Below are 64,659 nucleotides of genomic sequence, written 5' to 3' on the forward strand. Positions count from 1 at the left end.
TGTTTTCTTCTAAAGTGTAATAATATGGCTTAAAGATTGCAATAGTTTTTTGTTTTTTTGTCTAAGAATAGCACAGGAGAGACACTTTGAGGACCGATTCACACTTAGACAGGTGATTCCACAAAATTGACAATTTTGGACATTTAAAACAAACAAAAACAAAGAAGGAAACTCAAGGTCTACGTGTCTCAGACTAACAAACAATAAAAAAATAGAGAAGTATCTGAAAAAACTTTTGTTAGAAACATTTATTCCCTTGTTGGTATCTCACTGCTTTAAATCAGATTATTTTGGGATGTTTTGTTGTAGTACTCAAGTTACTAATGAGTTACATACATGTTGATGCCTCAGCTTTATGGGCAGAAGCTGCTCAACGGCTGCAGATGATGATTTTTACACCACACGAGTGGAAAAGCTGAGACACACCCACACTGTGAGTGTTCAGGAAGGAGAGAATGTGAACTCGAGGGTTTGATGCAGTTAGAGGTTCTGCGGCAGAACAATCCAAGTGTCTTTTTCCTGCAGGAAAAAATTTGTAACTGGGTTTAGACAAAGCTCAGAGGGAAAAAATGTCAAAAGTGTACAAGGATCCATGCTGAGCTCTGCCGCCCCCTTCTGTTAACAAGCAGTTTATACACTAAACATTAAAGATAATCTACTTCTATTTGATTTTCATCCAAACTCATTTCTATAAATAAATACCCCACAAAGAGCTTCTATTTGCACAGTTTGATATCAGCAGTAGCCTGACCTGAACTTCCAGCAGGGAAAGAAAATTTCCATCCATCAATTTTCTGCACCCGCCCCGTTCTTATCAGGCATCTATGCCAGCTGTTTTTGGGCGAAACTCTACGCCCTAGAGAGATCAACAGTCCACCACTCTGACAAAACCACACACACTTCCAAGAAGAAGGCAGGTAACCAATACATGGAAAAAGAAAACAGGCAAACAGAGAGAACTCATCTGGGTTTCAAACCAGCACCGTTCTGCTGGGAGACGATTGATATTTACAATATAGTACCACATGCACCAATGAGAATCAGAGACACCTCCACACGGAACCACAAGTATGTTCATTTCCTCGTTATGTCTTAGTAAGTTCATAAATGTATGTGAGAATGGGTGAACTATAAAGGACTTTTATCCTTAAATAAAATAGAAACAGTTATTATAAGCAGACACCATTTATGATTCATCTCAAAACACAAGAAAAACAAACTTATGGTCTAAAAATTATGACATTAAGAAAAAAAATGCAAGCTCCAGTATTTCTAGAAATCAGAAGTATATATTTTTAAAATAGGAATAAAGACCAGTGTGAATAAATAAGGAATACATGTTGTAGTTATTGTTTGTTGTAGTTCTCAAACCATTGACTGTATATCAGAATCGAAATCAACTTTATCAGTCAGGTATGATATATACTTGGCTTCATACGTAAAAGACAAAGCAGAAAAGTATTTGTTAAAAATAAAAATAGGAAAAAAGATAACTACATTTACAGCATTTAAACGTTCTCATGTTTGTGGTTTCAGATCGATCAAGAATTCATCAGAGCAATGGAGAAGCTTTCTTTGTGGTGGATGGTTTTGGTGTACAGAAAACTTCATTTTAAGATGGACAAGAACAATAAACGACAAAGCCAATTAAACTGGTGATATGGGAGTTTTTTTGTTGTGTTTTTTGTTTCTTTAAGGTCCAGAGAACTGGACTGAGTGACATCACCCATAGAAAAGGGCTTAGATCCTTTTCCAACCAAATTAAGCCAATTCAGTGGCCATGTTTTTGTGATATGAACTCCATCATGTTGGAGCCCGACGTCAGTAAACAGCATTTGCTTAAAGCGGGGTGAGCAAACTCTTTGACTTGTGGGCCACAAAGGGTTCAGAAGGGTCAGACAGAAGGCCAGGAGCAGATATTTTTGGTAATCCATCTCAGTACAGAAAGAAACCATGGAATCCTGACAAAATGATGTTTTGATTTTGATTGAGAATGTGTATATATTTATATATATATATATATATATATATATATATATATATATAATTTTGGAGTTTTTATTTCAAAACTCTGACTTTTAGAGCCAATTGCACCAATTGAGTAATTGGCTCTAAAATTAGATTACATTAAGGAGAGATATCACTCACAAAACGCACAAAAGCATCAGAAAAACAATAAATCTTCCAACACCACATGAGTGCAGAATACATTTTCTGCACCCAATTAAAAGTCAATGCATTTTGAATGCACTACCTATGGAGAGACACCATTTCAAGAAAAATAAAACAAAACATTTATAAAGGTTATCGATATCAGTAATTCTATTTTGGTGGTCTGATGAAATAATTTACCGGCCGCGTAAGGCCCCCAGGCCATACTTTGCCCACCCCTGGTTTAGAGTCCGTCAGAGTTGCTGTTTCTATGGTAACCACTCTCGCTAATCGGGAGTCTATGACCCCACCACTTGAAAGAAGACTCAGTAGAATCTGTCAATAAAATGTTTCAAACATTTGACACATACTTTTTCTTGTAATAAAGAAAAATTATCATGAAAAAAAAAATAGGGTTATTGAGTACATGTTAAAAAACAAATATGAGAGTAAGAATGTGTTTTCTGATAAATAAAATGACTGAGTAAAAATAGTAGAAGTCAGTAGAAGTCTATGGGATTTTGGCTTCCTGTTCTGTTTGTGGTACTTCCTCAATGTAGATAGTCAAATGTGAAATAATTTAAAATTTAGAAAATATTGGCAAAAATGGTGAGAAAAATTTATAGTGTTGACCAATAGTGAGAATAACCTTTTTCATTTTTATTTTTAAAGATCCCTTGATTCAGATGTTGTCTCAATAATATCGTGCATCCCGATAATAAATCGTACAATGTATGTATGTTTCTTACCTGCCTTAGAAGAAGAATTTAGCCAATGGGCCCATTCTGGTATATTTATGTTCTAGTTACGCTAAAAACATGATCCACATGCATTGTTCTAATTCATATAAAATAAAATAAATGTTGCAAAGAATACAGGAGTATTTGTTTTTGATGATTTAAATATAACTAAGTAGATATCACCTCCACTGCTGTGTATGTTCAGCCTCTTGATAACTACAGAGACCCCACCCTGTGTGGGTGGGACGCCGCCTCAGTGGCCGGACGTGGTGCTTCAGCAGAGAGGAAAGAACAGAGACGAGTTTCCTGAAACATCTCCATATCAGTGGGTCACAAACTCGCCGATGCTCCACTGACGTGGGAAAGACTCTTCTTCTGAGCCTCCACGTCTTTCCGAGCCCTGAACTCTGCAGACGTCATGGAGTCAGAGACTGATGGATTTGAGGAGGGGGCTCATGCTGCTGAGTTGCTGTATCTTCATGACCTGTTCTCTTCTTTTAGCCTGTAAACAGATTTACTCTCATTTGTGAATTTTCACTATTATGAGCTGCATGTCACTGACTACCCCCCCACCCTTATGGAAAAGGAGCCTGATAAAACACAGCTAAGGGTCAATTTCAGAGGAGGATCAGAAGCTTCAAAGTGTGAACATCTTGGTCCTAAAATAGCATCATGATGAAGGTTATCATAGTGTGATGTTTATTCAGTGACTGTGAGGAAACTCCTCCTCCTCCTCCCTAGTTTCCAGCTCAAATCATTGTTAAGATATATAATCAAGAATAGAAAAAATAAAAACAGGTTATAAATAATGAAGACAAATACAAAACCATCAAAATCCATATTTCTTTAGGAAAATTTCTTTGGGTTTTAACGCCTAAATTTGCGTCCTCCAGCAGGTGGCGATGTTGCTTCACTGTCAACCATGAACAGAAGTGCAGTGGGTTTGCAGGGATAAATCCTTGTCAGTTTTCCAGGAATCCCAACCCTTCCTGCTGCTGATTACCTGGATCAGGAGTGGCCAGACTGAAGCTGTGAAGATCCGCATGCTTGGATAAAAAAGAAGAGTTCTATGGTTAGTTTGTTTTTTTTAAAAGTTGTTTTTGGTCATATTCCGAGTCGCCCTTTTAAGTCACAATTCTTCAGTTCATTTATGGACTTCACTCTATTTAATTGTCTGGTTTTCAGGATATCTGTTCTGCTTTGTCACTCTTTAAGTTTCCTGCATATTGGGTTCCAGTTTCTGAAAAGATAATTCTCCATGAATAATAATAGTGGATGTAATACAGAAATAGTTTTAGACTTATGGGGTCTCTAAAACCCCCTCTGCCCCTTTGGGGGGCTTCAGCAGCTCTGCCCCCAGACTCTGGAACCCTCTTTTCCCTGATCTTAGAAACTTGGACTCACTTTGATCCTTCTGTTCCCAGCTCAGAACCTTACTATTCAAAAAAACATATCAAAAGCACATTCTGTCCTCTACCACTAATTTCTGTTTTGTTTTCTTTATTGTGTATTATCTGTTTTAGTTGCAAAGTGACCTTGAGAGCCTTAGAAGATGCTTTTAAATAAAATGTATTATTATTATTGTTATTATAATCTGACATTCATATGAAACAAACACAATCTAAAAACCCAAAATATTTATTTTATGGATTTTTCTCATTTTGACAATTTCAAAATAACTTTCAACATGATTCCAAAATTAGAAATATATTTACCAGTAAAAAAAGGTGGAATAAAAATAACACAATAGTGCTTAAAAATGACAGAAGATATAAAAAAATGTGACAGATAAATGACAATATTACTTATGATTGTAAACAATTGACAACAAAGGTTATGTCTGAATTCCCTGCCTACTCCCCACTACCCTGGAATTTAAAAGCTATCGACACCATGCTCACTACTTTTTTATTTTAAACATGATGTCACCGATTTCCCAAAGCAAAAACCAAATAAGTATGAACATTTCACAAAGACTATTCATGAATTCACTGTGTTCTGATAATGAAAACTTGGATGGTTTATAAAAATGAATTATTTTTTTCAAATAAAATTTTTTTAAATGCAATGCATTGTGGTCTAGATTCACCAATCTAGTTCACTAGTTACTAGTTTTTTACAGACTTCTAGGAAATTTCTATGGTACTTGATTTTATCATTGTATTTTTGGACAGCTCTGCAATCAGCCAACGTACTATATATTCCACTAAGTAGTGAGGGAATTCAGAACCAGCCTAAACCTGTGTTTCATCTGCTGATTACTTTCAAAAGTTTTTATTTATTACCGTACTTGTGTGCTGGTAATGTTTAATTCAGTCTCTTTGCTGCCTTTATCACTTTATCAGAACAGTTTTTGTAAATATTACATTCATAAAATCTTACAGTTCATTTTCTGGACGGAGAAGTTGGGACTCCTTTAAAACTGAACAGCACTATAAAACCAATTTCTCAATGCAGAGAGGAAGAGGAGGGCAGAGAAGGAAGACTGTTCTGACCCGAATCAACACGAGCAGAGCAGGAAGGTTTCATGACAAACACAAACACAGATTCTGAGGAGAAACGACTCCAGACCGAGTGGAATGTTAAATCTCAAAATGTTTAGCACCGTATGATGTAGGATCTTCATCACTGACAGTTTTGTCCTACATGGAGCTGGGTGTGAAGAAGACATAGAGCCTGGCTAGGAACGAGGAGACGGTCCCCCGCCTCAGCAGCTTCATCTCCACCTCTATCAGGAAGTCTTTGGGCTCCCGGACCTTTCTCTGGATGTAGACGGCTCCCGTGAAGCTGCTCAGCTTGCGCGCGCTGAAGTAGTTCTCCTCGTTGCCGCTCGTGATGCTGATGGTGACGTGGTCTCCGGGGTAGACGGGAGAGGGGCCCATCCGGAAGATCTGGGCTGGAGTGAGGATGTTGCTCTGGAAGCTGAGAGTGTAGTAGGTGATCCTCAAGGGAGAGTTCTGACAGTCGAAGGAGTTGGGAGGACAGCTGATCCGCTCACAGTGTCTGGGAGAGGAAAACCAGCACAGGAACCAAAGGGAGTTAGGCATCTCTAAATCCATCATGTCTGCAGATCACATTAGCAGGATTTCTATGGAAGTGATTCAGGACTGAGAAACCCTGAGTATCAATAACTCATATTACAAGATTCAAACACAAATCCAGGGAAATCATATTAAGAAGTTTGGACATTTTCCTTTGTTCAAACCAAATAATATCTCTGTAAAACAATACTGAAGTCAGGATTGATAGATAAGAAGACAGATAAGAAGGAAAAAAGGTCTTTGACCTGCTATCATACCCTGAGGCCGCCCTCCTAAATCAGAACATAAAGATAGAAAGATAGAAAGATAGAAAGATAGATAGATAGATAGATAGATAGATAGATAGATAGATAGATAGATAGATAGATAGATAGATAGATAGAGTACTTTATTAATCCCGCAGGAACTTACAAAAATTCATCCATTGCTCCAAACACACACACAAGCAGGTTCGAAGTAAATAAAGCAAGAAACAGCTATAAACAGGTTAGATTAAAAGCATTAAAATTATGGAGCTGTTAAAAGCAATTAAAAGTGTTAAAATTGCTGTACAAATAAATAAATAAATAAATAAAAATAGTTAGTCGTTCAGACGCCCCCTCTTGCCCTCCCAGCTGCATTGAAAAGTCTTATTGCGCTCGGTGCGAAGGACTTCCTGAGCCTTTCAGTGGAGCATGGTAGAGAGCGCAGGCGGTTGCTGAAGATGCTCCTTTGGGCGGCGAACACTCCATGTAGAGGGTGACCAGTGTTTCTCATTATGCTCTCCAGCTTGGTCAGCGTCCTCCGCTCAGCCACCACCTCTGCCGTCTCCATGTTTCGGCCCACCACACAGCCTGCCCTCAAAATCAGGCGATTTAGTTTTTTTAAGTCCTTTTTGTTTGCACCGCCCCCCCAACACACCACTGCATAAAACAAAGCACTGAAAACAACAGACTGACAGAACATAAAAAGGAGTTCCGAGCAGATGTTAAAAGAGGCGAGTCTTTTTAAAATGGTAAATGCGTATACTTGTATAGCGCTTTCTACCCTCCTTCGAGGGCCCAAAGCGCTTCACAGTCACAGACCCATTCACCCATTCACGCACACATTCACACACTGGTGGTGGCTCCGCTGCCGAACACTGGCGCCAACCTCCCACCAGAGGCAATTCGGGGTTCAGCCTGCTCTGCCCCTTCCTGTAGATGCAGTCCATGTTTGCTGACCAGTTCAGGCTCTTGTCCAGCAGGATTCCCAGGTATTTGTAGCAGTCCACTACCTCCACCTCTGCTCCATGAATGATGATGGGCTGCACCGCAGCAGGTACTCGACGAAAGTCCAGCACCATCTCCTTGGTCTTGGTGGTATTCAGGTGGAGGCAGCTCCGCTGGCTGCCTGTACTCCCCCTCCTCACCCTCCTTGATACATGCCACAATAGCAGTGTCGTCAGAGAACTTCTGCATGTGACATGTATCAGAGTTGTAGTGGAAGTCGGTGGTGTAAAGGGTGAAGAGGAGAGGCGAGAGCACAGTTCCTTGTGGGGCTCCTGTGCTGCCAGTCAGCATGGAGGATCTGCGACACCCCATCCTGACAAACTGTGGCCTGTTTGTCAGGTAGTCTGTAATCCATGAGACCAGCTGCGAGTTTACACCAAAGGAGAGGAGTTTCTGCTGTAGAAGGAGGGGCTGGATGGTATTAAAAGCACTGGAAAAGTCAAAAAAGAGCATTCTGACAGCGCAGCCTCCCCCGTCCAGGTAGGAGAGAGCCCGGTGTAAAAGATATAGCACGGCGTCCTCCACTCCCACCTTTGGCTGGTAGGCGAACTGGAGCGGGTCCCTATCACGCTGCACCTGTGGTCCCAGGAGCTGCAGGACCAGCCGCTCCAGCGTCTTCATGACGTGAGAGGTGAGGGCAACCGGCCGGTAGTCATTCAGCTCGCTGGGGCGACTCTTCTTAGGCACAGGAACAATGCAGGATGTCTTCCACAGTGATGGGACCCTCCCCAACTGCAGGCTCAGGTTGTAAACCTGCTGTAGGGGGTCACCCAGTTCAGCAGCGCAGGCCTTAAGGAGCCGAGGTGACACTTGGTCCGTTCCTGCTGCCTTCCTGGGGTGGAGCCGTTTCAGCTCTTTGCTCACTTGATGCGAAGTGATGGGAGAGGAGAGCGACCTGGGACCTGGAGACTGAAGCGGAGGCACAGAGGAGGCAGGAAAATGGTGAACAGAGGCAGGATGGATGGGAAGGCTGGAGGGGTGCTGCAGCAGAGGAGGGCTGGTGACAAGGGGGGCAGCTTGGGGGGAGCTGAACCGGTTGAAGAAGGTGTTAAGCTCCTCAGCTCTGTCTTGACTCCCACATGCTGTACTGTCCTCCTTTTTGCTGCAGCCAGTCATAATCTTCATGCTGTTCCACACCTCCCGCAAGTTGTTTTCCTTCAGCTTCTTCTCTAGCTTCCTTCCATATGCCTCTTTGGCCTCCTTCATGCAGGCTTTAAGTTCATGTTGTGCCTTCCTCATCTCCTCCCGATCCTTCCGTCTGAAAGCCTTCTTCTTCCTGTTCAGAACTGCCTTAACTTCACAGGTGACCCAGGGTTTATTGTTAGAGAAGCACCTGACAGTTCTGACAGGAACCACCACGTCCATGCAGAAGTTGAGGTAGTCTGTCATGCAGCCCACAGCCCCTTCAATGTCATCTCCATGAGATCCGACCAGTACACTCCAGTCAGTGCTCTGGAAGCAGCCTCTGAGAGCCTCCTCAGCTCCAGCAGACCATCTCCTGACCTGTCTGGTGGTGGCTAATTGTCTCTTTACCAGAGGGGTGTAGCTGGGCTGCCGGTGAATTAGGTTGTGGTCAGATTTCCCAAGGGGTGGGAGTGGGATGGCTGAGTATGCGTCCAGAGTGTTGGCATACAGAAGGTCAATTGTTTTGTTCATTCTTGTGGGGCAGTGAATGTATTGATGGAACGTAGGTAGAAGGGCATCCAGGGGAACGTGGTTAAAATCACCCGATATAATGACGAACGCCCCCAGGTGCTTGTGTTGTAGTTCTGTGGTTGCATTGTAAATGATTTCCAGAGCCGCCTGTGCCTCCGCCCTCGGAGGGATGTAAACACACAGCGCGATGACGTGTGAAAACTCACGTGGGACGTAGTAGGGTCTGATGCTCACCGCTAGCAGTTCCACATTGCGATCGCAAATCACCTTTTTGACGGTCAGATGATTCGGATGACACCATCGTCTGTTGGCGTACAGGATGAGGCCACCACCTTTGCTTTTCCCGCTGGTATTTGGGTCGCGGTCCGCTCTTACGGTGATAAAGTCGGGCAGATCCACGTTAGCATCCGGTACGTAGCTGGTTAGCCACGTCTCGGTGAAGATGATGAGGCTGCTTTCCGTGTAACACCGTTGTGTTCTGATCAGTCCGATAAGCTCATCTGTCTTGTTGGACAGAGCATTGACATTTCCCATAATTATGGAGGGGACAGATGGTTTGAAACGCCGCCGGTTAGCCGCCTTAGCCATCAGCCGCGCTTTGTGTTTGCGACCGGCTCGGCACCCACGGTACTTCCGTACAAGCTCAGATGGAATTACTTGACGGATTCCATGATGTATATATTTTCTGAGCGCCAACATCTCTTGTCAAGAGTACACAAGTCTACTAAAGTTGGCTGTCATTAGTAGAAAAAAGGGGGAAAAATAACATTCACACACCACAGAGCAACAGACGTGCAGCCTCGCTCGCGCAGGCGCAATCAATGCAACTGAGTAAAATTACACATACACTATCCATCGTTTATCGAGAGAATTATACTCTAAAAATAAATCTGTAAAGTAGCACCACAGATGTTTTAAGCTGTAAAACCCCTAACTACACACTTTCCATAGACATGAACATTTAGACACCTCTCTTGTTTAAACTCAAAGTTTAAACTTTGTGTAGAAAAATAAGTCCAGCATAATAGAATGAAAACAAACATCTGATTGCAATGGTACATGGCATATACTTGTGTAGCACTTTTCTACCTCCCTCTGATTGGATGCAATACATATTTTAGGCACAAATGGAACCCCATACAACCCAGACTCTGCATTCAGTGGCCCCAAAGTAAATTGAGTTTGAAAACCCAGATCTAGAAGAAATATAAAGATGGGCGTCATCTGCATAGTAGTGAAAATGAATGTTGTAAATGTGGAAAATTAAATTTGGTGGTAAATGGAAAAGACCCCAAAATAGAGCCCTGGGGCACACCTAGGCTAAGTCAAAATACATGGCATTAAAAACATGTCAAGTGAGTGAACTATCTGTACAAAATTCTACAATTTAACCCATTCGTGGATGATTTTATACCCAAGATAAAAGAAAACTTCTTCAGTGTTTTTTCAATCAAAATGTTGCTAAAATTAGGCCTGGATTAAATGATACGTTGCAAATTGGTTACATACAGTATATTGTGAGGGGATTAAACCAGTCAATATCTATTTAATAAATAATGCTCTACCAAAAACTTTATTCATCAGTATAAAGTTGGAGTCAAAAGAAAAGAAGAGCGCCATGTGTGAGCATGAGCGTATGTGTGTAACTTACGTGCTGGACGTTTTCTTGTAGTTGTGAGGACAGTCAAAGGAAAGGCATCGGAAGCCTCCTTGCAGATTGAAGCAGCTTTTTTCAAACGAACAGTTATGGGTGCCCAGCTTGCACTCATCCACGTCTAAAATGATAAACCGTGCATGAAGTGAACACGCCAGCATCAACGCTTATGAGAGAGTCAAGGTCCAAAAATCAGATTCTTCCAGACTGATCTGGAAATCTGAAGCTTACAAACCCTTTGATGGGAGACAAGTGGTAACAAGTCTGTGACTTTCTACAACTAACAGCAGTTCAGGAAGAAGTGTTTGAAATTAATTCGTTTAGTTTAGTCAAGCTCTACTTCTTCTGGGTTTTTAGTAGTGCTGCCACAAACGATTATTTTAATAGTCGATTAATCACCGATTATTTTTCCGATTAGTCGACTAGTCGGGTCATGCACAAACTGGATGTAAAACACACATCTGCTTTAAAATATTAAAAAATTAGAAATATAGCATTACCTGCGATAATGCTAGTGTGAATGCTGTAAACTGAATTTGTCTGCTGATGCTAGTGCTGATAGTTGAAAATGCTGAAATTGATAGCTAAAAACGCTGAAGCTGATAGCTAAAAATGCAGAAATTGATAGCTAAAAACGCTGGAACTGATAGCTAAAAATGCTGAAGCTGAAAGCTGAAAACGCTGAAATTAATGGCTAAAACCGCTGAAGCTGATAGCATAAAATTCTGAAAGTGATAGCTAAAAATGCTGAAGCTGAAAACGTTGAAATTAATGGCTTAAAACACTGATAGCTATAATGCTGAAAGTGATAGCTAAAAATGTTAAAGCTGATAGCTGAAAACGCTGAAATTGATAGCTGAAAATACTAAAGCTGATAGCCAGCTAAGATATTAGTTAAATGCAAAATTAGCCTAAAAAACTGGAAAAAAAAACTGTTAGCCAAAACAGCTAGCATGCAGCTGAAATATCTTCTAAACTCCAAATTAGCTTAAAAAAGCTGAAAAAGTCTTAAATTACCCAAAACAGCTAGCGTGTAGCTGAAATGTTGGTTAAACTCAAAAATAGCTTAAAAAACCTTAATAAATGCCAAAATAGTCAAAAATGCTAGCATAATGCTACTATAAGTTTCAACTTTACTATACTCTCACTCCATATAATATAAAGTAACGAGTAATCGACTATTAAATTAGTCGTCGACTATTTTAATAGTCGATTAGTCATCGATTAGTCGACTAATCGTGGCAGCCCTAGTTTTTAGCTAAATGTTTAAATTCCATCCTGCATTATAATTCCTACATCTGGAGCTTCCATCCCCATTATTCCTGGTAAATTTAGTTTTTTTTGTGCAGGAACATTTTCCCTAAATTACAATTTTCTTCAGTTTGTTTAAGTCTTTGGCATAATTTATGAATTTTCTTGAAAACTCTTCAAATGCAAGTTTCTACTGAAGAGTAGTTGAAGGTGTAGTGGACAAATGAAGGATATCAGACAAAAAAATGCTTCAGTAAGATTGAAACTCACCAGTGCAGGTGTGTCCATTGGCTGACATGACGTATCCATGAGGAGGGCAGGCACAGTGGTAGCTGCCTACAACATTGACACACTGGAAGGCACAAAGTTTCCCGATGCTCTGGGAGCATTCGTCGATGTCTGTTGGATTCAAACGTTGCTCTTTAGTCTCAGCACATGAAGCCATGAGAGGAGCTGGCACTCTCAATGCAACTCTAAAAAGGCTGTCATTGTGCTTCTTCACTCCTCCAAGCTTTGATATGATTGCATTTGTTATCAATAGTCTTTGACTAAAAGTAGTTGAATTTTTCCAAGCGTGCCTAAGGTCTTTCTCTGAAAAAAACATCTTTATGTTCGGGATGCAGATACTTTCAATGTGAACATTTTAAACTGGACTTTAGATTCTCCATTATGACAATAGAAAACCTCAGTAAAAAAAAAGAAAACCACCAATAAATTAATCCAGTTATTAAGATTTATTGTTCACAGACATTTTATCAAAAAAAAAACGAAAAAAAAAAAACGACTAAAACTTAACTGATAGGATTCTCAGCCTCTGACATTTCCTCTAGACTTCAGGACCTGGATTTCCTAAAGAAATGTACAAGTGCTTTTAGAGGAGTTAATATCACTAATTTGTGATCTAAATCTTTCTGTGCTTCTTTAGTTTTTTTTTAAAGAGACTGACAGATAAAAAACACGACAAAAGTCCAGGTCTTGAATCCATCGGTGTGTGGAGGATCATAAAGTTCTGACCTCGTACTTGACTAACCTCCTTCAAATGCTTCAAAAGTCCTTTGTTTTAAAATGATCTCAAAGCTGCTACCATTTTTGCTGAACTTTACTAGTTCTGGTTATATTTAGAGTAAAATGCAAGAAAGAATAAAGCCTTAAGTCTATAATAAAGCCTTCAAGCCTGTAGTGCTAAAAAGTTTATGCAGATTTTCCTATGGGCATGCTGCGAGTAACAGGCCAGTTCATGGTGAATACCTATGCAACAAGTAAGGGTAACACAGGTGTGTCGTACAGATTTTTCATTCAACCCTCCAGTCTTAACAAGGGGCTCATAAGTACTGTTTATATAATAAGTTTCTTTGTGTGCAGCACGACTGTTAGAAATTAAGGGTGTATTCAGACTGGAAATGTCCCTAAGTCTGGACCAAGTCCACTTAATTTGGTCCGGGTCGAGGCCTGAACCTTGCATTTGGTCTGTATTCAGAGATTTCAGTCTTGGACTAAAACCTGTAAAGCATGTGACTGCAGATCTCTTCAGTCATTGGCCAGGAATTACAAGGGCGGGGCAAGCAACGAGAGGCAGAAATTCTGGTAGTCCTACACTTTGCAATCCTTGTGGAGATAGTTCACTCATTCAAACTTTATATTTCCCAGATCAATTTTGAAAGTCTGTATCAACATCAGGTACAACACTTTTTACTTTCTGCTTTCGTACGGGGATGAATGCTGAACGGTGGTTACTGAGGAGACGATGGCAAAGAAGGCACACTGAGAAGCCTTTTTGACATATTGATTTTTGGGGAAAGCGTGAGAAGCAATGTGTATAATGTTAAAAGTTGTTTCAACGAGCCTGGATCCATTGACCTAGTTGGTGTTGAATTGTTGCTTTACAATTGCGGCTCTGTTTACATCACGTACAGCCCGGCTACGGCGGCCATTTTGGTTCAGTCGTTCCACTCCGAGCACAGAGCCCATTCAGACTGAGGAATGTTACAGCAAACAGAAGTTAAGTCCAATTGGAAACAAACCAAGACCATCTCGAAAGATGGGTCCAAGAGCAGTTCCTGGTCCCTGACTAGGATCTGCTAACTGAAATTTTGTTTCTGATTATTAAGATACATTTGGTTTAGGCGATTCAGTCTGAATTAGACAATCCGACAGTGATACTTACGTATCACTTTCACCCTCCATGCATAATGCATTCGTATCGCGTCATTCAGGGACCCCTACTTGCACCTTACAAACAACTAGTTTGTCTTAAATGCACCGTATGACAGTATCACGCATACGTCCAAAGTGCGTGCAACTTCCACAGATATATCAAGATACACTTACTACTTGCATGACAATCATACATTAAATTTTTATGATGTCCTTTAAGATGGCTCTGCTAGCCTCATGGATACTACAAGACCCACCTGTCCCCTTAGGATGCGCCTAATCCTGTCATTGACGGGCCAGGACAACCCAAATCTGCAGCACCCTTACGAGCCAACGCCCCTTATGGGTTAAACTACCTTTTTACTGGAGAATACCTTCACACGTGCGTCCGTCCTCCTTAAGGTAATATCCTTGGCGACAGTAGCACTGATATGAGCCGTGCATGTTGACACACTCCTGACTGCAGGGCTTTTGGTCACATTCATTTATGTCTGTGGACACACAGCAAAAGACATGAGTTTGTCAAAGCACTACAACAGCTTCAGATGTACTGCTGTCAAAAAAGTATTCAAAGCACATAAATCGACCACTTAGCGGGATACTTTGGTGTACAGTATTCTGCCGCGGTTTGCCTTAATCCTTCCTTCACATTCAAACACTAAGCCTAAAACTGGACATGATGCTTCCTTAGAAAGAATGGATACCTAACCTTCACAATTCTTCTGGTCAGAGGCCAAAGTGAAGCCAGCTGTGCAGGAGCAGAGGTAGGAGCCCAACGTGTTTTCACATGTCTGAGCACACAACCTGCCCGGATAGCTCCAGCACTCATTCACATCTGTCCTTGCAGAAGAAGGAGGCACACATGGAAGCAAAACAACATCAGTGTCATGTGGAAAAGCGACAAAGCTTTAACATCTGAGGTATTCAAAGACGTTTTTGGCAGACAAAAGGTAAAGAATGTGCCGAGTTAAATCAAACAATTGGTTTCCAAATCCATCTAATACAGGGGTCTGCAACCTTTAATGTTTAAAGAGCAATTTAGGTCAATTTCTCACTGACCACAACCCATAAGGAGCCACATATCTGACTTTGCATTTATGTTAGTGTTGTTTTTATGAAAACTATAAAGAAACTATTAATTTTTAGTATATATAAAAACAAACTTTAAGAGAAAATTGATTTTTTTTTTACATAATTTGACACAGTTCATAACTTTTAACAGGGTTTCAGAAGACTTCCTTTCAAAATAAAAGTATTTCTGTGTCACATAGGATCATCCCGATGGAGCAAATCTAGAGGTGGGTAGTGCCAGAATAGAAAAATATAAATATATATATATATATTTAAGCTTTTGTGGTGTGTCTTAGCCCTAAATTCATAAATCTAACTTTCTGAAATGAAAACAGAGCTAAGTAGCTGTGTTTATTGAATTATGAGGCACACTTTAAACACTGGAATTTGTCCAAATGTTTCATTCTCGATTATCGAACCACTTTAGCTACTGTGCTTTGGAGGCTCGCAGAGTGATAAATTATTTTACTTTTTTTTTAAACTTTACTTTACAGTTACTTTTTTAAACTAAAAACTATTTTTCTTTAACCACAGAGCCACAATGGCGAGGTGGAAGAGCCAGACGCGGCTCTGGACCCACAGGTTGCAGACCCCTGCTCTAATACAATAAAAAAAGAAAAAAAACAATAAAATAAAATAAAATAAAAACATAGTCTTATTTCCCTGCTAAAATAGTGACTGGATTTCACCTAATAAGTTGTTTTTCCACTTTTTATTCCTGAATTTAAGGAAACCCTAAAGTGAAATGAAAACTTGAGGCTGATTTGAAAAAAGAAGAAATGAATCGTTGAGAATCATGTAAAAAAAACAAAAAAACAACCTCATACCAGAAAAAAAAAAAAAAAACTATTCAGGCATTTGCAGCTCTCATGTGTATTAATTATTACTTTGCTTACTATTCAAGACAACAGTGGGAAAATGTTTCTCTTAAACCATCCTTTCTGATTTCACTAGAGCTCAATATTGTGCTTACTAGGATTTGAGTTTTTTTTTCTTTTGACAACTTGGTGGTTGGTTAGACTTATTGGTTCTCAATCATCCAATTTTGGAAATCTGTTCAGTTCCCAACAATAACTGGTATAGGCTCCAGCAACCCTGTAACCCTAAGAGGGATTAAGCAGGTTCAGAGAGTGGAAGGGTGGTTTTCTTCTTTGTAGTGTGATTAGATAAGCATGTTCTGTTGTAATAAATATTAATATTAATATAAACATGAGGATGATCCGATTAAGCTTGGCCGATCCTACAGTGTGAGCTGCAGTGGAACCAACCTGTGCAGACCTTACGCAGGGCATCAAACTGGTATCCTGTCTGGCAGTCACAGCGGTAGCTGCCAGGGAGGTTGTGACAGATCTGACCGCCTTCACAACCATGTGATCCCATCTGACACTCATCAACATCTGAGCAGGAAATGAGAAAGAAAGTACATCATCTACAGTTTGACCCCAAGTTTTTTCTGTCTAGAAAGGACCATAACCATTTTTAATTTAACCTTAAACACTAAAGCTTGGTTCCAGTTAGCTCCTTTGACTTGACTGACCTCAACAGTCGCAGGTGATTTGTTAACCTGAAGGTGCGCAACAATGATCAACCAGTGGTTGAAACTCCACTTCTAACTGGGTGGTATCACGTTTGGAGCCACATCAATATACTCTGGACCCCATGGCTAGTATTGTTCTTATTAATTTATCAATTTTTTTTAAATATTTTTTTGTGTTGTGGTTTTAAACCCTCACCGACACACGAGGCTCCGTCGGGGCTGGTGTGGTATCCACGATTGCACACAACGACCCTCTGCTGGCAGCTGAAGGAGCCCACGGTGTTGATGCAGGCGAAGCCGGAGCTGCACGGCTCAGCCAGGCTGCTGCACTCGTTGATGTCTGCTCAATCAGAGACAGTCCAGGCTCAGCAGGCTCCTGCAGGATCCTTTCCAACAAACACTCACAGTCTTACCGACACAGTTCCCGTGAGCATCCTGGGTAAACCCGCTCAAACATTTCTGCTTGGGCGTACACTTGAAGGAGCCCGGTGTGTTCTCACACAGGAAGTCTTTGCCACAGCGGTCCTTCCTCATCGCACACTCATCAATGTCTGGACACACACAGTAGTAATTGTTACATTGACATTGCTTACGTGAAACAGCTGACAGAGCACAATGGAAACGAGGGAACTCACCTTGGCACCCACTGCTCTTCAGGTGGTAACCTGGAGGACAGGTGATCTGTGCTCTGCAGGTGAAGGAGCCCTCAGTGTTCACACAGCGCTGATGTGGCAGACATTTGTGGGTCAGACACTCATCTATGTCTGCAGAGCAAACAAGAGAGGACGATGGAGGAGTTCTCATCTCTGACTTTGGTGCAGTTGAGGACAAAAGATTTTAACTTAACCACTATTTGGATGTGCACCCACATCTCCTGAAGGGTTTCATGACATGTTTAGTAGGACAATAATTGAACAAAAGGTGTTATAAGAAATAAAATAATTTTTAGACGAAAAAAATTCCAGTAAACTCTCATGAAACATACTGTAAAAACACAGGGAGCCAGCAGGGGGTAATGATGTCACGCTAAAATGTCACTCAAGCTTGGTCCAAAAACCTGATACCATACTGGAAGTAAGAACCGTTTTCTTGAACTTTGAGGTCAGTGCAATTGTAGATTATATTTAGATACATACAACTGAGGATGCCCTCAAAATTAAAAAACTGATTAGCGGATTCAACTGATACAGCCGTTTAAAAGTTATAATATTCTTGTTAATGTGCACTAAAAACTGGTTCAGTCCAGCAACAGTGTGACAAGTTATCAAGACTCATTTCTGACATATATGGGTTGATGGATTGTTAGAGTGGATTATACATAATAATAATAATAAATTAATAAATTTAGATGGTTTCAACTTAAATAAAATGACATTGTATTTTAATAGCATAAATGAACACAAATTAATCTAAATTATACAGCTGAAAGTCATATAAAAAAATCAATGAATGAACACAACTGTAAATAAATGCATATTTATACAAACACCCTTATGCATTAAAACACACTGATAATTATAGATTATTCTTGATCTGTGATCAGGAGGAACCGACGTCCTGTATGAACAGTTCTGAGTCTCACCTTCACATGTGTGTCCATTTTTCATCAGGTAGAAGCCTGGAAAGCAGGAGCAGAGAACTTGGCCCCCCACCACACTGCACCGCTGGCTGCAGGGTCCGTTACCTGACAGATTCAGCGTCGGCACATTCAGACGGCTGACAAAAAGGCAACTTTTTGAATTTTATAAACAATTCTGGGACCCTCAAACATTGACACTCTGGAATGACATTTGGATTAAAAAATGCAATCCACTATGAATAAATATTATATGTTTATATTTTCATTTTTACGACAACCTGCTGCACAAGAAGTGTAGTTTCACTTCAATTTTATAGAAAATACAAAGAAACTGTAAACCAGTATTAATTAGTGTGTGCTTATTGTTCATGAATATTATGGTGTGATCAGCTAGAAATGCTGTTGTGTGATGGTGAAAGCAAATGAACAACATTACCTGCACAGGGATCCACGAGGGTAGACTGTGTGGGGGGTTTGACGGTGCCTGTGGTGATGGGGGGGTGTTCTGTGTTCACTCTGGTGATCTCTGGACTCACTGGAGCATAAAGCAGACAATGTTTTGTGTGACAGAGACAGTCTGTAAAACTGTATTACAGTTTTTTCCAAATGCTAAAACACATTTTCTGAAACATGAGACCAATTTAACCAAACACCAAACTCAATTTTCAAAACATAAGCTAAATATACAAAATACTTAACTCATGAATCAAAATCTCACTTTGAGGTCAAAATGAAGACTCTGTTGTCAAAACTTACACACACACATCAAATCCAACACACTACGCACCAAAACACCAAACACAATTTCCAAAATATAAACTAAATATACAAAATTCTTGACTCTTCAGTCAGAAGCTCACTATGAGTTCATAATGAAGACTCTGTTGTCAAAACTAACAAACATGCAGCAATCACAACACACTACACAACAAAACACTTGACACTGTTCACAAAATGTTTTGCAAAGAATATATAGCAAAATTGACAATAGAATGCAAGAAGATATTTTGTAATGCCTAAATAAAGTGCACATTTTTACATCTGTTTTTACATCAAAAATGCTTATTATTTATTGTAAAATAAGAATCAGCAGGGTAGAGAATTATTGCTACAGTAATGCAAATTACAGGATAAATAGTTACTCATTTAAAGTTAATTTCTTTTGTAAAATGTGGGATAATGTGTTTTCACTCAAATGGTAAAGACAACATCAAATGTTTGTTCACATACAAATATATTTTATGCTTATCCCTTGTCACAGTAAGTAAAACATACTTTCATTTCGTATTCTCTAATTGTTTCAGTTTGCACTGACCTGTTTTACCTTTTAAATGTCCGCACGATTGATGCCACTGTGAACCGACTGAGTTGGGGGTTGACCCTTTGACCCGCTTCCCTCATGGTCATTCCATGAACCAACACATGGTCAATTACAGTGGCCCGGATCGCATCAGAAATCGCTGTCCTTGGTCTGGGTCTTGGAGTGAGTCTAGGTACTGGTCTGGGTGGGGGTTCGGGTCCCAATGTGGGTCTGGGTCTCAATTGCCTTTCTCTGTTTTCCATTTTTCATTATTAGCTGTTTAGTTGCTCCAGAACTGCCTTTATATTCAGTACAGTTGATTAGCAAAAAGTGTCTTGAGTTTTGACCAGTTGTGTGTTAATGATGACTCCTGTGTTGGAACAGAGTTTGAGTTTTGCCTCTTTGTGTTAATGTTTTGCACCTTGTGTGTTGTGAATGCCGACTGTGTCTTAAAAGTAAAAATGTGTCTTGTGTTCCGCAAAGAGTGAATTGGAGTTTTGAAAATTGTGTGTTAACTGCAAATTGTGTTTTAGGTTTTGACCAAAGAGTGATGTTTTTGAGAAAAGAGTTAAAGCAATTGATGAGCTTGTTTGGAGAATGGCACTTAGTGTTTTAGCAATTGGGAAAAACTGTAAATAAACTGTGTTCCTTATACTCTTGGTGTCCAGTGTTTTATGTTGTGGTCCTCTTTTATTGTTTCCTCTAGTCTCAAGACTAGGGGATGTAACTTTTGGGGATGTAACATTTGGGGGCTCGCCCGTGATAGATGCTATTTTGGTGTTGTTTGTGTCTCCAATTGGTTTGCCTGTTGGGGACGTAACATATTCAACAAGGAATGAATGGAAGGGTTGGCTCCAGCTGCCTGTGACCCCAAAATGGATTCACCTGGTTCAGGTTCTTAAAAATGTGATGTCATGTCAGCTGTGAGTCAGGCCATTTGAAGCATACCCCCTCCTATTCACACCATCTAAAATCTTTGAGTGAAAATTTAAGTATCTCTTAACAGAAACTAATGTTGTCCCAACAAAAGCTCAACTGTAACACAGCAGAAGTCCAACCAGAGCTAAAAGTGGCCCTACCATTAAAATTCTAATTTTTGAGGTTTTAAGTGCAGTTTACTGTTCATTCCTCTCTATAAAGAACCCCAAAGCGGTATTTTGATCCAGAGTGATCCTCTAAAAACCTGCAGTATCTGCAGCAGACCCTCCAATACCCACGAATCCGAACGGTTGGAAACGTGCTGATGTAAGCACGATGTGAACCGCTCCCTCCAGGAAGAGTTCCAGTTGTGTCCTGTCTTCAATAAATTCCCCCTCAAAGAGGTGTTCATTACTTTAGATCCGGGGCTCCTTTTAGACCCTGCCCCCCCTTCCCCCTTCAGGCGCAGTCGTGCAGAAGCAGCCTGCGTTTCTGTTGTGAAGCAGTGTAGCGATGGCTACTAAAGGCATATATATTGTGTGTGCATCCATCATTGAAGAAGTTTGGATTATTTTCGTGGGAGAAATGCAGACACACGGCTTTCTCTAGGATGACCTCATGAAATGGACGGCAGCCACATGCAGCGGCAGACGCAGCCTCAGGAAATGAGTCGTTTTACTTCCGGGTAGGAAAAAACTCACGAAAAATAAAAATGTGATTTTTTAGTGTTCCAAAGGTACTATATGATCACATGGATATAGTTCACTCTGAAAGGCTTAAGAAAATCATGGTATGGCCTCTTTAAAGCCCAGAAATATTTCAGTGTCTGAGTTTTCCATTAAAATTAAACCTTCTAGGAAAGCCTGGACTCTCCTTTCTCCATCAGTAATTGGATTTTGAGCTCTGAGCTTTTTTTTTCTGACAGCTGTTTAAACCTTCAATGCTCAAGCTCTGTTTCAGCATTTCTTATGGCTTTAATCATCAGAAAAGGATTCTATTACAACTAAGAAGTTCTGAAGCTTAGCTGAAGACAGACATGGACAAAACGAGCTGTTTCTACATTATTGTGGATCAATTCTCCAACTTGGAGTACCTGGAGAGCAGGAGTGTCCATCCTGCTGCAGGACATAACCCTGAAAGCAGCTGCAACGGTACGATCCCCACGCACTGATGCACTTGTGCTGGCACTGCTGTCTGTGGTGGAGCGGACACTCATCTTCCTCCTGCTGAGCCTCCACCATGTTGACAGCTTCATCCGTGGTTCTGATGGAATAGGCCTCTTTGGGGAACTTTCTCTCTGAGACTGGAATGAACCAAAACGTTTAGGAAGGGGGTGAGCAGAAGACTGAACCAGATCCACATTATTTTTTTGTTACATTTCATAATGCTTAGAAATGCTTGAAATACGATTGCAAAAACCAACAGATAGCATGACAACAAACAGGCTTCCTGTCAGCGGAGCCCCCATGGCGCATAAATCTGAGTTTCTGTCTTTAAACTGCATGAGCTACACATTTCCAGCTCACGCTTTTCCCATCATGACGCCACGGCTCAGGACACAACCTCATCTGACAGGCCGCCAGAACCAGCTGCTGATGACATCATTGCACAGTAAATTTTTTACTACTTCCTAAATAACTACGTCTTTTCTTCTGCACAAGAAGTTGACGTGTTCAGAGACAAATGAGAACAAGACTTGTTGGACAAAAACATCAGAGATGGTCATTTTTTCCTCATGGGATGGTTTATGTCCGACACGTCCTGTTTATGTTGGTAAAACATGTCCATAGTTTTCACCTGTAGGCTTTAAGGAAACAGTCGTCATCATCTGGTTTGTATTATACACCATCAAATGTGTTCTTGATTTAAACAAGACGAAGTCCAACAGAGACAGACTACAGCAGCGTCGACCTCCATGAACTATTGGGGCTCCTAATGTCAAAGCTCAGCTGAGCCATATAAGTCAGTTTGATCACATTTAGACAATTATCTAACACCTTTTAAAACTTAACCTTGTGTTCTCACATTTTCTTTTTACATTCAATCAAGTTTTTCCTACAGTTTTATCACATTTAACCAAGTTTTCTTACAGTTTGATTAAATTTAAGTCAGACGGGTTACAAACAGTACCAGTACTTCATTTTTATCATAATAAATAAAGTCCAAATTTCTAATAGAAATCAAAATGAGACATCTAAATTGAGATCTAAATAGATATTTTTTTGTAAAATTATCCTTTAGAATTCATTTTAAATGCACATTTATTTTAAATGTATTCATTCTAAATACTAAAGGTAAATCCATTCAGAAAAGTTAACCACTTCATGCAGATGTTGCTAATTTGACACATACCTTTTAATCAAGGAAAATTTAGCATCGCCTGGAACAGAAAAACAAGCCAATATACTATATATATATATATATATATATATATATATATATATATCAAAATAACTAGAAATAAATTTAGGCCTGAGTGGGTTATTTAAATGTTTTATATGAATGATCAAAGTTAAGGGTTAAATGTAAATTTATATACAAAATTTAACTCTTAAATCTCAGTTATAAATTAATATGAAATGTAGGTTTAATTTTTTGGTAAATTTGAGTTTAAAATGTTTGTTTTAAGCTTGGAACTTGAATGAATACAGGATTTTTATTGGTAAATGTAAGCATTAAATGTATTTGTTACATCGGAATATTTTGAATGTTAAAATGTTAAATAGAAATGTTCGGACAGTAAACCCCTCAGATCATCTTAAGATCTATTTTAAGTGTTCCCAGTAGATGTTTAATTATGATTATGCCATTTTTAGCCCATACTAATAACTTTATTGAGAAAGGGACAGTGCATATTAATGAACATTAAAACAAATGTAAATATGCCAGATTATAGCCTCAGGCTAATTTCCATCTGGAGTCCCTTGGCAGGTTGATGTTAAAAGAAATAAAACAGAATTTAAGAGATAAACACTACACACACAATTATAAAACACAGGTAAAATACAGTATACAAAATAAAACTAATAAAATACAGAAAAGATTTAAGAAAAAATATCATTTTTTTTTTAAATCGGAGCTTGCTTTGTAATAGCTTTCCTATTTCTGGTCATTTGTGATTGCAGATTTGAGACTCCAAAAGCCACAGTTTCAGCTGCTTTTTAAAAATGACAAAATTTTCACTTTCTCTTATTATTATTGGGATTCTGTTCCAGAAGGTTGAGCCCTGGAATGAAAATACATTTTGTGAGAAGGAGGTTCGTCTAAATGGGACCTCACAGTCACCTGTAACAACAGCCCAAATTAAAAACCCTGTAGTTTTCTAGGAAATAGTTTCTAAAAAGCGGCAGGAGTTCATCAGAAATTCGTTGTGGGCGGGACTCACCCCCTCTTGCCCTTGGTGTCCATGGCAGACATAAAATCCTGTCCACCTCGTTCATGGGAGGGATCTCACGTCAATGTAAGGGTGGGGTCATCTGGACCCCATAAGAGAGCACAAGCGGCTCACCCAGCGTATTTTCTATGTCACAAATAGGCTCTTTTTCAAACTTCATTTTATCGTATGCTCCTGATTCACAACAATTTGAATAAAAAAATACTCAGAAATGAAATTTTGAACTTAGTTTTTTTCATATATATATACTATTTTGCCAAAAAAATGCAGCAAAAACATAAAAAAAAAAAATCTAAATTCAAAATCCACAGCAGTGGATATACAAATTAGGAAAAGTTTTTAAAATTTGCACATTCAAATATACCTCTGTTGGGGAGGACAGTTGGCGTGAGCTTCTCCTGTCCCTTCAAGGGGAGCTGGCTCTGAGCTTCATCTTCCTCGCAGCAGGTGAGGAACACATGACCGCATGAGTAGCCCAGGTGGAGGTAACCGCCGCAGCCTTGGCCCTGGCGGCGCATCCAGAGGCCCAGCGCACAGCAGCTGCAGCACACCTGTCCGTACACAAACCGAGCCCATTATGAAAGCTTTGGTTCTGAGCTGCTTTGTAAACATCAGTGGAGCACTGAAGAAAAAAAAAAGTTTAGCAAATTTGATCCAACTGCAGAAGATTTAAGCTGAACCACATGTTCTCCACGTAAAACCAGACTCTGTAAAATAAATTCTCTACAACCAGCGAGTGAACGACTCGTTTAGCTCAACGTTTCAGCATCATTGCCCACAGAAATGAGTTTGTGGCATGAGTGCCCAAACCAACACCCTTCCTCTTGTGGCGGCAGGGGTTGCCAGTGTAGCCAGCAGCTCTATTTCTCATTGAAAGAAAGCATTGTCATTTCAAAACATTGTTCCCACAAAGCATGAATGGAGCAGAACTCTGAAACAGATGTGTCAACTCCAAAACCACGACTAGAACACAGAAAACAGCTCTCAAAACATCAAAACAGCACTGGGGTTCGCAGTTTCTGTCTGGCATCAGTTAGAAATATTGACTCCAACTCATCTGTTCTCTTTTATTTCTCCAGCCCCACCACTGTTGTGTTTCGCTCTTCACTTCTATGTACCTGGTAGGAGTCATCTGTGCACGAGTCCTCGTCGTCTCGTTCACAAGAGCCTCCTGCTTTGGCTGAAGTCACACCAGAGTCACACCAGATGCTGTTCAAAGAGCTGATGCAGCACTGCTTCTGTGCAAGACTGAAACATAATATGCATGTAAACAACACAGAGTCAACTATGGGTTCTATTTGAATTGTTTTCAGGATTCATTTACTTTGGGCTAAAAAAATGTAAACATGTAAAAGAGGCTTCAGATCTGGTTTGACCCAGAAGACCTCCTGGAAGCCACAGCATTTTATGGACTAGGGCCTTTCCTAACCCTCATCATCTGCTCTTTTTCTTACCCATGAATGTACATGTCATTTTTGCAGCCACTAAGGTGTCTTCTTTTTGTCTTTTAACAGGTGTTCCACTGATTTTCAGCTTGTACGTCTTCATTCAGTTCTCTTGTTGCAGCAGATGCTAACACATCTCTTTTTGGATTCTTCTTCCTACTTCCTGTTGTCCCAGTGCTCCAGTTGATTTCACATCTCTTTTTTTGCATCAGTTGTTCCAGCGATTTTTGTGTTGTCCATTTTCATTTCACTGCTGTAGTTACAAAATAGCTATTTTTTTCCAGGTTTCAGGGTTTTTGTTTTCTTCTTACTGATTCCCGTTGCTTTAGTGTTACAGTTATTACCACATTTTTCCAGCAGTTGTTCCAGTGATTTTCTTGTTTGTCCATCTTCATTCAGCTCTTTCACTGCTGTAGTTACAAAATGACTCTTTTTCTAACAGAAGCTCCAGGGTTTTTGTGTTCTTCTTCCTGATGTGTGAGTGCTGCAGTTGATATCACATCTCTTTTTTATGCAACAGTTGTTCCAGTGATTTTTGAGTTTGTTCAGTTTCCTTCAGGACTCTTTTTGTTCAACAGAAATGTCAGGGTTTTTGTTTTCTTTTTCTTGCTTCCAGTTTTCTCAGTGCTACAGTTATTATCACATCTATTTTTTTGCAACAGTTGTTCCAGTGATTTTTGCTCGTCCACTTTCCTTCAGCTCTTTCACTGGTGTAGATACAAAATGATGTTTTTTTTCTGTAATAGAACCCCTGGGTTTTTGTTCTTCTCGTCTGCCTCCTGTTGCCTCAGTGTCGCTGTTATTATCAATGTTTTTGCAACACTTGTTCCATTGATTTTTCTGTTTCTCAATGTTCATTTAGCTATTTTACTACTGTAGTTACAAGATGACTGTTTATTTTACTACAACAGAAGCTCTAGAGTTGTTGTGTTCCTCTTCATGCTTCCTGTTGTCTCAGAGCTGCATGTATTATCACATCTATTTTTTGCAACAGATGTTCCAGTGTTTTTTGTGTTAGTTTCTTTCCCTACTGAGTCATAAAGGTTTCCTCTTTTACTTTCATTCAGAAGTCATACTTTTCCACTGTCACTCAGTGCTGGCTCAGAGAGGGGATTACACCAAATACCATTAGATGGAAACTGTTACTCCCTCTTATAGGCTATTATTAAAAGAAATGCCTGAAAACTTGACTTTATAAGATTAATCTATTCGGACTTGGATAATAACAAATGTATTGATTACAAACAAACTAAACTGAGTAACATTATTTGCTTTTGTGTAGCACCTTTAGATGACATTGAGCTTAAAACACAATCTGAAAAGGGCATAAAAGCATTCAGCCAGGATCTTCCTTTGTTCAGTTGTATCTTGTCATCATAAGCTTCAGTTCGGGATAAATCAGTTCATGAAGTAAATATTTAATTTTCCCTTATTAGAGAAAGCATGTGGATATATTTCAGGTTCGAGTTCCAGTGTCACCTATTTTTATATTTATGACTTTAAACTGACAAAAATTAAAAACTCAGTATTTGTGTATTCATGCTTTAGACTAGTTGTTGAGTTCAAGTTGGAAAATCCAAAGATTGTCAGGAAGGGATTTAAGAAGTTAGATTTATCCACAGAAACACTGACAGATATTATCATCTTTGGTATTTATGGATTACTCGAGTCATAAAGAATACTAAAAATGGTCCTAAAATAAGCCGAGCTATGTCAGTGAACACATTTCGAGTCATTTACCTGCAAATGGAGTGCTCGTCATCGGTCAACATGGGCATGGCCTTGCAGTGGAATTGTTCACTAGCCCATCTGTGACCAGCATCACAGCAGCGCTGCAGTAGATCTTTAGCAGACACACCTGGACCTGTGGAACCATGACACATAGGTAAGCAAACATCAAAACACAGCTTTAAAAAAACAGAATGTTCTGCAAAAAACTCTTGAGTCTGCAGAACAAGAGTGAACGCACCAAACAGACGCCCACTGCAGCACATCAGCATCTGGTAGACGTCAACAGGCCTTAAAGGTCCCCCTGAGATTCTCTCAGATGGGGAAAGAGTTACAGAGAACAGTAGACCGTTTTATGACTGAAACCCTTTCTGGGTTGGAGTGAATCTTCAGGTTCAGCAAAGGCAGTTCATCACATGCAATCAGTAGATGCAGTGGTGCGTTCAGGTTTTCCTCAAGAACTGCACTGTCAGCATGAACTAAACTACCTGAGCTACAGCCGTAACTTCAGAGGATTCATGAAGTAATCTTCATTCAAATGAGGGTCATTTCCACATTTAAGCTTTGGTTATATTATACCTGTTGGCAAAGATCCCCGAAGCTTCACAAGGAAACTTAAAGATTTTAAACATATATCAGATGAAAATAGGAGAAAAATTTCCTCGTATTTTAAAAGCTGATCACACACTATTATTCATTGTTATATTGTACTATAAAAACAACACAACAATTGCTTTTTGTGTGTGTTGTCTATTTTTCATTGTGGTTGTTTTTTATCTAAAGTATGGCTTTTTAATTTTAATTTATTTTATTTTAGCTTAGTTTTTTTTAACATATTTTTTAAAGCATCTTACGTTCAACAGCATGTTGATGAAAAGTGCTGTATAAATAAAATGATGGATGGATATTTCAACAGTTTTTAGGTCTGCATTTGGACTAAGGTTCAAGTCAAATCAATCTTTATTCATATATCACTTTTCATATCAAATGAAGTGCTTTTACACCAAAATAAACAAAACAAATAATATTAAAAAAAGGCTTTAAAAAAAATTAGAGCTCCTCCTCCAGACACACACAACCCTCTTCATTCATGAAGATAGACAATTTTTAAGGCTCAGGTATCAACATTCAAGACTTTTTAAATGCTTTAAGGTATTATTTCCAATTTCATAAATTCAATACTTTCAAGAGTTTTTAAGACCGTGTGGGAACCCTCTATATAAGTGACCACAGCCTAGACGTTTTTCTTGTAATCTTCGTGTACACAATCATTCTCCATTAAAGGTTCAAAAACAGGCTGATGATAAGGAAATACATTTGTGCAGTTAGATAATTTAGAAGTAACATATGAACAACAGTTTGTTTTCATAACGCTGAGACACAATATTCTGGCAGATACAGCTTTATTTCTGGTTTTATCTCAGAGTTGTGCATGCTTAGACAGTTTTAGGGTGCTAATAAACATAATTAACTTATATGGATCAATCTAAGTTCAGATCAATTATTGATTAATAAAAGTAGAGATTGATCTAGCGCATAATGCCAAAGTCCGCTAATAGAATTTCCCATAGGACGGCTAATACTAACGCTTGGTCGACCTAAACACACATTGCTGACTAAAATAACATCTTTATAAACTCACAGGCATAAATTTCCAAACTATTTTAAGGAGACATTTTTTAAAGTAGCTATTTGTGCTCTAAAACATAGATTTTGCTCATAAGCAAGCAGAGTAACTGACCTGGTCTGTCTGTGAGCAAGCACTTTAACTAAACTGACAGAAGCGATCCAGATGTGAGCTCGTTTCATCCCATTCCTTCTATTTTCAATGTTTCAGCTTTGAGAAACATTTAGGAACATGGGGCCTCAACTGTGAGCGAGACACATGCTTTCCATTGATTAAGGTAGGTAATTTAAGCAGATTATTTTCCCATACTCTTCTGATAAAAAACACTCCACCCGAGTCAAAATTTAATGAAATTTTCCGTTCTCCATCAGTGGAAAGGACTTGTCAGCCAAAGGTCACACATGCTGGAACAATTAGGTTTTGGCAGCAGGTCATACTCAGGCTGAGATACAGGTGTGTTGCAGCACAAAAGAGTCCTATCCTGGTTCTTTAACAAATGCTAGCAAATCAGGGGAGCCCACATGATATACGATATATGCATGCTTCCTCCATTCTCCCTATTTTCTTCCCACTCAGATTGGAGCCTCAATTGTAATCCAGAGGAGAAGATGATGAACTGTGAGCTTGAAAGGATTGTCCTTCTCACTAAGGTTTGTGTTTCCATGAACAGTCCTAGAAACACTTTAAAGCCGGTTCTATTCATCTTCTGCCTTTTTTTTTTTTTTTTTACTGAGTTCTGTAAAAATGTTTCTATTCTTTGTGCAGAATCGCAAATTTCCTGAAATACCCAGCATGCCAAAGTGGCCTCCCGTAAAAACTCTAATGTCCAGCCATCAATCACCAGCAGGCCGCCTGCGGCCACACCCTGCGGGCCTGTTTCCAGCAGCTCTGTGGGAAATGCCAATTCCCTTTTCCTTCCAGTGTTAGAAAATTGTGCAGCTCCAGAAAAACATTAACAATTTAAATGTGGAAGTCTGCCTTTGTTTTTAAAGCCTCCAATGTTCAGACTGAATGTCAGCCATGCATTACGGGGAGTTTGGGCCGAGTCTGACCTTTTATGTTTGCAGACCAAACAAAAACATGCTTGTCCCTCTCATTAGACTACAGTGGTGGGAAAAAGACCTTCTAATCATTTCTCATCTCTTAGTATGTTTGTCCCACCCAAATATTTCAGCTCAAATAGCCAACACAAAAAAGGTTTTTTTTTTGTTAACAAAGACTTATTTTAAGGCAAATACAATTCAAATCTGCAATGGCATGTGTGAAAAAATGATTAGCAGCAACAACCACAATTGAGAGCTTTGAACTTGATAAGAATCTAAAACTTAAGACACTTTTTTTAAAAAGAACCTACTCCAATGAAAATTGTGTTTTTGGTGTTTTTAACACATTCTTGTGGCATTTTTCTTATGATGGAGGACATATGTGAAGAAAATTAAGCTAAAAATTACATATCTGAGTATTTCTTCACTCAAATCATTGCGAATCAGGAGCAGAGGGAAAAATTGCCACTGGAATAAACTTGTGGGTAACTTAGAAGCTTCTACGACAATCGAAGAGGACAAAATGAAATGTCGTTTAAAGAAAAATTAGCCTATTTGTGATGTAGAAAATACACTGGGCAGGCCACGAGCTCTGCAACAGGAAAGGGAAGGGGGGTTGGGGTTGCTTCACACCAACGTGTTTGCCCACAACTCAGAGGTGAATTTCTAATGAACTACTATCGCTCTGGAAATTATGACATTAATGAATGTAAAAATAATTAGGTTTTTAAAATCTTGGCTTTAAACAGTAAAATCACAATTTAAAGACGACTGGGAACACTTTTAAAATTGATCAAAAGATGATTGGAGTGCTATTTTAAGGTGCTGCATTTAAAATGGGTATAGGTGAGAACTCTGTTTCAGAAGTTTGTGGTGTATTTGGGACCTTTGAATCTCGTAGGACTGCTCTGATTGTCGACAATTGCTGTTTTTAGACAGTTTGGTAACGCATAAAAGATTGCCTGAAGCAACAAAACAAATACTACTCCACCAATGAGTGAAAAAGAGGTGCTGACCCTGCATAAAAAGTAACATTCTTCAATAAGAATCCATTTATTCTCATGCAGATAGTGGAGGACGTCGTTGATGGAAATGACTCAAGTATCAAATCTAATTCTCCTGCATCACGAAGTGAATTATCCAGAAATGAGAAAGCAGCGATTCTCTGATGATTGGATGTCGGATGTCTGTGAGGCTCGCATCATGAGGGGAGACATGCATAAAAGCATTACTGTCAGTCCGCAGCCAGATGCAGGACTGTTCAAGAGTCTTCAGGGATCATCATCATTCTACTCTGAGTCCAACAAATATTAAACTATTTAGCCTCTCATCCGTCACATTAAGCCACACATTCATCTCTAAACTGACTACAGACAAGGTAGTAGAAAACCAGGAGAAACCATAATGAAATGAAGGGTGAAGAATTAAATCTGATTCTGATCATACAGATTGATACAAGTACTATACCTCAGGGTACGACCGTTGTTGCTATTGTGGTACTTGTGTGGCTTAAAAGTGCACTATATTTTTATCTATTAAAAAAAATGTTCCTACTGGTCTTTTAATTATGATTATACCTCTTTTAGGCAAACCCCAAAAAGCCTTTGTCGTTGTTAAGACATGTTTTCTGCAGTGTTCATCAGAAACTTACCTCTGATTTGTTGTCGGGATTGTTGGCACGAAAGTAACCCTATGCTGATATCCCATCATCCCTTTTTTTACACTCTCTCCTGCTGGCTTACAGCCCCTCACAACCCCAAGCTAACATTTGCAGAGCTTTACACTTTTGAGCCAGACTGGGCGAGAAAAACAAAGACGTTAATGGATCTATTTATCTGCAAGTGGATGCATTGGAATGGAGCAGAGCAGGGAAACTTTGACTCGCCCATTTCACGTGCTGAGTCACACCTGAGAGCTGTTTCAAAAAGTGGCTTTTTGTTTGCTGCTGATCCATCACGATTTGAATAAAGAGATACTCAGAAGTACATTTCTCCATTCCAAGAAAAACGCCTCAACAACTCCAAAAACAGTTTTCTTTGGAGTGGGTCTTTAAAGAGCCAAAAGACTGTCATTGTGGAAAGACCGTTTGATAGAAACCACAGACATATGATCTCTAATGACAAAAATAGAAACCCAAACAATTGAAATGAAGCCGGACATATTGGCTATCGGCTCGTTTCAAGAATGTATACTGTAAAAAGGGGTGATTGGGTTCAACAAAGTTATGGGAAAATGTTTTTTTGGTCGGACTAAACAAAGTTACAGGCCACAGGGGCTGTGAATAAATCTAAATCTAATTCAATCTAAATTTCACTTTTTAAATTGACAATAAAAAGGTTGCAAACCCTTAGAAAGGAGTCAAACATTTTTCCCCCATTCGTAGATTTTTTTTTTTTTTTATAAAGAAAACCTTCCAATTTTGTCAGAAAAATTATATTACCAAAAATTCTTATTTTGAGAAGAAAACTTCCAATCTAAACATGGTTTCTCAGTTATTTTGATAATAAAAAACTTCCTTGATAAGACTATTTTTCTTGCAAAAAACTGAAACAAAGACAAATTTTCTTGAAATAACGTTTTTTTTTTTCTTTAAACTTACTTAAAATTCTGTTTTTGCTGTGTGATTTGTGGGAAATTCAGGAGATCAATGTACAATTGAAATCTATAAAATACCAAATAAATAAATAAATAAATAAAATTATGGCTTTGCTCCATCCAATGCCTAACTCAAGTGTTTGGCATTCAGACAGAAAGGTTTTCATAAAAAAAAAAAAAAAAAAAAAAAAAAAAAAAAAAAAAGAAAGAAGGACAAATAGTTTTGTGGCTTATTCCTCTATATATTTGTGCAACGGAAGAAGAATGACATTCTAAATGAGATGCCAGTTGAATACTCTAATGTCTCTAATCCCAGCTGAGCAGCAGTGGAAGCTGAATGAGGTAGATCCGAGCTGGAGTTGAGATTAATTACACCTGAGAACTCGGGGAATGAACGACCTGTCACCCTTAATGCTTTCTGTCAATCTAAGGAAAAAAATCCTTCGAAAAAACCCTGGAGGAGGAGTGTTGCTCAAAGTAATCAGAAAGTATTCAATCATAGAAGTGGAAATGACACCACAACTTTGTGTTTGGAGAACATTATATGAACATTATAGCTGTAAAATAAGCAGTTTTTTTTTTGTCAAAAGAGTCACACGTTTTGACCAGAAGGGGGCTCAGTCAGAATTTCCTCCCTAGTCTCTAACTACTAAAAAAATATTGCATAAAAAGATGAAGACCTAATCAGTACAAGCATGATTTGATGACTATTTATAAATCCACGGTTCTCTTATTTAAAAAATACATTTTTTTTCCAAAAATTGTTCCAGCACAGTAGATTGTGGTCTATATTCCCCCAAACTACTGAGAATCGATTTCTTGAGGACTCGATTTTTTATTTGTAGATTTGGACAGCACTATAAATAGGTGACTGGACTGTATAGAGAGTAGTGAAGGAATTCAGACATAGTCTTACTGGCCACACGTAGAGGTGTGTATTGGCAAGAGCATTGCGATACGATATGTATTGCGATACACGTTACATGATCCGAAATGTATTACAATACATCCCCAGAATGTAACAGAATCATTTTTTTACCAATTTCTTGAAAGAGTATGACTTAGAAAAAAACTCTCCCTGAATATTAATACACCTTTCATGGTAATTAAATTGTAAAATTGATTTTATTTAATGATCACAACCCCAAGCACTGCAACTGTTTCTTATATTCAAGTTGCTTTTACCCAAGCAAATTCATAGAACTCATAAATAATTAATTAAATATCCTTTGTCAGAATTTTGAATTGATAAAAGTAACCCAAAATAAAATATTGCGACATATCACCAATTCAATACTTTCCTACTGCCCTTGGAACACACCTCTTGGTCCCATAATGACACAAATCAATGTGTCTTGAAGATGAGTGGCATCTGGACTCAAAATCTTCTTTGTTGAAACCACTCATCCAAGAGGTCTTATCAGTCCAGATGAGTGGTGAAATATCTAGGAGGATCCATCAGCCTGGATAAAAGGTGAAAAGTTTCAAGGAAGATGCCATGACTGAACTTCAAAATATCCCCTGGATAAAGGAGAACTTTCACCGACACAGGTCTAGGTCTAGAAGCAAGACTACTTTTAGAAAGCTAGTTCACAATAATCTGCAAATACTTTTCTCTTTTGTACTGTGGTTACTGACAAAACAAACAGTTGGAAACAGTTGTGCAGTGATGTTTTCAACTGCATGTATGCACAAGTAAATGCTTTCAGCCACAATGGCCCATGTCTAATTACAAGAAATACATCAAAGTCTGTGAAATGCAAAAGCTTGAACCCAGAAATTCCTACAATCTGGACATTTACCACTCAGACACAGATCCAAAAACTGGATGAATGCTGGATTCAAGTAGGCAACAACTCCTTTTCCTCAGCTTGGTACAAGAATTTCTGGTAGTGAAGATTTGGACAACGGCGCCGTAACAAAATGATAAATGGGAGCAAGAAAAAGCTCAGCATGATTTAGAAATCTTGCAGTGGCTTGAACTTTTAGAAGCTCTAGTGAGATATCAACCATTGATATGTATCCCTCACATTTAACTCCATGCTTCCCAAAAACCAAAGGCCAAAATACATTCATTTTTATATAACCATGTGGCAAAACTTGTTCTCTATATTTGACCCATCCCCTACAGTCCCTCTTGCCCCAGGAGCCATTGTAGTGGTTGTTAGACCCCTAATCCCTATGAAACAGGGATGGATTGGGTCATGTGTTTAAGGTCAACTATTCAAACCCACAACTTCCCTGACCCAGGGAGGACTCTCTAGTACCAAATCACTGCCCTGGTTGACACTACTCTGTGCCCAGGGGAGCATTTCTCAGGGCCACATGCCAAAAGAGACATTCAAAAAACAGTTTTCAATAGGAGACAGTTGGCTTCAGGGTACCTCTAAGTTTTGAAAAAGCTCTAGAAAACGTAAGCACATCATTGGCTGTTCTCTCAATCACACGGGCCCATTTTTTCCCTCACCACTGGATTTTAGAATAATTTAGTCTCAGGCTGACATTTTTTCACAAGCTTAGAAACAACTAATGTGCAGGAATGTACCAGTGTGGAGGTTGATAACTTGTCTCATCCCTTCCATTTAGTAAACCCAATTACTTTACGGACACAGAAATAAAAGAATGTTCCGGGCTCTCTTCTCAACTACATACACAGACTCTATCCTCACAGTGACGGCCATAAAATATGGCAAAGACATGACATGAGTGAAAGTATTTAGTTTGAAACAGTCTTGCTACTGAAGTCTTGCTACTTTGTGTCTTTATGCTAGTATTATGAAACAAATGAAACCCAAACACTGATGCACTTTGCTCATTCCTTGCTTTGAATTTGTTGGGATTTCAACATGATTGTCTAGGAGAGGTGACTGTTCACAGATGCAAACGAGTCGTTCTTCAAGTTAGTGCGTATTTAGAAAAAGCGGGACAACCCGGCAGCTGCAGTGATTTGATTAAAACTGGAAATCATTTGAAGATTCCAGTTGACCATATGGTTGATCCGGCACTTATAATACCCATCTAAAATAATGGGTCATAACAGATCTAGACTGTATTTTATAAAGACAAGGGAATAAGGAAATATTAGAAGACTTGTTGAAAGGTTTAAGCAAACAACTTTCTGACCCACCTGCGTCAGGTTCTAGTTCCGCTGTGACTGCAGCATCATGCCACCTTTCCACTGGAAGCCTCTCCTCCACGTTGCCCGGTGGTGCTTGGGTAGGGGTGGTAACAAAGCTGGGCAGGGGGGTTTGCTGGTGCATTAGACTCGTGGGTGAGGAATTGCTAGGTTCCGGTTGATTTCCATTTGTTCTGGTGTAACCACTGCTCCCCGAATGCTCATTGCTTTTGTCCTGAAATGGCTTGACAGTCTCATTCACATCCTGTCCATCAAACTCACTGACACTCTGAGACTCTTCCAGCTTCTCTTCCTCATCTTCATTCACCTTCTTCTTGTCATCTAATCCAACTGACTTATTTGGACCCTCTGTGGTCGACTGGACAAATATCATACGGTCTGGAATTTTCTGCATGATCGTTGGAACTATGTTCATGTGTCCTTTTTCAAGACTGTCCGGAGTCTCTGTACTTCTTGTCAGGATATCCATATTGGTCTCAGTACTTGAGCCTTCTGGGGTGGAACTGTCAGCTACATTTATGTAAGTCCCCTGAGGCTGGAAATCACTCTCTGAATTCACATCTAAGAACTCTGGATGATGCTCACTTCCAGTCCCTTGGTGTAATGGAAAGATAAAACGTCCTAAATGTTTGTTCAACGCACTCTCTGCTTCTGTATCTGGTTCCAAATCCCCCAATGAGACACTTTGTGCCCCTGCTAAAAGTTCCCAAGCAGCAGTGGAATCTGTGTGTGAGTCTGAAATCTCCTGCTCATCACTTGAAGGATTTTCTGTCAATTCTTTAGGATGTTCATGAGCTCCATGTCGCTCCCTCAGCTCCATCCGACCTTGCATCGGAAAACTTGGATGTACAGAGCTTCTGTCAGACTTGACAAAGTCATGAGATAGAGATGAAATTTTAGTGGGAGAAACAGAAGACTGGATGGGGGGCACAGGCAGTGATGGGTATTCTTCTGAAAAGTCGGTAGGACTGTAATCATAGTCATCTGAGTCTTCCTTATCCAATAACGGCACCTTGAATGGAGGGAGTTTTCCCGGAAAAGGAAGATGGTCCAGTCTGGTGAACGAATGCATCTGGCCATGTCGGTCAAACCTGTCGGGGACGGCATCATGTCTGCTGCTATTTCCATCCGTGGCGTTTTGTGTGTCACACTGTTTACGGTAGCACATGAGCTCCCCCCCTTCAATGGGACAGTGGCATATCCAACAAGGTCCCACTTGAAATGAATGATCCGCCTCATACTTGTAGCCTTCATGAACACATCCCAGCTGTTGGCATTGTCTGCAGCCATCAACGGGCTCCGAAACCTCAATACAGTTTGGAGGCACTTCAGGGCAGCTCATAAAATGACAGATGATTCGCCCCCCTCCAAGTGGACAGGAGCACTCGGTGCTGCCATAATCCACAAAGTAGGAGTCTCCTTCAGGGACTGAGCCGTTCTCAAAGCCAGCACTCACACAGTCGTAGTACTGGTAGCCTTCACATGTGCATCCTTTCTGCAAGCATGAAGCACAACAAGCACCACTGTCCAGGACCGTCTCAATGCAGTTGTCCAGCAGGGGGCACTCCACCCCAGTGCAGTCCTGGTGGCAAAGGCAGACGCTCAGGCAGAGAGAAAACCAGAGAGCTCTCAGGAGGGTTACTTTGACCTCTGCCATGGTGTTTCCTCCTCAGTCGAAGGAGATCTTCAATCTGTGAAACAAAAACATGAAACTGAAGTAGGTACTGTGAGGAGAGCGGAATAAAACTTCACATTCTAGTCTATGAGCTGAATGTTCAGATTCAAAGTTTGATAAAGTTACAAGAATATCAGAAATCAAAGACCCACTCCAATCATCTTCTGATCTGTTGTAAGAGCATTCCAAATTGTCTTTTAATTATAGTTTTGACATTTTTAGCCAAAATTTTAAAAACTTGTAGTTACTTCTAGGAGATAACATCTGCAGAGAGGCAGTAGTTCATCAGAAATTCACCCCTCCAGCGGAGCAACCCTACCCCCGTTTCCAATCATCCATCTGTTTGCACTCTCCCCGCTAGCTCACAGCCCCTCACAACCTCAACATAACATTACAGGTGCAACAAAAAATGGTGAGCACTACTGGAGCAATCCAGCCGTACAGTTTTGAACCAGATGCAGCTCAGACAAAGAAAGACATACATGGATGTATTTGTCTGCAAGTGATACATCGTATTGGAGCACAGCAGGAAGCCTGTGGGCGGCCGATTCTTGCACCTACTATGTCACAGCTACAAACTTTTTAATACATTTTTTGTCTGCTCCTGATTCCAAACAATATGACTAAATAAATACAAGAAATACCATTTTAAGCTTAAAAGTCTCAATATGTATCTTCCATCATGAGAAAATTGCACAAGAGCACATTAAAAACAAAAAAAACCCCACAATTTTTATTGGAGTGGGTCTTCAAATAGAGAACTTTTCAGAAAAATAAATATTAAAAATATATTTGAATGGATAAATAGAAGAAAAAATATTCTATTTGATTGAAGGCACATTTTTCCATCATCATGAAGAAACAAAGATGACACTTCAAACCCCGCTGTTCTCACAAACATAAACTTTTGTCACATAAATAAACTAAACTGTCATTCATAACAAATAATTGATCTAACAGCAGCTTATCATGAAACTACTGCTTCTGATAAGTAAACAGTAGGTGTGTAACGATTCATTTTAACAACAAATAAATTTGATATTTGTGATTGCCGATTCAATTCATTTATGATATCGGTTCATTTTTAACAATCTGATTCACTAAAATCGATCCAGAACATCTTTAGCCAAATATTCAACCACTGTGACTCAGCAATAAATATCTGGTACTGAAAAGTCCAGGTAAAGTTTTCAGATTCCTTGTTGCAAGAAGTATCAATTAAAAATAGGTACAAACAAACAAGTAAAATGGAATTAATGACAAATTAATTCAGATTTTAGTTTCAAAAAGTGCAGTCCACTGTTATTTTTTTAAAAATACAATTTTATTTGAACATTGTGTGTGTTGTGGTAACACTTTATCGTTTTACAGTAAAATTAACTCATGTCTCAATCCAAATGGTATTCTTCCAGATCAATTGGATTATCTATTTATCTAATCTTGAAAAATATTTTACTGTAAAACGTCAATTCGATTCTGCCTCAGATTGATCTGATTGGATAATAATAATAGGGTTAACATGCCTTCTTCACACATGGAGAAAAGGCACACAAACACACGTATGCACAACATTCCATTGTTTAGTTAGAAGGGTCCATACAGTTTATGAAAAACAATTTTTTAAGCATATCTGTCATTAAAAAGGAAGATAACTTCTAATTTCCTCAAAACCACAACTCAACATGAGTCTGCAGTATTCTGAGTAATTATCTTTAAACTGTTTGTCTCAGCTTAAACATCAGTTCTCCCTCTGAATTGTCACAGTGGCTGCATTGTAGTACTTCATTGTACTTTTCTTTTCTGCGCTGACGGTGAATGATTACACATCTGGACACTGTGTTGACTTTGGAAGCCCTCAAGTGAGGGCAGTGCTTCAGGTGAGTGCACATCTGGAAGATTCATCAGCTCTCACACCTTAAGGCAGGAGAGAGGACAGTTAACGTCTGATGTGTTCTGAGACCCAGAATGTTCCTGAAGTCCAGAATCTGTGCTGCAGCTACACTTTCTTCCTCGGAAGACCATCTGATTTCATTTTAGAAGCACTTCACTGCAGACACGTGGGACTATTGCAGCATTTCACATGGATCAAACCAGAATGTCATATAATGATGGATCAGATTCAGTCCATATTTTCTTTTCTTTCATCAGATCTGATGGCTCAGAAACAGCACATGGAAGCCGTGGGTTTATTCAACTCGCTGTTACAGTGAGGTGGGGGTGGGGGGTCCTCTCTCTTTGTCCCTGCCTGTTCAAACACAAAAGCAATCGCTGTGAGGCAGCAGAACTTTGATCAGAACCACAGCAAGACTCTGAACCTGTTCGCGCAGACTCAACCCAAAGTTCCTCAAAAGCTTCTGTAGGAACTTTCAGATCAAACTGAGAGGAAACCTGCATCCAAGCAGAAGGAGCGCAACGGTCGGTGGCCCACAATCCCTCCCTCAACACCCCTGGGGGCTACAGACCTGCCTCTCGGGGTCGATCCGGTCTGCAAACTGCTCGAGAAGGAGCTTTTTCTTACCTGGTTGTCAGCGGAGCAGTTGGTCCTCTGCGCGCCGCAGCGGAGGAGGTGCGTGCGCGCAGCGGGGAGCAGGCGCGCGGAGGAGGGGCCGAGGGACAGCTGCCCCTGGTGGGGACTCCGCGCAGCCCTCAGAGCCCGGTGAGGAGACGGGACCTGCTGCGTAAAGAGGTTATCCAAGGCGAACCGGGTCAGGAATTACGCATGAAGAACCTGGAGTTCTGAAAGTTCCGATCACACACCGTGTTCTCGTGTTTGTGCACACAGACAAACTGGATCATGTGGGTGAAAGACTTCACAGCGAATCAGCTTCCTCTGTCTAACCCCGTCTTCTGCTTCCTCTACTCCAGGAGTTTCAAACTCAATCGCACAGGGGGCTAAAATCCAATTGAACACATTAAAACTACATTTTTAAAACTTTAAAACCATAACTTTTCAATATATAATTATGAACTAGATAGAGCATTAAATGCGACAATGCTAATAGCTGAAAAAACGCTGAAGCTTATAACCAGCTAAAATACTGGATAAATGCCAAATTAGCCTAAAAAACAAAAGAGGGGAAAACAAACTTAGGGTTGCCAAAACAGCTAGCTTGTAGCTGAAAAAAATAGCAAAACTTCAAAATATCCTAAAAACTGTAAAAAAAAAGCTTAAATTAGCCCAAGCAGCTAGCATGTAAATATGAAAACAGCCTAAAAAACTTAAAAAGAAAAGCCTAAATTAGCCAAAACAACTAGCATGTGGCTGAAATATTAGCTAAACTCCAACATAGCCTAAAATAGTAAATTCTAAAATAGTCTGCTAGCAAAATGCCAATTTTTAAAACTTTAAAAGTATCTATTTAAACATCATTATGAATAATAAAAAGGCAGGAATATTATTCTGGAATAAATCAACTTAAACCTTAAATAACTTTCAATATTTTACCCTCCATAAAAAATACATTTTGTCAAAATTATGCAAATTAGAAATAAGTACAAGATAATATCGGGTCATTGATAACAATAAAATAAAACTATATGGAAGGCCGGATGTGGCCCCCAGGCCTCACCTTGTGACACATGTTCTACTCCAACACCAGCCACCTTCATGTCTTCATTCACTGCATCCATAAACCTCCTCTTTGGTCTTCCTCTAGAACTCTTCCTTGGCAGCTCCAGACCCAGCATCTTTTTACATCTTTTGCATCTTTCTCCTCTGGACATGTCTGAAACCTCTCAGTCTGGCCTCTCTGACTTTACCTCTACCATGTGCTGTCCCTAATGAACTCTTCTGTCACCCCTACAGCACACCTCACCACTGTCTTACAGCCCTCATACTTTACGTGTCCTGCATTGCTCAAACGTAGACTGGAAGATTGGAATTTTCTTTTGTAAATTGCTTTATAAATTACTTTGGAAGCCTGTTGATGCCTGCAGACAATACCAACAGAAGGCGTCTTTTAGAGCCCTTTATCCATTCTATTCTTTCACATTCAGAACAGTTCTCTGACATGCATGGCCGGATGTACACCAATCGTTCAAGGCCCTCCCTCCTATCAAAGGTCATCATCAGAACCATCAAGATTTTATTCTTTGAAAATCGTTGACATGGTCATGAATGTAGATGGTGGCGGCCATTCAGCATGCAAAATGACCTGTTTTTTATACACCCCCGGAATACTGAGCGGATATGAACGGACCGTCCAGAGACACGTACTCATCATCCAATCAGAGCTGCTGCTGGCTGGCAATTCCAGCTGCCACCACCCTGTGACCACTCAGCTGTCGCCTGACTTCATAATGTGGTCATCCCCACTTGTCACTGGACTGACCTTATTATCCTCTATTATGCTCTGCTTTTATATATATTTACTATTGTTCTTATTGGAATGTATGCTGTCTGAGTGTCAAGTAAGATGCTTCGAATAAAATGTACTACTATTATTATTATTTTGAAGTAACTGGGATAGGCTCCAGCAACCCCCATGATGCTCCAGGATGAAGAGGGAAGAGAAGACGGATGGAAGCCACAAAAGCCTTTCCTCTAATACCACCAGGGGGAGCCCTTGCATCATATCCATCTCATTCTCCCTCTGATACAGGGGTCTGCAACCTTTAACTATCAGATCAATTTGGGATAGTTTTAAATCCAGTAAGAGCTGCAAAGTCTTCCGTCACAATTTACTATTGAATATAAAAAAGAAAACATTTGAGTCGAATCCAATTTGTCCGTAAATGGAGGAAGATTCAATCTTTTGCCATCTTTTTGCTTCATTATCTGACGGGTAAAATCTAAACATAAATGACAAAACTTAATGAAATTAACCAAAACTACAAACCTATTATGTAAAAAAATTGCTAGTGTTTTCCTTTAAAGCCAAAGAGCTACATTGGAGGGATAATAAAAGAGAGCTGCGATTGGTTCAGGAGCATCAGGTGACAGAACCCTCATTAAGTTACAAAATCGTATTGATAGTAACCTGCTATCTACAGTCCAGGAATAGAGATTCATTCGTTTTATTCTCATTAACACTCTCCACATTTAGTAACAGTTCAGCCCCTGAATTAACATCTTATAATACTTTCAGGAGCCTTTATTCTGTTTTCCTAACTCCATTGAGTCTTTACCCTCAGAAAACGTACAATTCCATGTTCTTGAAGCACCGTCAAAACTGTTAACTTTTCTTTAAAAATCTTTGCTCTTTTGGGGTTGTTTATATCAGAGTCCTAAAATCGTGCTCAAACAAGAGGGATCCAGCAAATATCAGAAAAGTTTATTTCTACCACTAAAATGTTGTATGAAAGTAAACTCCTTTAGCCAAAGCAATGTGTGAACAATGCATATTTTTCAGAAGTTAATAAGAGTAACTGTATTTTATTATTATTATTATCTTTTGCTGATCTTGAACTTCTTTTTTAGAGAAAATTGAGTAGTTTAAAAATGTGATGGAGAAATCAACAAACAGCAGGAGAAAAGAGGTCATGCGCAAGTCTAGGGAAGATGATTTAAAGAAAAAAATATGAGGCCTTGGGCTGCACGGTGGCGCAGTGGTTAGCGCTCTTGCTTCACAGCGAGAAGGCCCCGGTTCGACTCCTGGCTGGGACCTTTCTGTGTGGAGTTTGCATGTTCTCCCCGTGCATGCGTGGGTTTTCACCGGGGACTCCGGCTTCCTCCCACCGTCCAAAAACATGCTTCATAGGTTCATTGGTGACTCTAAATTGCCCCTAGGTGTGAATGTGAGAGTGGATGTGTGTGTGATTGAGGCCCTGCGGCAGACTGGCGACCTGTCCAGGGTGTACCCCGCCTTCGCCCTTCAGCAGCCGGGTTAGGCTCCGGCACCCCCGCGACCCCGAAAGGGAAGAAGCAGACAAGAAGATGGATGGATGGATGAATATGAGGCCTTAAAAACTTGAAAAGAAAAGGAAATGAAGCTGAACATCTGAAAACAATCCTTATGGTTAAAAACAATCTGATCTGGGGGAAAAGTATGAAACAGCAGCTTCTTCTTTGTAAAAAAAAAAAAACTTTATTTGTATTTCATCATAAGAGAAGCACAATTTGTTACAATTTTAAGGTGACTGATAAAAATGTAAAAAGATGTTTTAGGACATTTCATATTTACACGGATTTAAAACATCAAACATGGATATTAGGATCCAATTAAGACTTTTAGGAAATCAATTCACAGTTAAATTTTTGAATATTAAAAAACTTTCTTCTAAATTTGTTTTTTTGCAAATGTTGATCATTCATAAATTTGTTGTAAAGGGAACTGAATGAAAGCTGCCATCCTCCCAGTGTGTGTGTTTATTGCAGCTGCACATTTGTCCAGTTTTCCTGAAACCTGAACAGTCAGATTAACCAAAGAGAACCAGAGGAGTGCACACACCTAACAAGAGCAGCATGTTTGCACATTTTTGTTGTGTGCATATCCAACTAAGAGTTTATGTTTTAGACAGTTGAGCCAAGGTATAAGGTTTTAGTCTTCTTACACACAACAATAACAGATATGTTGCACAAATCAGCATCTGTCCATGAGGAAATCAAAACCTGGTAAAGACAAACTGCTCACAATAAACATGGAGGATTGTTTTGAGCAGACTGCTTTAGATGCTTTTAAAGAGTTAAATAAATTACCAATATCATCAGTATTGATCAATTATTTAAATGGTCAGAACTTCACTTCAGAATGTTAGAAAGATGAGTCACCATGAGAGCAATGCTGAACAATAACGTGGTCTTATCATAGAAGCTGAATACTCTGTCAAACGTGTGAACCTATGGCTTCACCTGCTGCTCACCATACCCCCTCCAAACACACACTACCAATTATGAAGGTTTAGTTAAACCACAAACCAAACAGATCAACATCATCCCAATCGGCAGTCAAACGTGCAAAAAAAGGCAGTTCTGTAGTGTAAAAACTTAGCAACAGAGCGACTTGTAAATCTAAGATTATACAGGCTTTTTTCATTGACTGGATCCAGACTCTTCAGTCCAGAGGCTCCCTCTAGAGGCAAGCCGAGGAACCGCTGGTGTTCAGGGTGTGAGCTCTTTTGACTTGACTGTTGACCCAAGAGCTCATCTACCTGTGATCATCATCTTACTACCTGCTATACGACCCCCACACATTAAAAGACCATCATTGAAATGCAATAAAAAAATAATCTGAGTTGCCAAAGAGAAATAAGAAGTGGCACGATGTAAAGATGAAAAACAAACATGTCAGAATGAATCACTATTAAAATATTAGTGCATAACAAAAGCAGCTGAATGAGGCTTTGATCACAACACGAACATATGAGCCTTCAGCATGTTTTAGAGCTAAAGGATTGGGGTGTAACGAGTCACTTTACCACAATCGATTTATATTATAATTTAACCAATTTAATCCGATTATCTGACCTAAAATCGAACCAGGACGTCTTTAGCCAAAAATTCAACCGGTGTGACTCAGAGATAAACATCTGGTACTGAACAGTGCAGGTGAAGTTTTTCAGATTCTTTGTATTTCTTGCTAGATAATCAAGTGTAAATTAAATATATGTACAAGTAAACAAGATTTAATGATAAATCCATTCATGTTTTAGTTTCATAAAGTTCAGCCCGCTGTAGTTTTCCCCACATCAAAATAATACAAACATTATTAGAACATTCAACCACACTGTATGGTCACGTCTTTGTAAAATTCACTTTCCACACATTGGACTGTAATGATGGCTGGATCATGTTACACTGTTGTCACATTGTGTTGTTTGTTATGATGTTTGCTTTTACAGTAAAATAAACCTACCATGTCTCAACCCAATATCCACATAATCGACTGTTTTCATTTTGAAACTGTTTTATAATGTTATATTTTGAGTTAAAGCTTGTCTCAATTGGATCAACCTGGATGGATTGAGGGAAAATAAATCAATTAATTGATTTTTGTTACACCCCTAGAAAATGCTTCAAAACTAGAAAGTTCTAGTTGTCAAACACACAGACTGGCACTAAAAGTTTGACTTCATTTGTGTTTGAGAAGACTGACTGGATTTTAAACAGATATACAATTAATGAAGATGATTATTAAAGTAGTTTTTGTGTTATTACTACACTAAAGTCATTTTTCACACACTTTTCCTGAGACAAAAAACCTCTCTAAAGCTAGCCCCTTAACATGAATTAGACAAAACTATTTTCTCTGATCAAAATGTAAACATGGTTTTAGTGCCAGAATCTGTATCATTCGTTCATTCATTTTTTAACTTAAAATCATAAACGAAAAATGATTCGTTTATGATTTTGAGTTGAAAAAACAAACGATACACAGATTCAGGAGGAGGCTGTCAATTTTAAAGCTGTTTTAGCTTTGATGACCTTCAAACAAAATGTCCGAACACGGTTTTGTTGTGCAAAAAAGCAAAAGTTCAAAGAGTGCAAGTAGGACGTGTGCAGACAGAAGCTCCTCATACACGCACGGAAGTGGAGCCTGCAGACCCAGAGCTGCTCTCCATGTGGGACGAGCGCAGAGGAGCCCCCTCGCTCTGTGAGGCTCCGCCTCCAATCAGGCCCTGCTGGCTCAGGTTCAGGATGGAGTCGGCGATGATCCTGGCCGTCCGTTTCTGGTATCCTCCGGATGTCACCATCAGTATGGGGATGCCTCGCCGTTTGGCAGCCCTGAACACGATCTCGTCCCGCTTCACGATGCCCTGGTGGAGGGAGGGGTCACAGAGTGTCACAGCCTCACTAGAACTTTTAGCAAATACTTGAACTCTACTGAAAGGTTCTGGTCATAACACTCATAAATGAGCAGAACGTAGAAACTAAGGCTGTCAACGTTAACGCACACCATTAATTAAACAAAAAAAATGATGGCAGTAAAAATGAAGTAAAATGTGTTCAAAAGCTGCATATTGTCATAAAAATGTACCTAGTAAAACATTGTGATTATTCATGGTTAATCACAACCCAAAAGCATGAATAATTTGATGAATTTCTGTAATTGATTGACAGCAGAAACAGGTCAGTGCAGCAGCACACCCGAGCACAGAGAAGCAGAAACATTAACATCCGCAGCCTCTTCACCTGAGGTGATATGGACAGCCCTCCGAGAGGGTCTCCATCCAAGATGTCCGTCCCTGCGTTGTAGACGATGATGTCGGGGCGGAGCTCGTTCAGGGAACCCTCGCAGTGAAGCTCCACCTTCTGAAGGTACTCAGAGTCTTCCGTTCCCCAGTCCAGCTCCACCTTTCTCCTTATGGCTCCTTCATGCACAGGAGAGTGAGAGTTAGAGCGCAGAATTCAGAACCATGAAGCTAACAGTCATGAAAGATCACACGCTGCTGAGCTCTACCAAGAGAGGACATTCATCACCTTACCTGCTCAATGTGACATGTTGGTGGGTTTGACGACTTGGGGCAACAAGGGCTTAAACATCTCGCCTAATGAAGGTTTGAACCCTAATCAACTGTTTGCTGGCTTAACCCATCAGACTACAGTCTTCCTGACTTTCACTTTCTTCTGATGAAGCAGCATCAGTTGGTTTACTGATTATCTAAAACTAGCAAACCAAAAACTTACTTTACATTTTTTCATGAGAAGGTCTGAGTGCTTTTTGATTTTTATCAAAAATGATCGTCTTCTGTTAGTCCCCACTTTTTCTGCTGGGGCACCAGTGATAGAGCTGTGGGACTCTCACTCACGCTTGGCGTGCCCGTCCCCGGGATAGATGTGACAGTTATACACGTCCATGATGAAGACCCGCCTGTCCTCCAAGAAGTCGCGCTCGTGACCATTTCCCTGGAAAACAGCAGAATCATGGATACGCCAAACCCAAAATAAGGATTTTCACAGGAGTGGGTATTTAGGTAACCTTAACAGTGTTCTGTCAGTGAAGGAGACCTTCAGCTCTAAAGCTGTCCTGTCCTGTGCATTCACAGACTCTAGTGACTGTTGTTTTGATCGTGAGCGTTCTTAGAAGTCTCATCTTTGTTCCTTTCATATACTTTTACAACCCTTCAGGTCTACCCAGGACCCACACTGGGGTTTTGGGACTTTCTGCTTCTCTTCAGATGTATTACTTTTAGCTTTTCTCTGCTGTTTTCTGCTCAAAACCCTGAGTTGTTCCTCCAGGTTCTGCCACTCTGAGCTTTTTGCTCCAGCTTTGAAGTACATGGGATGTAAAAAAGCAAAGCCTTCATGCAGATTTCTTCCTTTCCTACTCCCTGTTGAAATACCCCCTCAGGACCCGTGCCGGTCCTCTGCCGTGTCAGCGGGTGCTTTCAAAGCTCCACGGTTCAGAGTTCTCACAGAGGAATTCAGTCTCAGGGTCAAGTCCAGCAGAATTACAGCTGAGCGTGAAAGAATAAACATCAATGTCAGGTGAAACACTGATGCTGAGGCTGCTGGGAGGGCGGGGGGCGGGGGGGGGGCACACAGGACATGTGCCAAAGTTAAAGAGATGCAAACTACTAAGAGATAATTGAAAGTTAAATTCTAAACCCCAAAAATAAATGTTTTCATTAAATGAATGTTTTGCAACTGTGTACACCGAATAGAGAAGACGAGATCTTCACAAACCAGGAGATCACACTTCACCTGCACAACAGAATCCTGCTCATTCTGATATCACTGAGTAAAATAACCTCTTCAGATTCTTCCATCCAATAAAAGCAAATATTACAGATGACTACTGTGCAAAAAACAACAAAAAAAAGAGTCTTCTCTGGCTCACCTGATGAGCATCTAAATCGATGATGGTCGCCTTGGCGATGCCTTCCACTCTCTCAAACAGAAACTGAGAAATAAAGAGGGAAATATCAACAAAGTAGCTGAAACTTTAAAGACTAAAGACGTCTCTGATCTGCAAGACAAGATGTTTTACAGTTTAACCTGCAGGAGGCAGAAATGTTCACACATTTGTGAGGACGAGGGTGTTTTGTTTTTCAGGAAGTTACCCATTGCTCTTTTTTAAGGCTCTGCAGTTTGGTTTGTTCACAGGAAGATACTACGTGTGTTTTAACCACACTTTCACACAGAAATGGAGGTAAAAAAAAGAGTCCCTCTTTTCTCTATTTTTATTTGCAGAACAATGAGGTTTAATTTCCTCATTTGTTATTCCTTATTCTGCACATTAATAGCAGCATAACCGGCATAATCTGCCTCTATGTGATGCAAATAACCAACTGTAAACCTGATTCCAACAATGACTGAGGAACTGCCAGCAGAATTTTAATACTTGAAACTGATCAACTCTCCAACTGCAAACTGATCTGTAAATTATCAGCACCAGGTTAAATGTCAGCATCCAGTATTATGAGAGTATTAGTTTAGGTCTGATGGTTTGGGGGCCGTCAATCATCTGTTAACATTTCAGATATGCGAAGGCTCCGAGACGAGGGAATCCATCCGACAGGATTTTATTTAAGCAGAACATGTCACCTGATTTTATGGACTTGTGTGCACAAAGACCGGTATCAGTGATAGGCAGAAAACATACCAGCAAAGAAGTGCTGAATACCTAATGGAACCATCAGATAATCCCCTCTAATGAAAATTGTGTTTTATCATGTTCTTGTGGCATTTTTCTGATTAAAGAATTAAGAAAGTTAAAATCAAAATTGAATTTCAGACTATTTCTTTATTCCAATCGTGAATAAGGAGTAGACAAAAAATGCCACAAATCTGTCTTATTTTGAACCCTCAGTCAGTATTTTCAACACCTCTGTTCTGTCTCTGTACCGCCTCAGGAGGCAGAAACAAAACCGATATGGAGATAACGCCGTATCTGCTTTAATGGATTCATAGCACGGTGAAACAAGACGATATCAACATACCAGCAGCTTAGCCTCCTTTCTTAGATGATAAACACCCCAGTTTTAGAAATTATTAAGGTTTAAAAAGCAAAGTGACTTTTTAGTACCACATTCCACAGAAATAATCGATAAAATCCTTTTATTTTCCATCTGTCAGCCTTGCTGCAGTATTCCCACTGTTTCATCATGCGCCTAATAGAGGGTTTTCTGCACATTTTTATAAATAATTGGTAATAATCAATTTTCAGACTCTGCCCTATTTTTTTTTTAAATATATATATATATATATATATAAAAATTGTGGAGGGTTGGCCAAATAATCAAACAACCCTCAGCTCATTTTCATGGCTGATGAAATCCTGTTTGCAGCTCCAGAGGTAATTAAACCTTATTCAGTGTGAACGGACAATTATACGAGTTCTACTAAAAGTGCCAACTCTACAGGTGAAGGACGAAGGGGGTGTGACAGTCTCACCTTGATGGCCAGAGTGATGTCCGCATAGGCGCAAAAGCCTCCGCCCCTGTCAGCGGAGCAGTGATGGAAGCCCCCACCTGTGAGACAGCAGATCGAGAAGATAAAACTGAAGAACATTGCTTAGAGGATTGAACTTTATTTAATCTCAAGTACTTTTAGGTGCTTTGCAACCCTCATTCAAGAGACTACTTCCAATGAAAAGTGTATTTAAATGCACATTCATGTGCAGCTACACAAGTTTCTACGACAGCTTTCAAGTTCTACATACAAAATGTGCATTCAAAACAGGACAAACTTTGACTAATTAGGTAGATTTAGTAGTGAATGGCTTCTACTTTAATGCACAGATGTGCCAACTGTTTGAAAATCAGTCATAGAGGAAAAATTAATAATTGCCATTTGTGCCCGGCTGGAATTCTGTAACACCAAGTCTTTCATATGTTTGAGTAGAACAGTGAAGGAAAAAGCCTGGAGCAAGATTTGCAACGCTTCGACAATTTGAACCAAGTCTCTTCAAACTGTAGTTGGTAGACATAGAAAACAGTCGAAAAAGAAAAGAGGAAGAAGGCCCTCCCTGCCTGTCCAGTGTGAACACCACTGGCTAAAAGAGCATGCTTAAAGGAGCATTCTTGAACACGTGTCGCATGTCCGGTGTGTCTGCAGCTTCACAGGCAGAAGCTCACTCCTCATAGCAGCAGTGATGATGATGATTGTGGAGGTGAAGTAACATTCTCACTAAGGAGACTAGTAGTAGGAGGAAAAAAAGATTTTTAGATGCTCCATTTATGATCCATAAACAATTTTATGTCAAAGTTATGTCACACCAAAATTAAAAATGTAGGGAACACAACAAATGTGTTAAATCACAATGTGTGGCTAGCTAGACACTATTTTATTTGACATGAGTTTAAGAGCATTTCATTAAAGTAGGTCTGTTGATAAAACATAACATTATCTTATTTAAGGTTGTTGAGTTCAGAGGAAATTTTTCCTTTTTGATGCTGTAAAAGATTTTTGATTATCAAACAAAATATTTTTAATTTTGGTGGAAATTTTTATGTTCCGTTAAGCAAGTTTACTGATCTTGTCTTAACTTAAAAATGCACTTTGGTAAAGAGAAACATTTCTAAATAAAATGCAGATCTGGAAAGGATTGATATTGTTTCATAATCAGATGGTTTCATAAATGATTCATTGCCTTGTGAATCGTCATCGAATCATGAGATGCCTCAAGATTTCCACCTCTAGAGCAGACAAACTAAATTATAAATAGAAAAAACATCTAAACACTTGAAATCTTCATGAGAAGAAAAGAAGTTGTAAAAATATTAAGGCTCTGAACCTATGTAAGAAAGAACAAAGTGAACCCACTTGGTGCTTCTGTTTCATTGTAGACTTACTCACCCACGTTGATGGCCCATCCTCGCTCAACAGCCAGTTTTCCAGCCTGTGGAAGACAATGTTTTACCTCAGCTCTTCAAGAGAATCCTCTTAAACATCAGACAGTCATTTTTAATATGAACGTAACCAATAAATCATTTCAAACACGGCATTTCTAAAAGTACATTTTTCATGAATTAAACATTCCTGTTTATCTCCTAAAGTGTTAACTGCAGCAATTGGCTTAAGTTGAAGGATTAAAAACAACCAAAAAAAAAAAAACAAGAGGTTTCATCGTCAAATAAATTAGATAAGAGATCAACAGATGCTGGCAGAGAGCTAAGCATGTTTAAATCCATACATAAAGAAGGACCATAGACTCTTTGACACTCTTTTCCTTAATTTTTCAAAAATAGAAAATTTGCTGAAGAATCTGCTGCACTTCAATACAGGTTGTGCTTATTGACGTCCATCAATTTATTTTGTAGTACAGGACAGGACGCACAAAAATGTGTCAAAATGTTGGAGTTCGACTTGTGAATACGCACCGTCCTTCAACTGTTTGTAAATTAGTTAAAGTTTGACTTAGTTTACTTTAACTACTTTCTCACTTCTTACTTTGTAGATATTTTTTAACATATAGAAACTTTTTTCTTTTTCTTTAACCAAAGAGCTACAATGGAGGGGTAAAAGAGCCACATGTGGCTCGGGACGGAGCCACAGGTGAATGATGGACAGATTCTGTCAGAGGAAGAATGCGGGATCAGAGGTGGACTACCATGATGGTTCCTCCCGTTTGCGTCCGTAAAGGCCTCAGCACCTTCCGCTGCACCAGGAAATTCGGCAGAAACAGGACAGGAGGGATTTCTGTGATAGTTGCCACGACGACCGACCACTGCAGCCAAACAGAGCAAAGGGAGGGTACAGCTCGCATGACACTTCATATAAAAACTTTAGTGATTTTATTTTGACTTTCGACGTTGATGCTGCACCTTTAGGTAAATGTTTTAGGTTTTAACAACCTTTTAAAGTAAATTAAATATTTTGGTCATGACCTTGAGCCAGTCATTTCCCAGCATGCATCCCAGTACACATCTTTTAACTAAAGAACTTTCCTTCGGGGTTTTAAATGCAATTTGACATTTTTTGTTCATTTTGAGAAGCAGTAATTAACAAAACTACAAAAAATGAATAAAATTAACAAAAGTAGCCAAATTGGACCCCGTGGGTTCTCCAGGGTTAAGGTATCCCACAGGGTCATGCTGTTAGAAAAGCTCCTACCTTTAGCTTGTTCAGATAGCGTTTGGTGTGGACCACCAGCAGATCCTCCTCTGTGGCTTCACGAGCTTCCACGATGTCAGCATCGGTGAGGAAACCCTCCTCTGAGACAGAGTCAAACAGGAAGGAGCTTTATGAAGCTTTGTGGGGACACAATCTCATCACTTACTACTTCTAGTCATGAATCAGTGATTAAACCAGCTTAGTCGGGAGTGGAACAGGAGGTGAGAAAACCCTCGGAGAGAACAGAGCAGAACACTGCTGTCCAAACAGCAGACACTTCAAAATCAAGCTTCAGCATTCATGCAATTCCAGGTCAGTTCAAGAATGCAAGAATGCAAATGCAATCAGTCTAAACATTACCAGCAGTCTGGTGAGGAGAGCAAAGACTTTCTCTGAGTGTTAAATTCCAACAAAGTCTTTTTTTTATCTGATAAAAGCCCAGTGTCACTCTGTGAGTTGGTACAATAAGGCTGCATTGAAAACAGTTCCTATCCCCAACATGAGCCGACTGCATAGTTTATGAGCAACCTCTGACCGCACTCTTCCTTTGAAGACGTGCGACCTGTGACCATGATTTCCCTGCTGGGAACATGTCCAAAAAAATATTTCATCAACAAATAAGATGATAAGTTGTAAGTAAGTACTCTATAAAATGCTCTATGAAAAAGAATGTGAACAAAGGAACCCAAAAAGTGCAGAGACTATAAAGACCCACTCTGGAAATCTTTTGATGAATTATAAAAGCGTTCCCAGTTGTCTTTTAATTATGATTACATTGTTTTCAGCCAAAAAAAAAAAAATCCTGTTTTGTTTTCTAGGACATAGTATCTGCAGAGCGGCAGTAGTTCATTAGAAATGTACCTCTGAGTTGTGGGCGGAACTGTCGGCGTGAAGCAACCCCGCCCCTACGCCTGATCATCTGTTTACGCTCTGTCCTGCTAGCTCACTGCCCCTTACAACTCCAAACTAAAAGTTGTTACATACAGAGTTTTAGAGCTATCAAGCTTTACAATTTTGATTCCAGATTCCAAGTTGGATGAGGAAAACAAGTAGTAAATGGTGTATATTTGTACAGCACTTTTCTACCATCCTCAAAGGCCAAAAGCATTTTACAGCCACAGACACATTCACACATTGATGGCAGCTCCGCTGCCAAACACTGGCTAGTGCTATATAAATAAAGATGAATTGAATTTAAACACAAACTGTGAGGATTGTGCTTCAACAAAACATGAAGTCCCCTCTACTTCTTTAATTGAAGTTCAGTCTTCAGATTCTGGGTGATTGAGTCAGCCGTGGCGATCACAGCCAAACGTACTCAGTGAAACTCTTACCTTTTAGGAAGCGGATGACTTTTCCCCATTTTCCTGCATCAAAAGGGTGCAGCTTCTCCAAACCCATGAAGGTGATGTTGTATTCTGGGTGGTACATGATGGGCAGACATGTCGGAGGGATGCTGCCATAAAGATCGGTTGGGTGAGAGCTGGAAAAAATAAAAAGAGTTTAATGATCCTTATAAATGTGACACAGCAAACATAGCTGGTGTTTCTCACCTTGTTTTCCTTTTCGAGACATGGCCTTTAAGCATTGTTATTCTTCTCTGGAAACAACCAGGAAATTGTGAACAGACAGTTAAAATATTGTAAAAATTGTTTTCACACACTATTAAATTGAAGATTTGTGCAGTTACATGAAAAGATTAAAACGTGCAATAAAAGTATATGTTTTGAAAGTTAAGTTTACACTATGTCCGACTTAAAGTAACGTAAGATAAACTATTCTGCAAATTTAAGGAAAAGGGTAATTAAATATTCAGTTACAACCCGAATTTGTTATTTTCTTATATAGGACGATTCCATAGAAAATGTGTGTGACAAAACAAAACAGAAAATTTTAACCAATCCTGACTAATTTATAACTTAAAAATCATACACAGTATATATGCCAAAATTATGGGGGGAGCAAACACAACTTATGATATAATTTCAATTAGGTTGCAGCTGCTTACAGTCTTTACTTTTTAAAATTGGTTTTGTATTCAGAGCAATTTTGCTAATTAAACATATAAAAACATGATTTATTACTGTATTTCTTTTATATTTGCATATATTTTGGCAAACAAAATATTTTAAAAATTAATATAATAACTAGTGCTCATACAAATCCCTAAGAAATATCTGGAAGAAACGTTAATTGTAGAATAACTTGTTTAAATGTGTATTTTTCGTATACACTCAATGGTCCCTGTGAGTGCGTCCACTGACAGGGACCATTGAGTGTATAAGAAAAACATTTTTTACAGTCAATGACAGGGACAGATAAGCGTGCGCATGCGCACTATAGACTAATGTCAGCGTTTATTTAAACGTCGACATAATAAATTTATTGTTGACGCGTGTAATACATGTTCACGCTTTTGGCTACAAGTGCAGCATAAGCGCCGACGCGCTCCTCCTACGCACGCGCCGTTTCTGACTGACGCAGAAGGAAAAACGAGCGTCCACGGTAAGGAGAACACCTAGAAGACCCGTGCCATGCCACGAGAGCTCGTGAAACTAAACTCCCGACCACACATGCTACTCACCTGCGTCTCATGCGCTCAAACCCCGCGGTACTGAGCAGGCAGGCACTGCTGGGGTTGGTTCCGGTTCCTCGTGAGTGACAGCAACGGGATTACGTAGCGAGCGACGGCCTTTCTGACGTCATTGACAGCTGCTGCGCCGCGGGCACGCCTACAAACGCTTTAAGCTCTTTAAACTCTCCCTTTAGGGTTGACTCAACTAATGACCTCTCACCTTAAATATCAGGAGGCATCTTATAGATTCTCCCTTGATATTTAATTAATGGTATTGATATTATTACTCCTCCAATCTAAATTTTATACACATAAGTGTAGAGTAAGAAAAACAACTCCCAGATTTGAAGGATTTATGATTGAGTTCTGTCAATGTTATGGATATCTTAAAAAGATTAATACACCCAAGGCATGTAACACTGCTACAATTTGTGCTTTTTTGTTTAATGAAAAATTCCCTGTCTTAGATTGTTTTTCCTCCTTTTTTTGTGTTAGTGCTTAGTATTATTTTCCTTTCTATTAATATTATGGTTATTTCTCACTTGGAATTAATTCCTTCTGCTTGCATGTTCCCATTACCTTTCTGTATATGGTAATTTTCTTGTTGAAAGATGACATAAGTTGTTGATTTTTTTGTGGAGTGTTTGCTGTTGTGATTTGTAGTTTTATGTGATATTCCATAAAGTTCTTTGAAAAAAAAAACAAAAAAAAAAAAACAAAAAAAACGCCCACAAACGCAGATGTGTTTGACCGGTATAACTGGAAGTAACATATTTAGATCTTTTGAGGAGCAAAAATGACGTAATCATATGAATAAATAATAAAACATCTAAGGTATGTAAACATAAAACACGGCAACATTTAGAAAGCAGTATAAATGAGTGGATAATGCATTCATACGTATTTTATATGATCTTTTTTCTGTCTTTGAATCTACTTATTTATTACTTATCTATCTTTAATATGTTTATTTATTGCCACACATTTTTTGTTATTGTTTTTTTTTATTTATTTAGCCTATATATGCTTTTTTCAGTCTATGAAGGAACTGCAAAATTTGGTACTGACTGATTTGATCAAATTTGGGAGGAAAAGATGGAAGCTTGCTAATAATTAGGATTAAACTGCAGTGGAAAAGAGCAAAAACTATATATAACATAACTTAATTCAAACGTATATTAAAAATTGCTAAAAACTAAAGAAAAAAATAACTTGATCATTTAAACAAATAATACTTTCAAGATAGTTCTTCAGTTCAGCATTAAAAATTCCACAACCACAGAATCTCTGAGGCTCTCAGGTCAGCAAACAAGACCTCATGTTGGCCTTTTGTTTTAACTTCTCAGACTGTTAAGCGACCAGAATCATCAGGGCCTAGAAATCTATGCAGCGGTCACACATGAGCACAAACATTGATTTCTTCATGAATTACAGGGGAAGTTTATTTCAAAAACCTTCAGAGAAGAACACAATAATCATAAATGTGACGCTGTAATCGATTGAAATGATGCACACAAAGAAAGGAGTGCAGTTTTCTCCAGCAGTTTCAAGTCGATGCAGTCTGTAGCTTCAAAATGACCTGCGCTTGCATCACTTCCTCCAACAAACACAGCAGCGGTTTGTCCAGACAATGCACATGACAGAATTATACTTCATGGAATCAATACGCATACACACATTCACTTGGATGATAAAGAATCCTGTAAAGCAAAGTGGATGAAGTGTTCAGGTTTTGAGTTCCTCCTCTGACTCCAGATATCAGGACGATGAGGGAAGGTCCTGTTTTATGCTGAAGTTTTCTGACCCGCCTGCTGTCGATGTGGCTTTCAACCTGTCATCTCATCTTCTTCTTCTTTCAAGTCCAGTAAATATCAAGACGGCGCCGTTGTATGTAGCAAGCCGTCAGCCACTGCTTTTTATCCCGTTTTCAATTTTTAAAAAATTATTTAATAAAGTGATACTCATGTATGGTCGCCTGACTGTGTGTTTTTGTCCTTCATTTTTTTAATTTGTTTTATTGCCTTCTTATTTTTGTAATTTTATGCTGTTTTTAATTTTTTTCTTAGTTTTCCTAATTTTTAACTTTTTTCTGTCTTTCTTTTAATTGTGAAACATATAACACTAAAGGTGCTATGTAAATCAAGCTTCATTAATTCATTCATTCATTTTCCTGTTCCTAAATGTTTCCATTTTATGTCAATTCCTTTTTTTTCTTTAAATTCACTCCTCGTTTTAGCACTTTTAATTCATTCGATCGTTTAAGTATTTTGTTTTGGTTATCTACCTCTTTCATTCTTCATTAATCCATCTTTCTTTTTATTTTATTTATCTTGGAGACTAGGAACATTTTCATCCATTTCTTTTATTTTTAACTTTTTTGTTTCAATTTCTTTTATCAATTTGGTTTTTAATACTCAGTGAAGAGGTTGCCTCTCTTTTATCCCTCTACATTCCATTTACTCTCTTTAATGTATTTTTATTTATTTTTTGGTGATGTGTTCTCTGTTTTGAGAATGTAACTTTATTAGCATTTCATTGTACACTTTAAATCTAATTTTATTTGATTCTTCATATGTTTTTATCCTCTCTTATTGCACAGCACTTTGGATCTGTATGGGCAATTAAAGTGCTTTATAAATAAAGGTTATTATTATTATTATCATTTTATCTCTGATGATTGATTAGCACCTTGTGGAAACATTATCAAAGGAGCGTTGGAACTGTTAAAAAGAAGAGTCCTTAAAGTATTGGTTTGTGAGTTTTAAAATCTTCCATATTACAGATTACTACAAAATTATTTTTCTTGAATGTCTAGTAGTGGCTTAATAATCTCTGACTTCTTGGAGCTTAAGGTTGTTAACACTTTCAGGGTTTGGTCCTTGTGTGTTAATTCACTGTGACACTCACCAGAAGAATGTTTTTTTCAGAAGTGTAACAAAAAGCTCAGTGAACTCTGCCTCTTCGTGGACGGTTTACACCCAGCTGCTTCCAGAGAACTGCGGGGCGAGACAACATGCGCCCGTCCCTGTCAGTCTTCATTAGCCGGAGTGCTCGGGGATGCTCCCCTGCTCCTGATCCCCGCCCCTCAGACTATAACACTGGAGAAAAAACTGAAAAAGGATTTTTCTGTTCACTTTGTGACATACAATGTTTGAGGTTTTTAGTTTACCTCTTTGTTCAGTTTAAGAAAGCATGACTAGCATTGGTCAATATTGTGCCACACTTTGAGCATTATTATTAAAACATTGATATTTAACTGCTGAATGCTTCACTTGTTTTCCATCTGTTCTTTGCATTTCATGCACTGGAGGGTCATTGAATTAGTTTTGGATCCATGTTTGTTAATTCACTTCCTGTAATTCAATTGTTTTTAACTCCGCTGGCGTCTGTGAGTGCACACAGTCCTCAAAATCAAACCACATGTGCTTTCTAAAAATTGAAATACATCCCTGGCAGGGACAGCTCCAAAGGGAGAAGCTCTGTGACTGCAGCAGATTGTATTTTTAGAAAATGAATTTACAGTTTCCAGAACAAATGCACCCTGCAGCAGGACAGAAAGTTTGTTGCAAATAGCTGTTTGATCGAGACTCACGACTCAAAGCTGCTGAATGCAGTTTTAAAATAAACTCTTTTGGATCAGAACATCTGAATGACAGGCCTGAAGGACTTGATTTAACATCTGGCAGAAGTTATTTTTAAGTATAACATTGGTTCATTACAGCACAAAAGGAAGCGGCTTTTATTTTCTATTATTATTAGCTTGTTTGAGCTACTTCTTTAATATAATAGTTTCTTTTGGAAAAGGCTGATGTTACTTCTTTTGTTTGTGATCTGATCAGGAATTCATCAATCCTCTTAATTAAGAGGAACCTTTGACTGAATCTGTTTTTTGTTCTTATGATTGTTTTAAATACACAACCTGGCCTAAAAATAGTTAAATCATTGCCAGTTACAGCAAATTGGATTTTGAGTCAACACAATTTGGTTAAATATTAAATTATTTGTCAGTGATCCTAAACCAAAGTAGTTTGGTCATGATAAACAGTTCTCAGATGAAAATGAAACAAAAGTGGAACCGTTAACAAAAAAGTAAATTCTTGCCTGAAAAACAACAACGAAAAAAAAACTGGTATTTTGAATCAAGAATTTCCCCCAAACAAAACAAAGATGTGCTTCATTGCCCACCAGGACCCCTTGATGTTTATCTCAAACACAGACTTTGATTTTTACTTTAAAAACAACTCGGTGTTTGAGTTTTTAAACATGAGCTGCACATGGAGCTGTCCACCACGCAGACATCTCCTTATTGTTCCACGCCGTGTTGTCTCTGGGCTGAAGACCTCCTCTGTGTCCCAGGAGGCCGTGCAGATCCTCCTGCTCAGATCACAGCATGATAAAAGCAAACATCTCTGCCTTTCTGACAGCCGCAGCAGCAGCCAACCTGACTCTGATTCCCTCTGAACGTACACAAAGCTCTGCTCTGCAGAAACACACAAACTCAGCAGGACATCAAGTAACGTCTGAGGGACCGCCTGCATCATCACAAGCTCTACACAAACCGAATAGTCTATTAAGAATTTCAAAAATCGTTAAGCTCAACAAATTTACTTCCAATAAACGTGTTTCTGACGGTGACCAATAGATCAGTCCATGTCTAACCTATCAACCATACTTTGAAAACAATAAATATAAGCGGCAGCAGTTTGATGAAGGTATTAAAGCATGAATTTTGATCGACTTTTGTGCTGATCGCACTTAAAATACGTTCAAATAACATCAGCCAAAATAGAACCGGTTAGAATAATATCTGCTCAAATGAAAGGTCGATATTTTCAATAAAACGTACAATATTGGAGGATATCAAAGATTTGTATTTTGATTTGAGAACGATCTGAGAGAGGAAATGAAAACAGTTCGGTGGGACATTTATAAAATAACTATTGTACATTTTGCTTTTGAAACTGGTAAGGTTACATTTATTATTTACATAAAATTGTGTCAAACAGCGTTCAGCTGTCAGCTTTGCCGTTCTAAATGCGACCACCACAAGGATTCCCGTTTCCGGCCCTGTAGCCATTTTGTCCGACGTCACCGTAAAAAGGGTCTACCTGTTTAAAAATGATCAATTGTTCATTAAAAGTGTGAATATTACAGCATTAGACCGTTAACTCAAGAAAACTTTTTCTATAAAAGGTCACACCATCACTTTTGCCCATGATATAATATACCCCCCCAAAAAATTTTCTCATTAAAAATATTTCAAAATATAACAACAGATGATAAATTTAGTTGTTTTATTGTATTTTCAAGTGTGGTTTATGTAACAAAACGGAAAATAAGAATATAGGAAGATCCAAAACATGCTTGAAAGTTACAGAAAAATTAGGAATTTATGAAGAAAAAATTCATAAAAAAATAAATAAATAATGAAACTGGAGACTTGGCCTTTGGTCCACCCATTCCTGGGACATGTGGGACTTTACTCATGACAATCAGAAAAATGCAACAAATAGAAAATCATGTAAACACTTCTGCTCGGGTGAAAATCACCCTGCGATTGTGCTCCAGGGTTTAAAAACTAAAGGAAAATAAGAATGCGTAATAGTTCAAGCATGTTCATTTCTTAAATCAAAATTCCACATGTTAGGTTTCATTTCAAATCTGAAAAAACATTTTTTCAATTATTAACCAAAGAAGGTCTCGTTCAGGCTATTTTAAACTAAACGTTTGCTTGTTAAAGCACTAAGATGGAGGACTTGAACAGTAGCTTTCGAACCATCTCCAGCCAGGGGCGGAGCTATGAGGGGGGGAGGAGTAAAAACAATGTGAGAAGTGTATCACTCTAAATGTTTTTTTTTTTTTTTTAATGCATAGGGCTCTAGAGTTTGAGCAATTTGGTTCTAAATGCGACTGGATTTTGTTAATGGTGAGGCCTAAAAAAATTCTTGGTCATACCAGTGCATCCAGCCCTTCTGAGAGGAGGAAATAAAAAAAAAAAAAACAATCTCCATGACTACGAAAGTCTCATTCCTGTATGTGTGTGCAGGTGAAACTACCTCAAATAAGAGTTATTTTTAATACTTCATCAGAATGCACATGACTTGTTTAGTTTGAGTTTGTGCGCTTTCTTAACACATTCTTTCTAATCCTAATTTTTTCAAAAGATATTTTTCCTTTATCGCCATTTATTCAAGTTATAAACTGACCAATGAGATGCCTCAATAAAAGCATGTGGCTCCCGCCGGCCCTGCCTCGAACTTTTGATTGACAGATTCCTCCGCGCCTTTTTAGTGGGAGGTTTGTGGGCTTAGAACAAGCAAGAACAAGCTCACTCCTGATTGGTTGACAGTACTTACTCAGACCGACTCGGACTAAACGCTGCAATAAGGGTAGACATACCAGGAAGGGGCGGCAAAGGCTCTGGCAAGGGGTGGGCGATATGACTATATAAAACCGTCTTACGATCTCCAAAGCTGACGATCTGTCATTTTTGAGAGATCGTTCTATCATGATCATCTACGAAAAGCTGCAAGAGCGAGAAGGCAAAAGCTTGTTGACTGCCTGTGACTTTAAGTCCGAGCTGTTCCTCCTCCTCCTCTCAGGTGTTTCCTCTCGTAATCAATGACATATATTACTGGATTGGAAGACACATAACATACGGTGTGACAGACATGCGCCATCATTAAGAATCGAGTTTTCTCGAGTAATGAATGGCGGAGGTCCAAAAAAGTACCATAAGAAGCACAAAAGTATTTTGCAATCGACTTCAAAAACCTTGACAACAAAATAATCCGATGGAGAGGAATCATCATCATGTTTAACTTCTTTTTCTAATCCTAATTTTTTTAAAGATTTTTTCCATTATCACAAGTTATTAGAGTTATAAACTGACCAATCAGATGGCTCAATAAGCGTTTGTGGGTCTGACGTCGACCGTCTGGGGCATTTGATTGACATATGACGCGTAGCCAATGGGACCAGACTTCATCAATGGGTCCGTGAAGACCTTTTTAACACCTACTTTACAATTCAACAATGTAGCAATCATTGTCCTACTGTTGTTTTCCTCAATTGAATGTACCGATGCAGCAGTTTGAAACAACAAGAGGAGCATGCTGTCGACATTTTTAGATGAGGATTTACTCTGTAGAAATAGATTTCACTCTGAGGTTATGTGCTTTGGACCTTTTTGTTTGTTTAACCTTCGTTTTTCTTTTTTTCACTGTTTTGATTGTAGCTTATAAATTATAAGTTGCATATATGCGCATAAAATCACCAACCAAAGTTTCATCTTCTTCACTTTTCCAGCTTCAGCCTGAATTAGACGCAGCCGTTTTAGGAGCGCAAGACAGACTTAAAAGGACCTGGTCGTATTTTTACACTGAAAGAAGATCCAGCTGTACACTTGTTAGGATGGTTATTTATTTTAAATACCGCTGAACGCGCTTCTCACGTGCATCTAGTCAGACTGTAACCTGGCCGCGCATGTGAAGAGACAGCACGCGAGGGGGTCAGCAGCGTCACCCAAATACTCCTTTTATCTCAACAAAAATGAATAAATGTAAGTAAATCCAAAAGGACCGCTGACAGAATCAAATGTTGGGATGGTTCTCCCTCAAAGGCTTGAACAATGACTTGTACAATCAGCCCAGTCTCAGTAAAATGCATACATATTCCATGATTTGGGAAATACCGTGTATAATATACGGCAAAACCGGTTTTTGCGTGCATATACTTAGGCGCGGTCCTAAACGTGTTAAAATGTGTTTTCCACGATTGACACGTCCCCTGGTGGAGGCGTGAGCATCACAGACCGCCCCACAAACGAACAATTTGCTTTTCTAACCCTAACCATAACCGTAATCCTAACCTTAACCAGGAACGACGTCATTTAGAAAAGAGCCGGAGGATTTCTGGCCACGTGATCAAAACGAAACCTAAAAAGCCATTCTCCCGAGCCGCCGTTATTGAAGCTGTTTACATCCCGCGGTCTCGTGGTAGAGGCGTGGAAAGAGGCAGACGGTTCCAATAAACTCACTCCTGATTGGCGACAGTACTTCCTGTAGATTCCATGACTCAGCTATGACTCAGACCAATCGCTGAAGATGGGTTGCAAATGGCGGTATCCTTTTCAGGAATTGACGGTGAAGCGGCGGCCTACTTTCGGGAGGAGAGGAAGTAATGCATTTCCAATGGGGGACCTCATTGCTCGCTCAGTCCATTATTTTTACAGTCTATGGAAGAGTCTCACATTAAACAAATGTCTTGGTATTTGCAGACCAATGGAGATTTCAAGAGAATAAAACAAAACCAGAACTGGACAGGAATTAGAGAGTCACACGCAGTAAAACATAAAGATAGAAAAAGGCCAGAGAATGGGATATCCTGCAGATATTGTGGAAGAACACATTAAAAAAGCAAATCAAAATGCCCCGCATATGGGAAAAAAACAGTAAAAAAAAAGTCTGGCAGAGAAAATCATTTGCCTATAAAATGCAGGAGTAAAACCATCAGAGACAAAAACGCATGAAGAGAAAACAGAAAAAAGGTCCACACAATGACAGAGCAGGATTCAGACTCAGGTGAGGACATCCTGACTGTCACAGCCAAAAAAGCGCAGAAGTAGTGAACACGATCAAAGAAAGAGTCGGCGAAAAACCAGGAACAGCTTTTTGCAGGCATGATGATTGACAACAGCCTGGTACAGTTTCACCACACCTGTACCCAGAGATGGGTACAGGTGTGGTGAGATTGAAGGCAGCTGCCTGGGGCGCCATCTGCTGGAGAGGGCACACAACTGCAATGATTGGACCACATACACATTAGACTGTTTTTTGTTTTTTCCTAACAGTTTGACACACCACTAATTTTGCGTAAGATTAAAAAAGGCAATAATTAAAAACATAAATAAAATAACTCAAAAGTTTGAAATATGAATGATTCTGCTCAGTTCCCTCCTTGCTTGATGCTACAGGCGTCTAAGCTAGCGATGAAAAAGCAGCAAAACGAGCCCCCAGGGACAGCTTTAAAGTCAAAAAAACAGAGAAGAGGAGAAAAAAAACAGGGTCAAACTAATCAGAGATTAGTCGATTTTATGACTCGGTTGCTTGGAAATTCACCCTGAGGTGCTCAGTAAACCTTTCTTTTCTTTTTTTTCACAAAAAAGCAGAAAAGATAGCGGAGACAACTCACTTTCTTTTTCCTGTCGATCCAGTCTCCCTTAAAACCGACCAACTCACGTATCGCTCCACTGAAACTTCATACTTTGTGTCCGAGTTCCCCCTCTAGACCCAAACTACTGGAAAAACTATATAGTGCAGCACTATGTAGTGCGCTGGATTTAAAAGGTAATTCGGACACGATGCTCACTACTTTTTTTTTTTTCATTTTTCTAAACAATATGACGTCATTGATTTCACGAATTGAAAATCTAACAAAAACCAACATTTCACGGCGTTTATTTATGACTCCACTGTGTTCTGATGATGAAAATGTGGATAGTTTATTCAAATATTGCATTTAAACATAAAGTTTTGTCTGAAATTGTTCGACCGCAATGCATTGTGGTCTATATCCGCCAATCTAGTGAGCTTCGATTTTCGCAGACTTCTGGGAAATTTCTAGTACACTCGATTTTGGAATTAGTAGTGTAATTTCGAACGTACTATATAGTGGACTATAGAGGGATTTTTTTTTGGGGGGGGGGGGTCACAAAAGGTCTGCACTTCACAATGTAAAGCGCCCTCTACAGGATAAAAAAAATATTTTCAACAAGTTCTGGTAACCTGGGTTACACATTCATTCTGACTGATGTCATTAAAATGACATCATCAGATATACATCAAAAGAATGACATCATTGATGACATAGTGATGATGTCATTAAAATGACATCATCAGATATACATCAAAAGAATGACATCATTGATGACATAGTGATGATTTCATTAAAATGACATCATCAGATATACATCAAAAGAATGACATCATTGATGACATAGTGATGATGTCATTAAATGACATCATCAGATATATATCAAAAGAATGACATCATTGATGACATAGTGATGATGTCATTAAAATGACATCATCAGATATACATCAAAAGAATGACATCATTTATGACATAGTGATGATGTCATTAAATGACATCACCACCTGTCATAATGGTGTGAGAATGACCTTGGTATGACATATCACTGCAT

The 64,659-nt window shown here is 39.1% G+C and overlaps 2 protein-coding genes across 2 annotated transcripts; both read right to left on the minus strand.

Annotated features, from left to right (window-relative positions):
• Nucleotides 1–5,461: 5,461 nt before the first annotated feature.
• Nucleotides 5,462–39,887, minus strand: fbln2 (fibulin 2). The gene is made up of 17 exons (XM_024270991.2): nucleotides 39,464–39,887; nucleotides 35,262–36,961; nucleotides 26,882–27,005; nucleotides 24,815–24,944; nucleotides 24,061–24,247; nucleotides 21,396–21,605; nucleotides 18,521–18,619; nucleotides 18,088–18,189; nucleotides 17,141–17,269; nucleotides 16,919–17,056; nucleotides 16,702–16,845; nucleotides 16,237–16,365; nucleotides 14,607–14,732; nucleotides 14,272–14,388; nucleotides 12,014–12,142; nucleotides 10,490–10,613; nucleotides 5,462–5,894 (listed from the first exon to the last, which is right to left on the minus strand). Exons 2-17 carry the CDS (start codon nucleotides 36,925–36,927, stop codon nucleotides 5,534–5,536), a joined length of 3,915 nt encoding a protein of 1,304 aa, XP_024126759.1. The 5' UTR covers nucleotides 36,928–36,961; nucleotides 39,464–39,887; the 3' UTR covers nucleotides 5,462–5,533.
• Nucleotides 39,888–44,542: 4,655 nt separating this feature from the next.
• Nucleotides 44,543–54,763, minus strand: hdac11 (histone deacetylase 11). The gene is made up of 11 exons (XM_024270953.2): nucleotides 54,465–54,763; nucleotides 53,434–53,480; nucleotides 53,215–53,363; nucleotides 51,881–51,981; nucleotides 51,378–51,494; nucleotides 50,624–50,666; nucleotides 49,220–49,296; nucleotides 47,664–47,726; nucleotides 46,633–46,729; nucleotides 46,016–46,194; nucleotides 44,543–45,639 (listed from the first exon to the last, which is right to left on the minus strand). The coding sequence occupies exons 2-11, from the start codon at nucleotides 53,466–53,468 to the stop codon at nucleotides 45,397–45,399; spliced, it is 1,104 nt and encodes a 367-aa protein (XP_024126721.1). The 5' UTR covers nucleotides 53,469–53,480; nucleotides 54,465–54,763; the 3' UTR covers nucleotides 44,543–45,396.
• Between the last annotated feature and the right edge of the window lie 9,896 nt (nucleotides 54,764–64,659).

This window comes from Oryzias melastigma, linkage group LG5 (genome assembly GCF_002922805.2).
Source record: "Oryzias melastigma strain HK-1 linkage group LG5, ASM292280v2, whole genome shotgun sequence".
Classification (NCBI taxonomy): domain Eukaryota; kingdom Metazoa; phylum Chordata; class Actinopteri; order Beloniformes; family Adrianichthyidae; genus Oryzias; species Oryzias melastigma.

Coding starts and splice junctions, on each gene's coding strand:
- fbln2 (XM_024270991.2), bottom strand. CDS start 36,927: ATGGCAGAGGTCAAAGTAACCCTCCTGAGAGCTCTCTGGTTTTCTCTC. Junction 24,945..26,881: donor GACGAGCACTCCATTTGCAG/GTAAATGACTCG, acceptor ATTATGTTTCAG/TCTTGCACAGAAGCAGTGCT. Junction 10,614..12,013: donor CAATGGACACACCTGCACTG/GTGAGTTTCAAT, acceptor TTATCATTTTAG/ACGTGGATGAGTGCAAGCTG.
- hdac11 (XM_024270953.2), bottom strand. CDS start 53,468: ATGCTTAAAGGCCATGTCTCGAAAAGGAAAACAAG. Junction 50,667..51,377: donor AAACGGGAGGAACCATCATG/GTAGTCCACCTC, acceptor TGTCTTCCACAG/GCTGGAAAACTGGCTGTTGA. Junction 46,195..46,632: donor CGGGGACGGGCACGCCAAGC/GTGAGTGAGAGT, acceptor CTGTGCATGAAG/GAGCCATAAGGAGAAAGGTG.